Below are 72,089 nucleotides of genomic sequence, written 5' to 3'. Positions count from 1 at the left end.
AAGTAACAATGATGTGTGTATACATGCATTCTGTGTATGCGTGTCTGTTGTGTGCCCATGCATGTCAGCTGAGGGGGCATTGTATGTGTGTTCATGGGTGCATGTACACAAGTAGGGTGTGTTCCAATTTCATGTTGTTTGTGCACGTATATGTGTGTCTGTGTGGACACTTGTCCACATATGGGCCCTCAGTCATGTGTTGTTGCAAGATGTTTTAACATGTGTGCACGTTACATTGTACATGTTAGCCCACTGGATGTTCTTTGTGGCTGTACATTGTGTGTGTAGTCAGCTCTATTTCCTTATATATTGTTCCGGTCACACATATCATCACTGTCTGCAACATGTATTATTAGCATTGTGGTGCTCAAGATGTGATAGTGTTGCACAGCTATGCGTTGTTGGTCATTTGACATCTGCTGCCATCTACTCCCACACAGGAGGGCTCCAAATGTGCATCGACCATACACTATGCTGGAGGACATGGTTGACGAGGAGGTGATCCGCAAATACCGGCTTGACCGACTGAGATTGCAGGAGCTTGTCACACAATTGTCACCTCATCTGCAGCCACGCAGGACATATCCTGGAGCTTTCACACCCACAGCAAAGGTGATGGCGGCACTACATTTCTTTGCGACTGGCACTTTCCAGTACACCGTTGGTCATGCGGGAGGGATGTCACAATCCATGTTCAGCATGGTTCTGCGGGATGTCCTGAATGCCATGATGCTTTACAAGGATGATTACATCCATTTTCCACGTCAGGCACCGTTGGCAGCAGTCAAAGGGGACTTCTATGCCCTGGCCCAGTTACCACACGTGGTGGGTTCAATTGATGGGACACATATTGGTCTCATACCACCCCAGGCACGTGAAGCTGTATATAGGAATCGGAAGCACTACCATTCGATCAACATGCAAGTGGTGTGCCTGGCCGACAACATCATCTCGCATGTGTGTGCCAGATTTCCCGGTTCCGCCCATGACTCCCACATCATGCGGAGCAGCATTGTCCCCCAACTGATGGCTAATCTGCGTCCAGAACGTGCGTGGCTTGTAGGTGAGTGTGCTGAAAGGACAATTGTGTGGTCAGTGTGTTGTGAGAAGAATTGTGTTATATGTGTGGCATGGTGTTTCCACTAATCATGGTAATGAAATTTGTGTCTGTCATCCCCCCACCTAGGCAACTCTGCGTACCCAAACAGGCCTTGGCTGCTGAGCCCCATCAGGAATCCTACTACCCCTGGTGAATTGTGTTATAATGATGCCCATGGGAGGACACGTCGAGTGATAGAACATACTTTTGGACTGCTGAAGTCTAGGTTTCGCTGCCTGGATAAAACCGGAGGGGCCCTGCCATACTCACCAGGCAAAGTATGCAAAATCGTGATTGCCTGCTGCATGCTCCACAACCTGGCCTTGCGCAATAACAGCCTCCCATCCCACCCATGTCGACTGATGAGGATAGTGGCGAGGAAGAAGGTGTGGACCAGAGGCGTCAGCTCATTGATCACTATTCCCCTTGAATGTGAGTAACTACCGCTTGTACAGCCAGACAATGCGTGATGTATGTTTGGTGGTGGAGTGTGGATGTGGTGTGGTGTATTTACTATGGGTACTGTATCGATCCCCCTGTTTCTGACCCTTGTCTGGTTAATAATTAACTAGCAGCCATTCAACTGCACAGAAATCCGTTATCTGATTAGCCACACAACGGCACAGAAGCCCGTTATCTGATTAGGTCATAGCGCATGCCATCTCATTAGGCAAGCACTATTCCTCCAGCCCCCTAATAGGCATACGGTGTTCTCAAAACAAATCAAACCTACCACGACCTGGGAAATCCCCACAGCCATTGTTTTGATTTAGCCGAGAACTTCAGTAAAGAATGTGCGAACGGCCAGTTCGTATGACATCCTTATTGACGTATTTATGTCCATCCTTACGTCAATCCCGGCACCTTTCAGGTATAAATAATACCGACTTGGCCTTAAGCAAACACACGAGGTGGTGACAAGATTGGAGCAGCGAGACTTGCCGAGGAGCCCAGCTGACAGCGAAGCCCACAGACGCTGCCCCTCCTTTCTGACGCGCTGAGAGAGAGAGACGCTGCCTTTTCTCCTGCCGAGAAATCCAGCTCCGGCGCTTCCAAGCAGCCCTCGCAGGCAGCTGGAATATCAAGACCTGAGATATAGATACCAGCCCTCCAGCCTTCTAAACTCCCAGGTACTGAACTGAATCATCCTTTGTAGAGAATTCTTGAAGCAGACTCTTGGCAAATCAAACTTAACTAAACTGCTACTTATCTACTCCCGCCACGTATTAGGCTTAGGTCAGGTACATTGGGGTAGGCGTAGTTAGAAGCACCAGTTGAGTACGATTAGTCAATGTATATATGTATGTATCTATTTTATCCATTTTAAGTACCATATGGCTAAGAAACCATATCAATGCTTTTACAGTATTATTTTATAATTCTGTTATTACTGTATGCACTTTACTTAACAATAAGTATTGCAATAATAGCGATTCATTTCTCTTGTATGAGAAAAGAGACTGATCAATAAAAAACATCTTTTACTGAACACGCCCGTCTCTTCCTTTTCTCTACAATCTGGTGAAACTAAGAATGCACTGAACTGACTGAGTAAAATAAGTTGTCTTTTGTTTTCACACAACTCTAGAGATACACTCTTGATTAGGGGAGAGCAAAGTTGTCATGTTCTATGGTTGTCAGAAACTAAATCCCTTCTTGTCCATTCGAGAAAGTTTCTAGTGAACTCTGAGCTAGCTGGCACACACATAACTTTAAGTCTAATATCGACAGTAGAAGACCTAGTTAACCTCTGTCCTACGTCTATACTATTGAAGATATTATTCCAATGCGCAGAGCCTATTGGGATGATAGGAACTACACTACATGGCGCCCAACGTGTTTGGATGGGCAATAAATCTAACGTAAGACATTAGAGTAACTCAGTCGTGCTTTTTCACACAGACCCCTTTTCCCCATAATACTCCAAAGACGTCTGGAGTGGGTGAAAGATTAAATCCGCCAAACTTAGTAGGAGGAGACTCCTATGTATGGTTCTTGGTTTATTCAACGTTGAAGGATACACTGTTCCAAAATATTGTGCATCTAATCTTTGTTTCCATAGAAACCTGATCTGCAAATAAATAAAATAACCTTCTTGACATTAGAATGTCACAAGCTGAAGAAGAAGAAAGGGAGACAGTTAGAATAGCAGCTGAACTCCTAGCAGCTGACAATACTCTGCTACAGCAAGACCCGGAGGCAATACACATCCCGGTCAACATAAGAAAATCTATAACTTTAAAACTTATAGAAAATGGGCTGACACCGAGAGGTGGTACAGTCATATTCGTAATCGAGGCACACGAATATCGGCATACAGAGGTATTCTATTCATGGATAAACTTTCCAGCAGCAACGCTGTAACAAAGGACTTCCACTATTACAAAATAGAGGAACCTCCGAATGAGTACACTCCTTTCGAGGAGGTGGAAATACCACTCAAATACCAAGAGCACCTGCTCTGGTTTAATGGCGCCCTAAAACATAATAATCACATCACCAGGCTCGGTCCACTAGGTAGACCAGGAGCAACGTGGCCGGTCCTATCCGGATACACACCACATCCAGACATTGAAGAAATGTCTGCACCAGAACTTTTAGCACAGCTAAAACAACTAAGTAAAATACACAGACAATTAGTCCAATATGTAATGCGGACTTCAACAGTCCAACCAGCTATTAAAATTCCACAGCTGATCCCTCACCAGGGGAACACAAATAAAATTACACCACAGAACATACAGTCCTGTCTAGGTAAAGTACCCGCAAAACGGGAACAAATTCCATTCTGGTTAGCACAAAAAATCACTCAAATAGAGGCGGTATTTCCAGATACCACCCCGGTTGAGAAATACAGGATCCTGACTATCTGTCTTCCAATGGGAATCGCACCACATGTGGAGGACTGTGACACTTGGGGTACAGTCTTTGCTTCCATTTACACAAAAACTCATGGTGTTCCATCCATGTCAGTAATACCATATGTGCTAAAACAAATTCAAGATGAATACGGTCCAGAACCTGCTTTAACTCTTGGTATGAAATTACTAAAAGACTTCAAGCAGGTCTCGGCAATATTATTAGCCAATATAAAGGGAGAAGCAGCAAATGTGGCGATCCGCCAGAGGTTGAAAGAGACAGATATAGCAGACCAACCATTTGAAATTGCCAGAATCATAGAAAAATCCTATGAAGAACTAGGAAGAGATGGTTTGGGTGGAAAACCGGTGAAACCCCAACTTATTGAAAAACCTGAAAAAATATTTATTAAAAATAATCTGAACACTTAAAAAAAGAGCTGGGATGGAAATAAACAATCCACTCCTAAAGAAAAAAGATTCCAGTCCAGAGGAAGGTCTCCTCGGCGGAGAGAAAGATCTCCGGACCAAGGACACAAGTCTCCCCAAAGGGAGCCCTCTGAGAAAAAATACAACCTTAGAAATAGGGATAATCTGAAAAAACCTGATAGATATCAAGATATTGATACACGTCCGTCTCAATCTTTTCAGACTTCCTCGCAGAAATCGGAAAGAAGAGGACGATCAGAACACAGGGAAGAGCACGTCAAGTCCAAAGACAAGGAACCTGCTCATCAAAATAAAAAATTACAGTTTCCAAAAAAGAAGGTAGCCAGTATTAAAGTAATCAACCATGCCGAGAATACTGAGGACACACCTGAAAACCGGAGAATGGGCTCAGACAATGCTAGACAGCGCAGCAGAAGTGAGCATAGCTCGCAAGATCCTTATGAATCATCTGGAGACAGTGGACACGAATGAATACATTCAGGTGGAAACTGCAGATACCAGAGTTAGCAAACCTCATAAAATATATGAAATAACATTGCGTATAGAGGGGGATAAGACTAGGAAAATAAGGGGTCTCTTTTGGGATAATCTCTCCAAGGGCTATGACATCCTTCTAGCTGAAAGAGACTGGCCACCAGAGTTTGTCAGGGAGTGCCCTCATGGCGAAGAAATAATTATGCCTGCCTTCTCAAATCATATTCCAATTCATAAAAAATATACACTTGCAAGAAAGTGGGCAGTAGCCCAAGCTCCTGCATTATATAAAAACCATGTGGGATGGGATGAGGACTCTCCTCCTCACAAAATCCAGTTAAAATCACAACCTACTGCACAACGGCAGTACCCAATTAAGCAAGAAGCTAAAAAACGGGTGAAAGAGATCCTAGATCAACTTGAATACCAGGGGGTGATTGAAACTTGCACCTCACAAATGAATAATCCTTTGTTTCCTGTCTCCAAACCAGACAATTCATATCGTCTTGTTTTGGACTACAGACACCTTAACTCATGTTGCAAAACCTTTGCAGTACAAAACTCACATAGTGCTGCACTAATGAATAACATAGTGCGCAAAAAATACAAAACAACATTAGACATCTCTAATGGATTCTTCTGTCAAAATATAGCACCAGAGAGCAGATATTTGACCGCGTTCTCAATAAATGGCGCGCAAAAAAATTTCTGTCGTTTGCCCCAGGGGTTCAAGAACAGCCCAGGATTATTCTCAGCAAGAGTAACAGAGTTACTACAAATATATGATGATGAGGCATTATCTTATGTCGATGACATCTATCTAACAGATGATGACTTGGATACTCACTTGAAGAGAGTAAACACCATAATACTTGGGTTCACAGCAGAGGGTTACAAATTCAACTTTAAAAAGTCAAGAATTGCCCCTCTAACTGTCCTGTTTTTAGGATATGAACTATCAAGTGAAGGCAAAAGCCTGGCTGACAATTTCCTAGAGAAATGTGCTGTAATCCAAGCACCTAGAACACTAAAAAACTTACAATCAATTCTAGGTTTCCTAAATTTCGGAAGAACTTACATTATAAATTATGCAGAGAGAGTTAAACCTCTCTATGATCTTATAAAACCAGATTTTAAAAGAATCAATTGGACTCAAAAACACACAGAAATTTTGAGATCTTTACAAACAGATATGTTAGTTAAAACAAAATTACAAACACGTGACAACACACGCAACCTTGTGATTCGAGTCATCCCAGGAAGATGCGGATTCACATACCTGACCTCTAATGAGGGAGAGAAGGTACCAATAGCATACAAATCACACTTGTACACAAAAGCTGAAATGAAATTTAGCCCAACGGAAAAAATTCTAACCGCGGTACAGACTGCAGTAGCAAAAGAACGAGCCCTAGCACAAGGTAAACGAATAATCATCGTGACACCGATACCAGCCCTGGAGGCGGTAACAAAGAGAAGCATTCCGAATGCTAAAGCACTCCATCCGAGATGGATACAATGGGCTAATTCTCTTGCTGCAACAGACGTGGCATACGAATTTGATCCCAACTTAAAATTCGAATGTCCTCCGCCGACCGAGATTCTGCCTCTAGAACATTACGGCTGTATAATATATACAGACGGATCAGCACAACCCGCAGTGGGGGGTAAGCAAGCTTACAGTGCTGCGTGCACGAATGTTAAAGGTCGCTGGCACGAAGGAAAATTTAAACCAATGGTCACTAAAACACAATCTCTAGGAGATTGTACTGCTCAGCGAGCTGAACTACTGGCATTCAAGATGGCGCTTGAAAATACCGATCGAGAATTCCCCACACTCATAGTGTGCGATTCATATTACTGCGTCCAATCTTACAATGAATACTTGCAGATCTGGGTTCAGAACGGTTTTAAAGATGCAAAAGGTGGTACAATCAAGCATAAAATGCTTTAGGAACAAGTAGTTCTTTTGCAAAAGGAACTACAAAAGACTCACGTGATACATACACTGAGTCATCAACGTGATGGCGTTCACGTTGAAGGGAATTCATTGGCTGATGAGGGCGCGAAGGCAGCTGTGCAAACGGCTTCCGTAGCTGCCATCGCTCGGTCAAAAACAAAAATAGACAGCGAAATATTACAAGCTGTCAGCGCTACAGTAAAAGATGCGATAGAAACACTCCCAAAAGGCTTTCCAGTAAAGTACTCATACATAACTGATGCAAATAATGTTCCGTTTGCTCGAATCCCTGGAGTGGGGGATAGGGCAATTCCAAACATGGAACATAGGTTAGGACTCATCATAGCGGCACACGAAGGGCTTGCTTCTGTACATGCTGGCGTTTCAGCCACAGTATCATTATTAAAACAGAGATACTGGTGGCCACAAATGAGAAGACAAACAAGGAACTATGTTCTAGAATGTGAAATATGTCAATGAATGAAAGTATCAACAGTGAAACGACCAGCACAGACGCACCTTCTAATCTCAGATAAACCATTAGCCTGTGTTTACCTGGACCACTGTGGTCCCTTACAAAGGGATGGTAACTATAAATATATCTTGGTCGCATTGGATTCATGCACAAGATTCATATGGATGTGGCCCCAGCGATCGGCTGACGCCAGAACTGTTATAAAAGATTTGCGAGTCTTTATCGGCACATACGCAATTGGCATGCTACATTCGGATCAGGGTCCTGCTTTTAGCTCTCGAGCTTATAAGGAGGCCATGACCAGCATGGGCATTGCATTGCGGTATTCTTGTCCATTTCATCCTGAGGGAAACGGAATCGTAGAAAGAAATAACCGTGACATAAAGCAACTTATAACAGCAAAGGTATTAGGTTCGGGAGCTGGGTGGGTCAAACATTTAATAAGTGTCCAACGTAGTCTAAATAACCTGCCAAGAAATTCTCTGAAAGGACTCAGTCCGTACGAACTATTGTTTGGGACTAGAATGTTAATCCAGGACTTAGATAGTCAGACTTCAGTGGTTAAAGAAAAATGCTTTGAAATCAAAGATCGCTTGGCTATTTTACAGGACTTAAATGAAACAAGAAAAGACCTGAGCAACATAAAGTTGAAACAGCAGCCAGCAACCACTGAAGAAAAACCACCTGTCCCAGCAAGGCCTGTCTGGATTCCAAAAGTCGGGGATCTGGTCAGAGAAAAGATCGCGGTAAAGAAGGAATTTGGGCCTTCTTACAGAAAAGCAGTTCCTGTCTTGTCTATCAACGGGACAAGATCAGTAGTACTACCGCCCCTTGCTGGTAAAAAGGAGAACCGAGTCATATCCATCGACCTGGTTAAACCACAATCATGTGGCCGATAACAAATAGTAGGCCAAGTGGACTCCCAAGAAGTAGCAGAACACCAAAGTTTGCTACATCCACAGAGGTTCAATCTGAAAGACTGATCACATTTGGAAAATCTACAGTGAAACAACAAGGACTATGCAACAAAGCAATGGAACTTGAACCTCTTAAAACCCAAATCAAAGCTTTTCATCAAGAAACAACAACCTACGATGATGTAACTACAGAGTCTTCTAATGAAACAAAGCAAAAGCCAAAAACAATAAGTAATCCAGAAGCAATTGGAACAATTGACAGAACGGCATCCGGCTACTTCATCAACTTCGATGATTCTTCAGAAGAACACAGCGAACCAGAAGTACAGCCATCAACAAAAACTTTTAAAGACAAAGCAAAGGAACTTTTTCATCAACTAAAGAGAACCTATCTGACTTCTCCATGGATTGAAATTTGGGTGACATTAGGTGCATTTATCCTCGTACTTTGGCTCATCATGGTACTATGCTTGGGACATTTCATTGAGGGAAAATATGCTAAAATGGACACAGCAAGCCAGAAAATCAACTTGATCCTTAAACCACACACATCTTCACACGTCAAGAAAAGAGAACTTTCTTCAGTGAACTTCACAGCCAATCCTATACCAGGCGGTGTAGCATGGGACAATACTGATTATGAAATCTATGGCCCGGTTGAAATCCTGAAGTATCCACACCAATTTAAGATCTCGTTAAGTGACTTTGTAAAACCAAGCACATTTGCTGATGATTGGGACTTTGAAAGTATTAATGATATGATGTCTGACCTAGTAATGTCTGCTAAGTTTACAGAACATGATTATTTGCAGGGTTCGTCTAATTATGATCAAATGTTCTGCTATAACCACTATGGTAACCATTATCTCCATAAATCTGCACAACCTAGAAATGTTTTAAATTATAACCAATGGGAACATTGTGCTACTCCACCAAAGGGTAGTTCCAAAACATTTTTTGATAAATATTCATACTTTTCAGGGTTTAATACAAGTAATGCAGAAACATTTTATTTCAAATTGTCAAATAAGACAGGTATGAAGACCATGCTTACAAACACAAAATTGATATATTCAGATTTGTTTTTTGAGCAAATGAATACATTTGGTTTTGATTTCTGGAACAGTAACATTGAAACAAAAACTGTTTGGGGTACAAAAGATTGGCAAGTACAAGGTATAGAATTATTGTTCAGAGCCTGCATGATCCCAGAACAAATTATATTTTTGAATGACACCATTCAACAAACTACCTGTCTTGGCTTAGCCAAAATCAAAGACTTAAACAAACCGTCTATTCCAAAGCCAACAACGAACAGTAATAACTCTATAGATGTTGAGACAGACGTGAACCATATTTTAAACCAAAACAGAACACATCCTGATTGGAAACAATGGTTGATCTGGCCCACAGACACTAATAACTGTCAAGACAGATTCCTGAACAAAATACAGGGGTTCAAATTGACCAGGCCAGACCCTAGATATTCCCAGAGACAACATCCAGGGATAGTAACTACTTACAGTGTGGGCAAGCTCTGCCTTCAATGGCTACAAACATCCACACTGGCAGAAATTAAGCAACACCTAACTTTACTTCAAGAGGGTGCTGACTTGCGTGATTTCATTATGGGACCACGCAAACAGCGTCAAAAATGTTTCATAGCGGCCTCTATATATGCAGCTTACAATGAAGTTTGGAAAGTAACTCAAATTGAGACAGCAGAACAAATACGGGAAATTGACCGTATTAATTTGGAAAAATCACTTTCTGTTGTGGACAATGGGTTAATGACTCTGTCCTCCAGAATATATTCACTGGACAGTATTGTGTCTTCAGCAATCGATATAATATCGCAAGACTTACTGATGTTACAACACGGTCAGTCCCAATTGCGTTCTATTGTACAACTTGGCTGGACGTTACAAAATCTGCGTTCAGGCTATGTGCCTTGGCGTTTAATCAACACAACGTCACTATTTAATATCTTTAACCTTACTGATAAACAAATCAGTTTGGCACAGAAGGGTGCTGACTATACAATTCTGAGCATTGAAAAACTTGAGAGATTACCATTGACAATGTCAGAACGACCTGTCATTGAATGGATAATACATGGGATAATAAATATTCCGATAACAACTTTCCAGTTTCAATACTGCCAAAAATATATACAGGCAGGCCAGTATGAAAGGTTGGGTAAAGGATACATTAAGTCAACATGGAACTTGCCCTATACACACGCTTGTGTTAGTAATAAAGGACAAAGTGTGTTCCTTAGTGGCAATAATTGTGAAAGGTCACTAAGCGGTACACTTCTGTGTCAGGGTATTAGTTTGCATGGAGCATGTGAAGGGAACTCAAATAACCTTTCATGTCACCAGCTAGGCACACCTGCAACACAAATAGAACCATTCTTTAAGAGACTCTCGAACGGGAGTTACATTCTAATTGTAGATCGCAGATGTTGCAGTCTGCTGCCCGGAAAACCTTATCTCATAACCGTGACTACGAAGGTCATGTGCTGTGAACGAGTATTGTTCCCAAACGATGCCCGAGACAGGGAGGCAAGGTTGTGGCCCAGTTTGAAGATTTCTTCTATTCGAATTGATACTTTAAGCAGAATGAAGACAGTGCTCCTGCAGACGCCAACCATGTTAACGTCATCAAAAGAAACGTATGATCTCCAAGTTGCAAGGACAACGGCTGAGATTCATTCACTGTTATCAACCAATTCCCTCATACATTTCGCAGAAATACTGAGCGAAATCTTAAATATTTCTGATACAAGCGGAATCGCGAGTATATTTAAGACAGTGTTTTTGGGAGCTTTAACCCCATTCAAAGCCATCCTGGGTATTTTTCCTGATTTTGTCCATTCCATCTTTGGCGGACTTCCTCTCCTTTTGGGACTAGTGGCAGGCATCCTGTTTTTGATCCTGTTACTTCGCTATGGCAAACCACGTCACAGACAAGACACCAGCGATAATGGAAGAAACAATCCGAGCTATTGGCTACCGGGACCGCATAACTAAAGTCCTTGGACTAGCACGGCTACGAGATTTGAACATGACTTGGTTTCTTTCATTCAGACCGATGTGGCAAAGTTGTGTTATGCCTGTATTAAGGTGCTTGCTATGCGGCGAAGAATGCGTGTTGGACACCTGTCTGACACTACAATCGGATGTGCCAATGGACGCAGAGACTTTGTTGGGTCCGGTAACGGCTCATGCATTGTGCTGTCCCCAGCGGCTACCAATCCTGATGACGGCATTCGTGGAGACTTCACCACTACAATTGAAGAGTTGTGAAGTACAAGATGAAAGCAGCATCAATCAGGTACGACCTTATGTCAGCTATGCTGATCGAAACATCAATGAAGGCAATCATGCTCATGAATGCATGTTACAAAATGTATCCGAGTTAGTGGAACTTTCACAAGAAGCAGTTGACAGTTTTTTCGAAAGTCTCAACAATATGATGTTTTCACCAGAGCAGAAAGAATGACTTTGAACAAACTAGCACACGGCGTTCCCTACACCCTGAATTTGGCCTTCAACGTTGATAATAAAGCAATAAGAAATTTTCTCACCAGTTTTTACGGAGAACAAGACATTTTTTCTCCCCATCCATTTCCAAAAATATTTACGAGTTTTTTGGGACACTTATCTTCTGCTTAAAGTAAAACTATTCTTAGAGAACAAAATTTCTATCTTTAGCTACTCTAGAGACATTAGCTACCCTCTAGCATGTTCACGAGTATTATGATTTTTGTGTGAAATGGTCTCGACTTTTTCTTCTGTATTAAGAGCCATTTCATGTGTAATTTCCGCATTTCATTCATGCTGATTTCAAAATATGCGTTTAGATTTAGCATTATTATACTGCTTGAAGTGCATATAGTAACTATACTCATCTTTTCGTGTATTTCACATTTGCAATTTCAAAATGCATTTGATTGTATTTTGGGGTGGTTCGGTATACACATGCACTACTAGTATGTTTACTATGCCTAGACTTGTAAATATGGACATAGATTACGTGGAGTGGGTGTGGTGTATTTACTATGGGTACTCTATCGATCCCCCTGTTTCTGACCCTTGTCTGGTTAATAATCAACTAGCAGCCATTCAACTGCACAGAAATCCGTTATCTGATTAGCCACACAACGGCACAGAAGCCCGTTATCTGATTAGGTCATAGCGCATGCCATCTCATTAGGCAAGCACTATTCCTCCAGCCCCCTAATAGGCATACGGTGTTCTCAAAACAAATCAAACCTACCACGACCTGGGAAATCCCCACAGCCATTGTTTTGATTTAGCCGAGAACTTCAGTAAAGAATGTGCGAACGACCAGTTCGTATGACATCCTTATTGACGTATTTATGTCCATCCTTACGTCAATCCCGGCACCTTTCAGGTATAAATAACACCGACATTGCCTTAAGCAAACACACAAGGTGGTGACAAGATTGGAGCAGCGAGACTTGCCGAGGAGCCCAGCTGACAGCGAAGCCCACAGACGCTGCCCCTCCTTTCTGACGCGCTGAGAGAGAGAGACGCTGCCTTTTCTCCTGCCGAGAAATCCAGCTCCGGCGCTTCCAAGCAGCCCTCGCAGGCAGCTGGAATATCAAGACCTGAGATATAGATACCAGCCCTCCAGCCTTCTAAACTCCCAGGTACTGAACTGAATCATCCTTTGTAGAGAATTCTTGAAGCAGACTCTTGGCAAAGCAAACTTAACTTAAACTGCTACTTATCTACTCCCGCCACGTATTAGGCTTAGGTCAGGTACATTGGGGTAGGCGTAGTTAGAAGCACCAGTTGAGTACGATTAGTCAATGTATATATGTATGTATCTATTTTATCCATTTTAAGTACCATATGGCTAAGAAACCATATCAATGCTTTTACAGTATTATTTTATAATTCTGTTATTACTGTATGCACTTTACTTAACAATAAGTATTGCAATAATAGCGATTCATTTCTCTTGTATGAGAAAAGAGACTGATCAATAAATAACATCTTTTATTGAATACGCCCGTCTCTTCCTTTTCTCTACAATCTGGTGAAACTAAGAATGCACTGAACTGACTGAGTAAAATAAGTTGTCTTTTGTTTTCACACGACTCTAGAGATACACTCTTGATTAGGGGAGAGCAAAGTTGTCATGTTCTATGGTTGTCAGAAACTAAATCCCTTCTTGTCCATTCGAGAAAGTTTCTAGTGAACTCTGAGCTAGCTGGCACACACATAACTTTAAGTCTAATATCGACAGTAGAAGACCTAGTTAACCTCTGTCCTACGTCTATACTATTGAAGATATTATTCCAATGCGCAGAGCCTATTGGGATGATAGGAACTACACTACAGTGGTGTGTCTATGCTGCCTGTTCTGGTATGTTCAGTTTGGAAATGTGTGTGTTAGATGGGGTACCTGCTATGCTCCCTGATGTGTGTCCTGTGATCCACTTAATTGGTGGTGAGTGTGGTTTGTGGGATGTTGCAGTACAGTGTGTTGTGATGGGTGTGAATCTCTTTCCTGACCTGTGTTTGTTGTTCTCTCATTATCCCTAGGTCACTCCCACAGAGGCATGATTCTCTACAACATAGATTCCTGCACCTGGTAACGTTACATTCTAAGACAATCATGTGATTAAAACATGGAGGCCACACATCTTTGAGTGTTTACGTGATGTTTATTTACAGGTTGTGGGTTGGTGTTGGTGCATATTTACAAAGAATTGTTGGTGGGGGAGTGAGAGTTGAAGGTCATGGCAGATGAAAACACCGTGGGGACACCACAATGTGTGATGTCCAGCTAGTCCAACAGACGTGTGGCAAAGGTTGGCATTGTGGGACAGGATAGTTTTCAGGGTGAATGGCAGGCTTTTGTATCGCTTTGTTGGCAGGGTATGCTCAGACGTGAGTCCCTTGCTCACTTGGCCACTGGATTCAAGATAGCCTGGCTGATGAGGATTATGAATCCGAAACCGGTCCCAGGATGCTTGTTTCCGGTCCAGAGAAGACATGGCTTGGCAGTTCGGGCTGGACTGTTCCCATGAGGCACAGGGTCAGGCTGATTTGCATATAGCCATGTCTGAACTGGGGTGGCCGAGTGAGCTAAAGAATGGTGATGGATTAAACCCAGATCAGTTGACTGGGGGTGAGTGTTTGATTTGCTCAAACGCTCCGTCCATCATCCCCTTTTGTATCGCTTTGAATGGCAGGCTCAGACAAGGGTGAAGTCATTGGCACCCCCTCTTAGAGCGGGTAGATGGAGCAACACCGCTGTTCTCTCCTGCATCCAGCCTCGGACGGCCCCTCCGTCTTGGAGCCGGAGCGGGGTCAGCTGTGGGGGCAGGTTGGTCAGGGGCCACCTCCCTGTCTGTGGGCTCAGGTGTGGGTGGCGGTGGTGTTGGGGAGCGGTCCCGCTGGGCACTAGGGTGAGGGGGTGGCGTGGCGCGGGATAGCCAGTCCCTCCACAGAGCAGTTTGCTGGCCCATGAGGTCCACAATTTGCCCTATGCGGGTATCAATGGACCGCAACAGATTGCTGTTCTCTTGTGAGTCTTGGTGGGCCCGTTCAGACAGTTCCTGCGCCCGCTGATAGGAGGCATTGACTCTTGCGATGGCTTCCAGGGTTTCGGCGGCAGGATGGGGTGGGTGTCCTTCCCCACCTCGCCGGACAATTGCACTCCTGGTTGTGTGCTGTGCCCTCACCTGTGTCCTCTCACGTACACTCTCCCTGCTTGCCTGGGATGTAGATGGTCCATCATCGGCTGATGGGTCAGGCAGGGTGGCACAGGCAGGCGTGGAGGTGGTGGTGGTGGTGGAGGTGGTGGTGGTGGTGGCTGCACAGCTCACTATGACAGGTGATGGTGTGGTGACACAGGCCGAGGTGGTGGAGGCAGTGATGTCCTGTGGGCCTGATGGCCCTGGAAGTCTGCTTGGTCCCGCTTCGTCCTCTGCGTCTGAGCTGGCAATGGGCTCGTCCCCAGAGAGTCCGTGCTGTGAGGGGGGCGACTGGTGCTGGCGGTTGCTGCTTGCGCCAGTCAAGTTGCGATTACCTGAGGGACAAGATTATCATGATCAATGCTGTGGACATGACATGTTTTAGGTAACAACATTACTAATCAATTACCTCTCTCACACCCCCCACCCACCTCTCGCACTCCCCCCCACCCACAGCCACCCTCCCTGTGGACATGGGGGCCTGTTGGGAGTTGTAGTGCTGGTCTCTCACACACCCCACCCACCTCTCGCACTCCCCCCCACCCACCGCCACCCTCCCTGTGCACATGGGGGCCTGTTGGGTGTTGTAGTGCTGGTCTCTCACACACCTCTCACACTCCCCCCCCACCGCCACCCTCCCTGTGGACATGGGGACCTGTTGGGAGTTGAGGTGCTGGTCTCTCACACACCCCACCCACCTCTCGCACTCCCCCCCCACCCACCGCCACCCTCCCTGTGGACATGGGAGCCTGTTGGGAGTTGTAGTGCTGGTCTCTCAAACACCTCTCGCACTCCCCCCCACCACCACCCTCCCTGTGGACATGGGGGCCTGTTGGGAATTGTAGTGCTGGTCTCTCACACACACACCCCCCACCGCCACCCTCCCTGTGGACATGGGGGCCTGTTGGGAGTTGTAGTGCTGGTCTCTCACACACCCCACCCACCGCCACCCTCCCTGTGGACATGGGGGCCTGTTGGGAGTTGTAGTGCTGGTCTCTCACACACCCCACCCACCGCCACCCTCCCTGTGGACATGGGGGCCTGTTGGGAGTTGTAGTGCTGGTCTCTCACACACCCCACCCACCTCTCGCACTCCACCCCACCCACTGCCACCCTCCCTGTGGACATGGGGGCTTGTTGGGAGTTGTAGTGCTGGTCTCTCACACACCCCACCCACCTCTCGCACTCCCCCCCACCCACCGCCACGCTCCCTGTAGACATGGGGGCCTGTTGGGAGTTGTAGTGCTGGTCTCTCACACACCCCACCCACCGCCACCCTCCCTGTGGACATGGGGGCCTGTTGGGAGTTGTAGTGCTGGTCTCTCACACACCCCACCCACCGCCACCCTCCCTGTGGACATGGGGGCCTGTTGGGAGTTGTGGTGTTGGTTGCTCTGACAACATGCAAGCATGGAAACGTAGGAGGCAACATTTGTATTTGGTCATGGTGGGTGCATTGGAGCCCAGGACTTCACATTTGGGTGACCGTGTGGTCCACATGCATGGATTGGGGCCAGGGAGATGTGTGTTGGCAGTTGTGCATGGCAGACCATGGCAGTGTGATCGTGGTCATTTGTTTGTACTTACCAGCCTCTTCTCCCTCCTCGATTCCTTCCAGGCTCTCAGGGTGCAGTATGCCCAGCACCTTCTCCTCCCATTCAGCAAATGGTAAGGGCTCTGGGGGAGTGCCGCCGCCAGTGTGGTGTGCCCACAGGTGGTTCTTCACCCTGATGCCTCTCACCCTTGCCTTGAGGTCGTGCCACAGCCTCTGGATGTCGTGCTTGGTGCGTGGCACGGTCCCTGACGCATTAACTCTGGTCACTATCCTGTCCCACATGTGGTTTTTGGTTGCCAAGGTTGTCTGCTGGACTAGATTGCCGAAGAGCTGTGGTTCGACACGGATGATTTCATCCACCATGACCTTCAACTCAGTGTCAGTGAATTTTGGATTTTTCTTTGGTGCCTTGGTGTGTGATGTGCAAGGTGTTGGTGGGGTGGGGTGGGGTGTGCAGGTGTGTGGTGTGTAGGGATGGTGTTGTGTTGGGTTGTGTGGTGTGTGTGTTTGTGAGCAGGTTGTATGTGTGTTTGTGTGTGTCTGCTGTTCGTGCTAATGTGGCTCTTGCTTGCAGCTATGCTGTGATGCAAAGGACTGTGGTAGTGGGAGGGATTCTGGTTATACTCTGTGTGGTGGTGGTGTCCCAATGGTTGTTGGCAATCAGGTGTTCTGTGGGTGTGGTGATTTCGGTGCAATTTTTCGGAGCTTGGTGGGGGTGTCATTGGGGCGTGTAGTTGCTGGGAGTGGGTGTTTCAGGTGGTTGGGTGTTCTGTTTAATGTATTTTCTATTTACTTCCGTCTGCCATTTTGGAATCGCTTTGACGGCAGGGATGGTGTTTGTGTGGTCCTTCCGCAGTCATGGTCCGTTTTCGGAGGTATTGTTTCCGCGGCGGTGGAGGACGGCGGTGAGTTCCGTTGGAATGGTGGCATTATCCTAATCGCGCGGACGGACCCTCCACAGGTATGGCGGCGGTTGGGCCTGTTCCCGCGGTCATGTCCGTCCGCGGCGGTGGGTGTTCTGTTGGTTCCGTCCGCCGCGGACGGTGTTTGATGTGATCCGTCCACCGCGGTCGGAGTTTCTTGTCATGAATATCCTAATTGCAACCACGGATTCTCCGCGGTGCGGGGGGAGTGATTTTTCCGCAACCATGGCGGACGGTACCCGTTTCCGTCCGCCATCCTAATCGACCCCTTAGTTCTTCAGGGAAACCCAGACACATAAAAATCTTTTTCAGAAACACAACCAGTGCTTTAGAGTTAGGTTCATTTATAAACTTGACAAAAGACCATTACGAGTAATAATTTATAAGGACCAAAGCAACACGTGACTGTTGTGGAAATGCATTGAATTGCCCTATTAATTATAATCCCAAATTCTTCCAGGGCCCTGAGCAACATTCAGTGGGTAACAAAGGTGATGTACATGTTTTGAGTGTTTTATTGCATGTAGCACACACAGGACATGCTTCAATCAGTAAATTAGTTTCACTATCGATTTGTGGCCACCAATAAGACATGCGTACTCTCCATTTAGTTAATGTTTCACCTAAGTGTCCCTCATGAGCTTTTTCTAGAAATAGGTGCCTTAAATTCCTGGAAGGTATTAATTTGTCACCCCTCATGAGTTAACCATCCTCTGTGGTCAATTTGTCAGAAATCTTGAAGAAAGGTTAAATATTAGGATCCAACGATCTTTCTTGAGGCCAACCTTCCCTGACAAATTTCATCACAGCATTCAAACCCATGACATTCACTGTAATATTCTTCCACTCTACTTCAGTGAAAGAACAAGTACTTCACACTTCGACCACCACATTTAAATAACATTCACTTTGTGATTGTCAATCTCGTCCTCATTTCCTATTGTATGATTTCATGACAAATTATCTGCTCTCACATTCCTCCCATCAGATATGTAAATAAATTCAAAGTAAAAATGAGGCAATCTAGCTGCAAACCTCCAAATCTTTGAGGTAGTGCTTCTGCGGTTGGAGCAGTTTAAAATATCTGCCCCAGATATAACTTTGAACTTTAAAATGTCCCACCAACAGGCTAGAAGCTCCTTTTCTATGACCGAATAATGAATTTCAGATTCCCTGAGGACTTGTGACGCAAAACCAATTGTGTGCTCCTGTTTGCCTGACTTCTGTGTCAACACTGCATCTAGACCAAATTTTCTTGCATCCACTGTGAAACAAAACTTAAGGTTATGGTTGTATAGTTTAAGAGCACTTATATTGGTAACTCCTGTTTGATGTCATGAAACGTACAAAATTCCACCGAAATTCCATTCTGTCCTTTAACAGGTTAGATATTGGTCTGACTCTAAAATCAAATAAACTGTGAGTAAAACTCTGAGAGTTCAAGGAATAATTTTACACCTACTTTATTTCCAGGAGGGGGTGCCTCCAGCATTTCCTCTATCAATCCTAGTTTAGGATTAACACCCTCCTCGGAAATGTCATGTCACAGATACTCTATGTAGGGCTTTAAAACCTGACACTTCTTGCTTCTAAGGACAACCCCTGCTTTGTCAAATGCTGTGAGGGCCTGTCTAAGAAGTAATCATACTCACTACGTTCCCTGGCATGAATTAACACATCACCTTGGAAGATCGAAACGTTGCCAATGCATTTGAGTAAGGTGGTCATCAATCTCTGAAACACCGCAGACGCCAAGCAGAACGGCTTTCGACAATAATGATATGTCGCCCATGGAGACACTAAGACTGTTGAATGTCGTGACTCAGGTGCTAATTCAACCTGTGGGTAAGCCACAGCTAGATCAAGTTTAGTAAAACATTTTGCTCCAGATTTGGTAGACAACATTTCACTGATTTTAGGGAGTGGGTACGAGTTCACCCAAATTTCGGTATTGAGGGCAATAAGGTCCACAAATGCACTCAATCCCCCATTCTTATTTTTACCTACTACATGAATAGAAATCCACAGCAAGGATTCAACAGGTTCTATGATACCTCTAATGAATAATCCTTCTAGTTCTTTCTCCAACTCGTCACACACACTAAAAGGGACACCCCTTAACTTGCGTTTTACTGGCATAACAGTCTCCTCCAATTTAATCTTATGTTTGAACCCATAAATATTCCCTTGATCATCTGAGAATACTTTAGGAAATTCATTCAACAACCATTCAATATCATAAGTGTCTCCAATCACTGTTATTTGTTCCTTTGTGCCTAGGCATAGAACGATACTGAACAATCTCTGGTGGATCCATCCTGATATGTTCCACCATTTAATAGCTATGTAGATATTATCATAGATGCATCTTCGTTTAAACATCATGATATCCTCAAAGAATCCCTGGAGTTCAATCTTCCTGCATTCATTTCGACCTGTAAACTGAATTGCAAGATTCCAAGCGTGCAACTGCAGAATACACAGTAGTTTAATTATAGCACATTGTGTAAATCAATAGGTTATTTTCTTTCTTTTATTGTGTAGCCCTTTGTGCTTTGGTCCATCACTTTGTGCATTCCTCAGACTTGTGAAGTGAGATGAGGGTAGGCTTCTGCCATATACCTTACTGATGAGGTCTAAGTAGGCCTCAGCCAGCCAATTCAAAGAGGACAAGAACTGGCAGGTTGAGCTGCACTGTTCCTATTGGAGTCGTACAAAGGCTGATTTGTATATGACTGGTCTTTGTATGCACTGGTATAATTTAGGGGAAAAACATAGGGGTTGGTGTAACTCGCATAAATCTGTGCTTCGTAATCATGCAGAATTACCTAATAATTCGGCAAGATTATGTGGAATTACTTGAGAAGAGTAATTCTACATTTACCTCTATTTTCTTAGTGCAAACATGACCCCCCACATCCAAAATGGATGCCAGGATGCATTTTGCACTAGGAAATATTGCTAAATGCAACCAAACATGAGTAGCAGCGCGAACAGCCACTCATGCTCAATAAATGTCCTCTTGGGGTAGGATTTTCCTCCAATGTATTCCTGGCATTTAGTGTTAGTTTCTTAGCGCAAAATATACTCTCAGATCTAGAATGAATATTAACAGCAGCACATGCAGCCTCTCACTAAATGAGCTTTCGCAGTAAGATTAGCATTTTTTCCCCCAAATTACTGGTGTAATCGACTAATTCTAGGTAATTTAACATCAAAGGGTAACACAGATTTACTGAAATTACTTATTACTCCAGCATAACTGATATTTCACCAAGTCCTAGAAAACAATGATCTCGAATGCGTCATTGAACACATCCCAGGGCTGACAATCTTCTAAGAATGATCAACTTTGTGTTGTTCATTTTTAAAGACGTGGCACTAAACAAGCTCAGATGCTTGATAAATAGAGCCTGGGCAGAACAAGACCCGCTGTAACATGGCCTTATACCTAAGCTTTCTGTAGTGGTTTTGTGATATATGTTTTTCAGTTTGACTCTGAAGCAGGAAGTTGCAGACTTCGAATTTTGGTGATGCCTCTCTTTATCTCTTTATTTACTTATGCAACATCTTTTTATAGACACTGTAAACCACAGCATACTACTGCATCGACTTACCAATCAAGGAGTCGCTTCAACAGCACTCTCTTGGGTCGAATCTTTCCTGAAGGAGCGATCCTTTCAGGTCTTTGAAGGCGACACTGCCTCCATCAGCAAACCCCTCGACTGTGGCGTGCCGCAGGGCTCTTCCTTGAGCCATACGCTCTTCAATGTGTAAATGAGCCCCCTTGCTGAGATCGTCCGCCCATTTGGGCTAAAAATAATCACCTACACAGACGATACTCAGCTAGTGGTGGCCCTAAGCCAGTCTCACATCGCTCCCAATAATCTTAGGGACTGTCTGGAGGCTGTGACCTCTTGGATAACATCCTCCTGTCTCAAACTAAACGGAGACAAAACTGTGATAATGCTACTAGGTCACCGCCCCAACCCCAAAATCGACCACCTCTGGCCCACCTGCCTTGGACTCCCTCCACCGCCCAAGGACATAATCAAGTGCCTTGGAGTCTGACTAGACAAGTCCCTCAATTTCAACTACCAGGCAGCAAAACTATCAGCCACCTGCTTTGGTCTACTCAGGCTTATCTGAAAAATTACCCCTCTCCTACCTTTTAATACAAGACGGATCATGATCCAAGGCCTTATCCTACCATGTTTGGACTTCGGAAACGCCCTTTACTTAGGGGCCCCACAGTCCACCTTGAGCAAGCCGTAGGTCATCCAGAACTGCGCGGCACGCACCCTTCTTCAGATCCCACGCCGCACCTCAGTTAAAACAGAATTTAGGCAGCTCCACTGGCTTCTAATCAGGGACAGAATTGCATTTAAAGCCCTCTGCATCACACATCGAGCCTTCTGGAAATCAGGCGCCACTATCAATCACACACTGGTCACCCCCTACCAACCAAACAGACAGCTCAGATCTACCCTTTCACACCTCCTAACAGTACCCAGAATCAAGAAGGCTAGATGTGGTGGACGCTCCTTCTCATATAACACGGCCAAACTCTGGAACTCCCTACCCCTCCACCTACGTGGGGAACCAAACCTACTGTCTTTCAGAAAAAAGCTCAAAACCCAGCTGTTCAATGACAAAAACAGGCTTCCCTTGCCCTCCCACACGCGTTTGTCCATAGCGCTAGGACGTCTCAGGGTAGCTACCACGCTTTACAAAAACTCTTTTCATTCATAGGGCTTCTGTGCTGGAGGCATTAGCGTGGTCTACATAAGACATTAAAAAATACATTGTAAATTGAGGAACTGTGTTAAGAAGAATACAAATAAACATATAAGAACTGGGGTAATAGAGTAAAATAGGTTTAAGAATCCGGTAACCATTTCTGGTTCAGATGCACTCAAAAGAGATGCACCATAGAATGTCGAAATAAAGGAAGTGCCCTGGAACTATAGTACTGTAAGAAAACCCGTTCAGTGATGTATATATAGTCAAAAGCAAAGCCCTCGCAAGTGGTTGCCCAATACAGATATGCAACAAGTGTGAATCAATCAAGTCTCAAATCCAGCGTGCCAAAAATTCATTGCCATTGGCATATTTGGGTGAGCCCCTTTGAGTCATTGGATCTATAGGCAGCCTGTATTTGAAGGACAAAAGGCTAAGTGCAATACAATAAAACCACCATTTTTCAAAGTCATCTAGTGGATAAAAGTGTGCAGTTCTTGTAAAATGACCTATTCCAAGATGGCCACTGTATTTCTGCTGTTGAAATTTGAGTTTATCAGTTTGACTTCCCGTCTATTGCCATGCTGGATATGTGGTTGAATTTCACCAACTCAACAAATCTAAGTGAGATACCTCCTTACACCTTTATGCCAAAAATGCAAATATTACATACAGAGTCATTTTCAAGAAGTCAAAAACACTATAATAGCCGTCCCCACAAGTCGAAGAACAAATGCCATGTAATCGTTAAATTCGAAGCTAATCCAACACATTTCACCATAAAATTTAAGACTACAAGTATGCACAGCTGTGCTATGCTTCTCATTCAGTTTCGACACACATACCAATCCCTATTGATACTCATGTTTTTCTTTCTAGATTACTGAAACAGCCAGTTAGTGTCTCCAGAATCTTCAGGAATCAGGGTTGGATCGGAGCTGAATCAGTTAGAATCTTGGTGGAACACTGCCTGAAATATGCAGGTGCAGTAATTGGTTCTATGGTCAATTCACCGCATTCGACTATGTCCAATCAGTACCTGGACTGATCCACTTAGAACCATCACCTCTGCTACCAGATCTGTTAGTCGCAAACCTGTGTCTAATTTACTTGCCCAGTGCATACCAACTACTTGGACCTGGAGCAGTGTAATCCCTAACGGACTTTGGTGAATCCCGATGGACCCGTCTCTAATTTAATAAATCTCATACATCAGAGTAAAGCTGTAAACATTCTCAACAAAAATGACAGACAAGGGCTAAAGTTTACTTAAAGAATATAAGTACAGAAAAAAATAAACTGGACCATAAATCAATTAAGTATATAGGCCTATAAATCATAGAATACAGGAAAAACTCAGTAAAGTTCTACAGACAATCCAGCATAGATGTGCCTTCTAAGAAAGGGAAAATGTGAGAGCTCACAAACAGAAAAGACAGGTCCTTTTACAAGACTTTAGACAAAGGATTTCAGACATTCACTACACCAATACATGATTCACAGGGTTTGATCCAATGGGAAACAAGAAAGAAGAAAACATTTTAATACAGAATATATTTGAAGTTTCTTTTCAATTCTACTACATTAGATTCAGCTCCTCCCAGATTCAATTCAGGTGACATGACTTGTTACATACTATGCTATTCATTCTGGCAGTGTTTCATTGTCCTTGATAAGGTACATAGCTTTCAATGTGACTGGGAAAGCTTCAGTCTTTCATTGTGCAGCACACAATTCTTTATTACAGTGGAAATAACAGCGACCGTGATCACATGACACATTTTGATGCCAGATATAAAATGGAGGAAAGCGCAATTTGACTTAAGTTAATGTGTGCTTGATTTCTCGTGCTTTAAACACTAAAAATGAAAAATACAGATCCCACACTAGGTGTGGCTCTGCGCTTTCAAAACTGGCCTCCAAAGACTCCAGCCCACCGGGGAAATGCACAGTGGAATCAAAGGCCTGCTCGGCCATTTGCCTGGATTCACATTTTGTAATATGGAATGTATTCCTCATGATTGTTTGAGGGATAATGTTCATCAAAGATCTCTGTCTGTGCTGATAAATTATTAGAGTCCATGAGTGGCCTTGCCATGGGAGGTTTTAGTGGTTTGTCAGCTAGGTGATCTTCCCTGGGATGACACTGCTTGACAGATCTATTATCTGTGATGGTGTGGATTTGAGGAGTAGTACGCACTTTATTGGGAGCAGTGTTCTTCATTGCATGTGCTCTTGCACGGGTGCAGATTTGTTGGCTTGTTTTTTCATTAATCCATGTTTTCTGATATGATTTTTATTGGCTAGCTTGTTTCCTTTAATGGCTGTGCTTTCAGAGGTTCTCTTTGAAAGAATAATGCCTATTGAAGATGCACACAGTTCTGCAACATACTGAGAGAAAATCCAGGGTACCAGTTGTAGCACAACACTGGCACACAAGTTGAGCAACAAAAATCAGAATCCTTCACATCACTGATCTGGGTATCCTGGGAAACTCTTCCTGTGGTAGCATGCCAAGTGCTCACACACATTTGAATCTCTAGTGGTGGGCCACCGTGCCCTTCATGGCCTTGGTCCCCCTTATCTTCAGAAGCGGTTTTCTTTTTACTTCCCGGCTCGTGCTCTTCGTTCTGCGACCCAATGTCTTGCCCAGGTACCTCGCTTTAGGCTCCAGAGGATGGGTGGCAGTTCCCTTACGGTGAAGGCCAGTGCAGCCTGGAATGCCATCCCCCTCTCCTTGCGGTCTATCCCGAACCCTGTCATTTTCAAAAAGAAACTTAAGACTCACCTTCTTGTTTGCTAATCTCCCCATGTACCTCTCAGGCATAGCGCCGGGACACTCTTGAGTATCCGCGCGCGTTACAAGTGGACTTAACATAACATAACTTAACATAACAAGCTGGCCTTGCATTACCCTCGCAATTGTGATTTGTCCTGAACATCCTGCACTGCCAGTAGTCATGCTACTCCCTTTTCTGTGAGTGGCAGCTTAAACGTTATATTTTCACTACTACACTGACATTGTTGTACTTCTATTATTTAGCACTATAATCCTATGCCCTGTATGCAAAGCAGTGGTTGTCAATCAAGAGAGTAGACAGAAATACCCCCCCACTTTGAAATAAAGCTTCAATTAAACCATTATAAGCAAGATAAGTAGGTGAGCATTCCCCTCTCCAGAAGAGCTCCCTTTTTTCTTCATCCAAGCAATTATCCATTCATCCTTTTATTGTTCTGGTATTCCTCACCCTCTGATACCCACCTTTTAAGCTTTACATTCTCTCATCCAGTTTTTCACCATTCAAATACATCCATCCGTACATATATATCCCTTCCTACATTCATCCACCTATCCACGGCTCTCAACCATCCTTTCACCAATCCATCCATTTACCCAACCACACATCTTTTAACTCATTCACCCTTCCACTCATGCTGTATTAACCCACTTGAGCATTCTTTACACCCATCATCCCTTTCACTCACCCAGGCTGGCATCCTTTCACCCATCTACCCTTTCATCAATGCTTCACCCACCCATTCATCCTATTACCCACCTATGCATCCTTTCACCCACCCATGCTTCCTTTTACTTATATACCATTTCACTCAGCTTTTTTCCTTCCATCCTTTTTTCCCTTTTCCATCAACCCATCATTTATAGCGGTCATTTTGAGATTTTGTCTGCTGAGTTTCAGATAGAAGAGGCCATTAAGAACTCAACCCCGATATAGCTTCTAAAGAGGTGAGTTCAAGATGCCCTCGTGGTGAGTATACTAGTAGTACTCAATAAGCAAGCAATGTGACTTGCCACCGCCTGTGCCTTCTGCTGCTGGGACTCTTGAACTGCCGCTGCATCAGCTCCACAGATGCTGGCCCCAGCACTGGTGGTCTGTGTGGATAGAAAAAAGCAGCACACATTTCAGATGCCAGATATGCCATTCCTTCTTTATTTTTTTAACAAAATACAACCATTATACATCACTACCGTTTGGTTGCAGTACCTTTTATAAAAAATATCACGTTGGGCATTTTGTTGGTTGTCAATGTTTGAAATGTCAGGTATTCAAGTATACCAGAAACATTTTGTAATGGAGGGGCAGAGCTATGATGACTCAGAGTCATTGAAGAGCAATGAAGGGGTGTAATAATTGGTCAATGAAGAATATATGGTCTTGGCTGGCAAATGCAATGGGGCCGTCCTCTTACTAGTTTCTAGCCATGCTACACTGTCATTGAAACTGCTGCTATACAACTTTATAATTGAATGATAATACATACAGAACATTTGGGGGGTCCACCCCATGAGCATCGCCACACAACAGTTTTACTGATTGAGCATGAGGGAGAAAAAGAAAGCCTTCTCGACAAACGTGTAGAAAAGCTTACGTGGGCATGCAATCTTCACAGTAGAGTACCCGTCCTAAAATCTGTTCTCTTAGTCTTACAGTACCAGTCCACAAGATATATATGGGGAGAGGGAAAACTTACTGACAAAGCAGAAGAAAGGAAGCTACAGACTGACTTGTACAGGCAAGAGAAATTGAGCTACAGAAACGTGAAATATAGAAAATACCTTGGATAATGCAGGGATGACAAGCATTTAACAAAAATTGGTTAGAATGAAGAGGAGTTGGAGAATACTAGGAGACAATCACAGTAAAATAAAATAAAAAGGAAAAAAGTATTATAAATGTGAAGCGGTAAAAGGTAGAGAAATAATAATAATATTATCCGGAGGACTTGCTTGGGCCAGCAGATCTGTCGGCCATGGACTGGTAGTAGTTCTGGTAGTGGAACTTCCATCTGCATTGGCACTGATGGTGAAACCCCCGGCTCCCAGGCCTGCCTCTGTGTTGTTAGTCCTCTTCTTGCTGATGGATGCTGATGTAAGAAATAAAATAGATTAGTGGTACAGTTAATATTCTCCCCAAAAATATTTTGACAGGCAAATGCAGTAACATTGTACTTTTCTTAATCAGATCGCATACAGTACTAGTATCAAGTTGATCTATTCCTAATTTCTTAAGCCCTATTCCAAATTTCCTAAACCTAAACTACATTTTGGAGCTTTGTAACGAATTATCATTGCTTCTCATCTCATTCTCATTCTCAATCCCCTTTGATGGGCCAACTCAGTCTCCCTTTTTTAAGTGCATAGATGCATACTACACTGGGAGATTGCTTGGGACTGTAAGAAATACATAATGATAGGCACAGAGAATGCTTTATCACTGATATTAATACCACAGCTATCTTAGCGACAGGACAGAGGAGTCTGTATGACTTCTTAAATAATCAGCCCAAGTGAGCACCAATGAGTACCATTAGATAGTGCTGAGCACCAGGCTGGATCACATAATATTTGAAACGTAAACTTAACTCTGAGTGTCAGCAGGATGTTACTTGGAAAACAATATTAGAATAGAGAAGAACTCAACAAGGAAATAATTCCTCACCAAACCCCACAACCCCGACGCCCAGCAGGTTGAGCAGGTCACGCTCTCTGTACAGGATATCAGCCCAGCGGTGCGTCAACTGCTGTTGGGTGCACTGGACCCCCAGAGCTCTGGCGCACACACCTGTGCACCCTCCTCCACAGCAATCAACGATCCCGCAGGCCGTAGCTGCAGCCAGGCCTGCCGCATGCTGCCAACATGGAGGGGGGGTGGACAGCCACCTCCAACTACGAGACATAGGCACAGGGCTGCGCCCCTTGTCGGTGTCGGTGACTGCAATGTTTGCGGCTATCAGATGCAGTGATGCTGCCAATACTACTGCTCTCTCTCTCTGCACTGCCATGGCCCTGGGTGGGAAACAAAATAGAAGAAATAAGAAAAGGAAGTAAGAACTAAGGAAGTGAAGGGAAAACCCAAAAAAGTACAAAAAGGTAACCAAAGAAATGACAAAAATTAAAAATATACCACTCAAAGACACACTGATACCATAAAGGAAAAGGAGGAGTGGATGCGTGAGTTGGGGGAGGATTGAACATATTAAGAGTGGATTAAGCAGCACCATAAACACAACAGAAAACAAAATGGCCGTGCCCATGTGAACCACGTGGTGCCATTCACATTGAGGTTCCGTGAATTCTGAACCCGTTTCATAAAGGTCATGGTTTCGTTACGAATTTGATATTAGCGAACCGTAACTAGTTAGTGCGGCAAGTATGAGTGTTTTCATCACATTAGACCGATGGATTCACTACGTATTTAGGGATTTCGTTCTGAACCCTTGGGTTCCATTTTGTATATGGCAGCCATTTTGTGGTTGCCCTCACATAGGCCGATGACTGTGGCTGAACTAGTCTTTTTAAGGACATGTACACCTTAGCTCCAGTTCGTGCTGACTCCTGTTTGACCTGAGTGAACTGACCCTGTTGCCTGAAGCTGACCTTGTTAAACCAGTTCCTGCCCTTTAGCTGATCAAGATTAATAATCAGAGCACAGGACATCGTAAAGTTTTTTGCACACAAATATGCCTTATCCTACTCTCACCTGTTTCTGCTCCTTTCTTTATGGTCTATTTATGATTGGATTGTGGCTTTTTTTATTATGGGTTCGTTCGACCTGTCTAAAGAAGAATGTTGGGTTTGACCGATGATTGATCATGGGCTGGACAACTGAAAAGTGGGTTTTACTGTCATGCGATACCTTTGGTGTGAATACATGTGATTGGACAGTTTGTAAATATTAGGTATTTGTCTGGAATGTGATTTTTGGCATAAAAAGGGAGGACTTGCTGTGTAAAATTGAGCCGTCTCCTGAGAACTCATACCGTGATAATTTCTAGGACTTCTGTTACTGGCTGCAGCCAATAAATGTGATCTTTGACGCCACCAAGAAGTTTCCGTGTCTCTGTATTCTAAGACAGGTGGAACCCGAAGACTTTGGGCATGCCCCTGGTTCTTCAGTTGGCGCCCAACATGGGGCGACTTCAGCGGTACCGGTCCAAGCCTGAAGATCGTGAGGAGCTTCGTGAGGAAATTTTGGAGGACGGCCACCACTTCATCGACCCCGGCATGTCGAATGTAGACTGAAGGTCTTTTCTGCGAGGCTTCCCGCTTTCCTGACGGCTACGAAGGACCGCTGCCCTGACTGTCGCTCTGTCTTGGACCCATTTGTGATGCTTTGTACGGCGAGACGATAGACAGGTCTTCTGGTGGCGTGACTGATTACCTCAGTTAAGTATAAGTGGGTCGCTCCCAGTCCTTAGTTTTTGGTCCTTTGGTTCTTAGTTTGTTTGGTCCTTAGTTTTGATTTGAAAATTGCAATTTCCAAAGCCGAGGGACTTGTATATTTACGAGTGTATCGGTAGAGATAATCCCTTGAAGTTTGAAGCTCGATTAGTGAGCGAAGATGCCTAATCGTAGCAAATTTGGTACTTGGTTTGGTTGTGGTTGCAACAGGGATTCCCGATTGGAGGATTCGTGTCCGATACCTCCGGTTGGAACTCCGACTTATGAGCTCTATTCTAAACACGGTGTGGGCCACATTACATTCAATGAAGTATGGGTCCACTACACTAGAAAAGATGGTGTCTTACAATGGCCCCAACATGGTAGCTTTAATACGGAGATTTTATACAATTTAGAAACTAAATTATTTAGGAAGAAAGCCCGGCCGGCAATGTTTGACTCCTTTCGCCTTTGGCGTAAAGAAGCCAGACAACGAGAAATTAAACAAGCTAAAAGAGATAAAAGAGAAAAGGATGTATCAATAATGCAAGCTGCTAGGCAGTTTAAAGAAAACGAAGAAGATAAAGCAGGTGAGGTCTCAGATAGGCAACGTTGCATGGCCATAGATAAATGTTATCCGGCCTTGCCGTCTTCTCCTCCGAAAGCGATTGAAGATCTTGAGAAAGATCCTTTGATGTCTCATTTACTGAGATTACCACCTCCTTATGTGCAGGGTGCTACTGCGCCTCCATTACCACCGGTAGTTCCACCCTTTGTTGTTCAACCTCCTGCTGTTGTTCAGCCACCCGGTGCTCCACAGATGGTTTTACCTTCTCCTGCGCAACCCGCTCTAGGGTCACCAGCTTTGCTACCAGCTTTGCCTCAAACTCCTTTGCCTTCCGCTTCTGCATCTGAGACTCCTACTGTTCTTATTCCTACACCTTCTTTGCCTCAAAACACTTATTCTCCTGTTCTTATGACTGCTTCTTCTCCTTCTGTTCGAAAACGAATGACAGAAACTGTTTCTAGTTTATTGTCTCCATTGTTTGGGTCACTAAATATGACCCCTGTTTCGGAACGTAAGCAAAGTCGTAGTCAGCTTCCTGGTTCTGAGGAACGGGCTGTGTTGGATTTGTTGGCTCGTAAATGGATTATAAATGCCTCAAGGTATAGTTTGCCAGCGGTTATGGATGTTTTCTTTCAGTGGGAACCGCCAAAGCAAAGGTATGTTTTTAATGTGATGTGTCTGTTTCTGCGTCAGGAATGGGAAGATAATGATTTGGGTTAGATCCCGCAGGAACTACTTGATGTTCAGTCAGATTTTGCTAAAGGGATGATAGTGGAATCTGATATTACAGATGCCGTAGAGACGATACTGGCTTTTAGATCTAGCCTTCCGCCTCAGACATTGAACGAACCCGATTCCTCTGTTAGAAGAAAAGCAAGACAGTATCCCATGAGAGAAGTTCCTCCTGTATGGAAGGAAGCTGTTCAGGCTAATGTAAATCAGGGTATTGTTGCCGCACCGGCTCATTTTCAGCGAGTATGGGTACATGTGCCATGGAAGAGAGCAGACGTCTTGGCTCTTAAGCAGACCTTACCTGATCCCCGTAAGAATCCTGCTGGCTATTACAAAGAATTGTCCCAGACAGTTAACGCATGCATCATGAATTTGGCAGACATAGATATGCTGTTGGGTAATGTAGTTCCGCAGCCTTTGTGGGCAAAGATTCATCATGAGAATCATGCGCAAGAGTTAGGAGATACTTGGGCGAATATTATTGCTGCGGATGGTAGACAACAGGGATGTGCTAAACCTGAACCTTTGGTTATGGAATTGCCAGGTAGAATTATTACTTTAATGAAGACGATGATGCCAGCGTTACGAGTAAATTGGGACAAGTTAGCAGCATGTAAGCAGAAGAAGGACGAAAGTGTATCTGATTTCTTCACTAGATTTGAAGAAACATTTATAGATCATAGTGGTCAGGATATGAGTACGGAAGGTGGGCAAAGATTGTTCGTAGATAAGTTTGTCTTTAACTTACTTCCTGAACTGTGTAATAAGTTGAAAGATTCTGAGAGTTCTTGGGCTGTTTCCTCGTCGGCCCATATATTAGCGACTGCACAGTACTACGAGAATAGGGACTAGGACGAGAAAGAAAGAGTAGAGAAAAAGACCACCAAAGACTTAAAGACAAAGGTTCTTTTGCAGCAGGCGTATCCGCCTCGCTTGAATCAGCAAGAGTCACAGCACCGCCTACAGTTTCAGCAACCTCCCCCATTTCAGAGACCGCCACAGAACGCTGGGTATTTTCCTCCAAGACCACCCTTGGGTTTAAATCAGCGTGCGTATTGTAGGGAGGAAGGCCATTATAAAAATGAGTGCCCTGTATTGCGACAGCGCGCGAGTGGTATGACGGCCCGAGAGGCCGTGGTGGTTTTCAGCAAGTGTCTAGGGGTAGAGGACGCGGTGCGTTTCCTCAGAACGAACGTTCCTTTCCCCCACAGAATTCTAATTGTTTTGATCAACAGAAAATTGCATCTGGTCAGTCGACTCAGTACTATGCTGATGACTATTATGTTGAGAGTGAGAATGCTGATTATAATGATTGCTAGGACAGCCATGGACAAAGAGAGGGAGTAGTCTTGGTTCCAGTAGATCAGAGTGGGCCTTATGTTGCAGTAGCCACATCAGGTGTGGTAGAGCGTTTTCTTTTGGATACTGGTGCAGCGAAGAGTTCTATCATGCACTCTAAACTCCCTGGCGCACCTTTGTCTGGCTTAACTAATGTTTCAGTAGAATTCTCTGGCGCCCCAGTTCGTAACCCAGTTTCTAGTCCCTTGTCTCTTTCTATAGGGCCTTGTGAGTTGGAAGCACCTCTCATTTTAACGACAGGTTGTGGTGAGAATTTGTTGGGTTTGGATTTGTTGAAAAGGTTGCATGCAACATTACGTTGTTCTCCTGCGGGAGTACAGCTTACATTGGGTAAGAAAGTGATCTCTCCGATGTATTTGTCTAAAGATCGGCTTCCACTGGAATTGCGTTCTCTCCCTGATACTCTTTGGGCTACTGGTCCTAATGATGTGGGTCTTTTGGAGATTCCACCTTACCTTAAAGCGAATGTTAAAATGCCGCGTATTCCCCAATATCGGATTTCTAGCGATGGTGAAAGAGTGGTTTTAGCGATCATCTATGATTTGATTGAGAAAGATTGTGATTGAAGAAATGAGAGGTAATGTGTGTAACAGTCCTGTTTTGCCTGTCCTGAAATGCACTGACTCTTCTCAGCCACCTGTTTACAGGTTTGTGATCAATCTTAGAGAGGTTAACAAGATTGTTGTGCCACAGTTTCCAGTTGTTCCGGATAATACTGCTTTGTTGACTTTGATTCCTGCTTCAGCTGCCTGGTTTTCGGTTATAGATCTGAAGAATGATTTCTTCAGCATTCCAATTGCCGTGGAAAGTAGAGATATTTTTGGCTTCTCTTTAGGAGGCCGAAGCTTCCGGTTTAAGAGAGCTCCCCAAGGCTATTGCGAAAGTCCTTCTATTTATAGCCAGGCTTTGAAGACTCAGCTTGATACTCTTGCGTTGCCTGCTGGTACTGCTCTTATTCAGTATGTTTTTTTTGTGTTTTTTTAAAAAAACCTTTATTGATGGTAAGTAAAGTGTACACGGCAACTTGCCTACAACCTGTTCCCGCAGGCCGGCAGCGTTCACAGTTCCAGTTTGTATGGAGGTTCGTCATGCCAGCAAGAGAAATAACAAATTAAACACAGCATGCCGCCTACAACCCATGGGGCCGGCCGCGATGTAAAGGCTCTGTAAATCGGTTATAAGTGCCGTATCAAGTCGGCAAGTTGGCAGGAGTACGATCAAACATTTCCAACATGAGGTTTTGTTTATCTAGTATAACAAACCTAACAGGTCAACAGAAAGCTTACCCACCCATGATACCCAACCTGCAGGGAGAGTGTGAGAGGTGTCTGGAGGTGTATGATTACATGCTTCTACTTGCCCGTGGGGGGAGAGGGGGGGGGGAAGGGGAGATAGTAGTCTATAATCCGATCAAGGAGAACAATAGTACGGGACATGGTGTACGCAGCACCACATGCCCCATGCGCGTGTAAGGCAGAGTGGGACCGGTGACGGGGAAGGTCGCCATCTTAGCGCTCGGCAGAGGGGCAGTGGTAAACGCTGCTCTTGATCTAATCCCCTATGGTGTTATGGTCAGCCCAGTGCCCCAGGCATCCCACCCATGTGGCTAGCACCCACGTGGATCTTCAGTAGGGCAGTGCCCAAGGGGAGGAGGGGGGGAGGAGGGGGGGAGGGGGGTGGTCCCTGCTGTCGTCCAGCAACGAGGCTCTAGGGCCCGATTCAGAGAGGGGGAACAGGCCAGCCTAATCAATGTTCCCGCTGCTACCCGCCTCCGAGGCATCTTCCTCCTGCAAGGAGCGAAGATATGTGGTTAGGGGACCACAGAGGTCGTTAGGGCGCGACTTTTGTGGCAGAAGGTCAGCGTATGTGTGCAGATGTTCCTGCCAAGATGACATAGTGGAGAGCCATATCTTAAATGTGGGAGCGCGGCCCGACCCCAGCGCCAAGCGACATGTTGTTTAGCTAATAGGAAGCCTAGCGCAAAGAATTTCCGATGTGCTGTGATCGCTGGAGTCGACTGGCCCAGCAGAGCAATCCTAGGACAGGGCGCAACTTCCACTCCGACCATATCGGACATTGCCTTAAATATTTCTGCCCAATATGCCTCTACGGCCGGGTACAACCAGGCCAAGTGAAAAAAATCAGCCCCTTCATTCCCACATCTCAAGCACCTGTCGTTATCCCGGAGGCCAAAGCGGAATAGTTTGGCAGGGGTATGGTAGAGTCGGTGCAAAAATTTGAAATGCGGCAGTCTGAGACGCGCGTTACCCGTAACAGCGGTTGTGTGTGAACAGCATTCTTCCCACTGCTCCTCCGACAGTTGCATGTCTAGATCCTTGTCCCAGTCCCCACGCGCTCTAAGCAGCGGGGGAGAGGGGGGGCTTGTGCATGTTTGTACAACATAGATACCACGTGTTTCAGGGGGTCAGATTGGAGGAGAGCGTGTAGAGGCGTCACAATTTCCGGTTCATCAGGAAAATTGGGCGTGACCGCCTTGACGTTCTGGCGCAGCCGGGTGTATAGGAAAGTATCCATAACTGAAGGGATGGAGTCCCCAAAAAAGTGAGCCGACGTGCGAAACGTCCCCTGAAGATACAGATCTCCCCAGGTGAGGGCCGCATATTTCGTAAGCAGTTTACGGCCTATCTCTTCACAGGTGACGCTTAACCTGGGATCATGTGCTAAGGGCATACGTGGCGAGTATAAGAACTCAACCCCCATCTGGGCGGCTATGCGATTCCAGGCCAGCACCGTGCAATCCACCGTGGTAGGGTCTCGCTCGGTAGCCCGGGCCGGGGCGTACAGATACCCCGATGGCTGAGCCGGTCTCATATATCCGTCCTCCACCGCCGAGTGAGCCATAAAGGGAGGAGGATGTAGCCAGTACACAGCAAATTGTCCTTGAGCGCAGTCATAGTAGCGCTGAAAATTCGGGACATCGAACCCACCTTTGGTGATAAGGCAACATGAGCGTCTTGAGGCTGAGTCTAGCCTGCTTTCCACCCCAGATAAGTCTCGACAGCTGGGAATTAAGAACACGGAAGAAGCAGGGGCCTGGATTATACGTAGGCTGTGGGGTTTTAGGTTTAAACCTATATTAACTGATTAAACCCCACTGAAAAAAAAATAGCCCTCACTGGTGAAAACATATAAACACTGAAAAACACCTGCACAACCACAAACTAAATGCCATTCAAAGAAAGGAAAAAGAAAGTGAAAGAGTCATTTTGTTCTTTCTGAAGGGGTCAATAAAATATAACTTTGTTATACAAGCTAGCAGTAAGAAAGACTGGCTAACATTATTCTGCTTGAGTTTTGTTCTTTAGGGATGCCACTCAAATATTGTTTCTTCTTCCTTTTACTTTTTTCAGTTTTATGGCCTTTGGTCTAAAGATGCAGGGTTGAGTTTCACGTTTTAGGTTTAGTTTAATTATTTTATAATCTGTAGAGAATCAGGACATATCAAACTCACATTTGATATTTTGGCTGCATTTGATTCTTTCACTGATAGGTAAATGGCTAGTTTCATAAAAATCTTTCCCAATATGTGTCATCACATTTACCCACAGAGAATGGGTAAAACCCCTTAATACATCAGACCATAGTTTCTAGTGGGTCAGTATTGATAGTAGGTGCATTGCCAACACCTCAGGCTTTAAACATTAAATGAAAGGTATAGTGACATGTATATATATCACCAAGCATCTGAGATAGTGGTGAAAATGTGACACAAGACATGGAAAACATGGAACGCAGTGTTACTTATTATATTCTGCAAAAAAAGGGTTCTTTACAAGTTCAACAAAGATTGGAGTGATATTATTTGTATTTGTAGTGATTCAGCTACGTATATTAAAAATGTGTGTGATGACCTGTCAAAATTGATACCCGAGCTGAAGTGATTCCCTGTAGGAGATCCTTGCCACTTGTTAGATGGTATGCTGAAAGCATCTTTACAATCTTCAGAGTTAATGAGTGATGCTATTGACTTTTTAGTCCATTCTGGTGCACTGTTTTCTTATGCCCAGGAACTAAAACGCAAATATTTATCATTTTGTGCTTTATGTGGCATCAAAGAAAGAGTCATCCCATCTGTGCTCTTAGCTGGCGGTTCTCAGCCCAAGGGGCTATGAATGCTGAGAGGGCTTTTTCACAGAAGTTTACATGGGAAGGAAAGCGGGAGTGCACATGACCAAAGACTCACTGAAGAAGTATTGTATGGTGTACTACAATAAGATGAATTTGCAAAAATCTCTTTGAACCTCAGATACACTATACGTACACTGTCTATATACCATGTTATTTCAGTGCAGAAAGCAAACAATGATAAAAGCAAAACGTTCCATAAACACCGGGAAAAAACTTTTTCTGTTGTTTTTAGTGGCGTGAAAATGTGTAACCACTGATAACAACTGTTTTTTAAGATATTGAAAACACTGTAAAAACCGCACCAGAATTTACCAAAAATAGAAACTGAAAACAGGACAGCCTAATTATACGGTATATTAGTAAATAAATAAAGGAGCTTGGGGAGGACCACCATCTTAATCAGGGAGATACGCCCCACCATCGACAGTGGGAGGTGGATCCACTTAGTGATGGTATCAGTCAGCTTGTCCATGACTGTACCATAATTGGCCCGAATGAGAGCTTCACGGTTTCTGGTCACGATTATGCCTAGGTATTTAATTTCGTCAGCCTCCCACATCAGAGGGTAATCCAAAGGGAAGGAGACGGTCTTGTCCGTCAGGGGAAACAAAGCTGATTTCGACCAGTTGATCTGAATTCCGGATATGGCTCCGAATTTGGTTATCTCTCGCAGCAAAGGGTTAAGGTTCTCCTGCCGTTTATCTACATACAAGGTCATATTGTCAGCATACAATGCAATGAGCAACTGCCTTTCCGGGTAGATTAAAGAGCCGTGGTTGTGATGTTGCCGGAGCGTGGCCGCCAGGGGTTCAATAGCAATCGCAAAGAGAACCGGCGAGAGAGGGCAACCCTGCCGGGTACCCCTGCGGATTTCAAAGGGGGCAGATCGGGAGCCATTCAACAGTACAGAGGCCTGAGGACTACAGTACAGCAGTCGGATCCAATCCAGGAAGGAAAAGGGGACCCCCATCCGTTCCAGAAGGGCAAGAAGGTAGACCCACTCTAGAGAGTCGAACGCCTTCGTTGCGTCTAGGAATACGGCTGCCGCCTCACAGCCAGGGTTAATGTCCTGCAGGACAGCCTGAAGTGTGCGCAGGTTGTGGGACGTCGCCCTATTGGGGACAAATCCAGCCTGGTCCGGTAAGACTAGACGCTCCATCAGTAAATTAAGACGCGCCGCGAGCACTTTCGCCAGAATCTTCACGTCAGTATTGAGCAATGACAGAGGCCTATAAGAGTCGCAGTGTTCCGGAGGCTTGTCCGGTTTCAGCAGGGATGCTATAAGGGCTTCCCGCATAGTGATCAGTAACTTACCCTCCTCAAGGGCAGAATAGTAAAAAATTTTTAGTAGAGGAGCAAGCAGGTGTATATAGGCCTTGTAAAAGTCAATTGGCAGCCCATCCGAACCCGGTGATTTGCCGGACTTCATAGACATGATGGCGTCTTTTATTTCGTCGAGTTCGTGATGTAAAAATTTCTGCTGAGAAGGACCTAACCACGCGACGGCAGTGTCTGCAAGATAAGACTGCAAATCAATGGGCGTCAACCGGTGGGAAGTATAGAGAGTGGAGTAGTGATTAGTAAGGATACGCAATTGTTCCGCGAGGTCCCTCTGCGGGACATGATTTTCGTCCATTAGGGTCGCCACATAGTTGTGCCACTTCGGGGGCCTGACCGCGAAGGCAAGTGCCCTGCCGGGTCTATCTCCCTCGCCGTACAAGCGTGCCGTGTATGGTTTCCCGAGGAACTTGCATTCTTTTTCCGCCGCTTCCGCATATTCATTAAGCTTTTCCCTGAGAAGGGCCTTAGGTGCATGCCCTTGTGGATCTCGGGCAACGTCGCGTTCAAGATTACGGAGTTCAGTCTCTAGTTTACGCAGGTCTTCACAAAGTGACTTGAGGACGCCCCCCCCTTTGCAATACACCACCCTCTGACAGGTACCTTAAAGGCCTCCCAGACAGTTGTGAATGACGGAACTGACCCTGTATTCCTGTCGAAAAAGTCCTGTATGTCCTGTTCAATTTCCGCCCTATCGCCGAGTCTGTGAGGTGTGCGGGATTGAGGTGCCAACTTAGATACGGGGAGACGTCAATAGGTATGCGTAATGTAAGGAGGACTGGCGACTGATCTGAGAATGTTCTAGCAAGGTGAAGAGCGCCCCCCAGCCATTGTAGGAGGCCAGCCGACAGGAACACATAATCTAGCCTCGCCCATGTAGAATGTACCGCTGAGTGATGGGTTCCTTGTTTAAGAGAGGGGTGCAGGTGCCTCCATGCATCAGTGTAATGGTGTTCATCGACAAGAGTAGATAATGTGCGCTGGGTATGCGTGTAGTGGATGGCCTGAGGGTGGGATCTATCTCGGCTTGGTTCCAATGCCGTGTTGAAGTCGCCACCTAAGATGACATGGCTGATGCCCAGTGTTTGAATCCTACCCCACAGCGTAAGGAGTGTAGACGTGTCATCAGTATTAGGGCCATAATAACAAGCTAGGAGGACCGTGTGTGAGTGCAGTGTCCCCCATACCAGGCAATACCTCCCTCCCGGGTCAGTCTCAGTGCCCGCTGGTGTAAACCGCACTCCTTTTCGAACCAATATCGTTACACCCCTGGCATAGTTGGAATAAGAGGAGAACACCTGGCAGGAGGCCCACCGTGATGCAAACAAAGGGGAACTGTCAGGCCTTAAGTGAGTTTCCTGAAGCATGGCGATAGCTACCCCCTGCCTATCCAAATATCCCAAAATGTGTCGCTTCTTCCGCGGGTCATTCAGCCCTCGAATGTTCCATGTCACCAGCCTAAACTGGTGCGACAGTTGCGGCGACGCTACGTCACCCATTCAGCAAAGTGTAAAGATGTGTAGCATATTAGTACTTCAGATCGGATCACAGCAGTATCAGATGCAAGTAAACAACATTTCCCACCCAGTACCCTCCCAGCTTGCCAACCCTTGTCCCATCCCAGCACTTCAACACTCACGACAACATGAAAACGGGGTATCAACCCACCCACAACGGCAACCCCAACTCGCCGTGCATTAGTTCCCCACCCACCCACCCGAAGCCAAAACAAAACAAGAACAAAAGCCAAAAAAATTACTACATAAACCTCTGCCCTCAGAAGGAGAGAGGGAGTCTGGGGTACGCCCATTGGGGGTCTGAGCTAGGGGTACCAGACCTGCCAACCACCTCCCTACTCACACCCACATTCAACCAGGTTACCCCAGTCAGCACTGTGGGACGGAGGTGGTCTAGCGAGCACTCAGTATACAGTTAGACCAGTCAGGTGTAAAACAAAGCTAAGATCTCACCAGAGTAACCAGGAATCAGTTCACGCACAGCCGGTGTATAGGGGACAATGAACTAAATGAGTCCTCCGGACGATACATCATGTCAGTCCTGTTGTGACAGTGGTGAATGTGATCTGGAGCGGCGGCGAGTTGATTCCTCCCTGTGTTGATCCCTCCTACACTGTTTGAGGAAGTCCTCCACTTGCTGCGGATTTTGAAAAAAGTGGTGCTTGCCCTGGTAGGAGATTTTTTGTTTTGCCGGGTACAGCATGGCATATGGGATCTCTTGGGTTTGCAGTTTCTTTTTCACCCCTGCGAATTTGCGCCTGGCTTCTTGGACCGAGGGGGTGAAGTTGAGGAAAAAAGATAACGTTGTGTTTCCATAGTGCACTGTCTTCAGTTCCCTCGCGCGCCGCAATACCACATCTCGGTCTCTGTAGTTAAGAAACCGCGCTATGATGGGCCTCGGCGGGGCTCCGAGAGGAGGGGGAGCAGCCAAGGATCTGTGGGCCCTCTCCACAATAAAGTGTGGGGAGAATGATTCCTTTCCAAACAGTTCCGCTACGAGGTTCTCAACAAATATCTCCATCTTCCCCGTGTTGGTGGTCTCCGCAAGGCCCAAAATTCGGACGTTGTTCCGGCGCGATCTCGCTTCCAAATCTTCGCTCTTGTCCGCTATGACTTTGAGCAGTCTGTCCATTTGGTCGAGCTGGCGATGTGAAGAGGTAGCGCCATCTTCCAAACCCGAAATTCTATCTTCAGCCTCCTTTATACGAGTGTCATGATGTTCCAGCTTTGCCACCACGCTGTCCATGCGGGCATTTATGGTGTCGATTTTTGAGTCGATTGTTGACAGGCTTTGTTTCATGCCTAACAAAAGTTTTTTCCAATCTTCCTCTTGGGGGGCCGGAGCCGAAAGACTCCCACCTCCCTCCGGCATCGCCTTGGAAGTTTTTTTAGATTCAAAAGGAATTTTTGATTGTCTTGCATCAGTTCGGCCCATGTCGCGTCTCGGTGCTGCGAGACTGCTGAGAAGGTGGACGCCAGGTCTCAGGAGGGAACTGTCGTGAATAGCGCTTCGCCGGTACTTCAATTGCTCTATGTCCAGAAGCTAACGATAGTCCGCCAAAGAAGAACCGCCAGATGGCAGGGCGGGGTAGGGAGCGGGTCCCGCCAGGGGGAGAGGGCACTGCAAGAGAAGTCAATGACGGGATTGCAAGCAAGACAGAGCGCAGACTGAAAAATGCTTGAATAATGTCAGTAATTTACTGTAGGAGTGAAGAGGGATCACAGTAAGGAGTGTGGAACTGGCGCTGCCCGTTGTAGAGCACTGGTCGATGAGGCCCAGGTGTGCTGGAAAGGTGTAGGTATGAGTTGCTGCCTAAATTTCAGCCGTGGCGACCAGCCGTGGGCCACCGCGCACATCGAAATGGCCGCAAAGGCAGTTATGACGTTAGGTGTACTTGAGACTGGTCGCGGCTCAGGCAGGAGGGGTACGCCGTTGTGGCAATGTGAAGGAGATCCTGTGTTCCCGCACCGGGCCAGAAAGAGACAGGCTCCCCGCCGATGCTCGGGCTCCGCACAGCAGTCCCCCCCCCCCGCGGCTCCAAATGACACGTCAATGGCGCGAGACGCGCCGGTGGTGGCTAGGAACCACAGTCCCGCGCGGCCGCCAGGACGTGCTCCGAGTCCGGCCGCAAGCAGAGGAGCGTAGCGGGCCGCGGTGGGCGGGGGGGTGGGGGGTCCAGCGGCACGTACCTTAAGCCAGGGGGGGGAGGTGGTGGCGGACTCCTCCTCGGGGCAGGCCCACCCGGCCCGAAGCAGGACCTCGGAGCGGGTCACACGTTACACCAGGGTTGGGGCCGTTCCGACCAGGCCTTGAAGCCCCGAGCTTGCCTATCCGGTGTGCCCGTGAGGGCGGAGCTGCGACAGAGGGTGAAGCGCCGCTCACAGGAAGCAGGTCGGGTTTCTCCGGCTCTAGGGGTGTGACACGGGAGACGATGACACCGGAGCGTGCCTCGCAGCCGGGCGCGCCTGATCCCGCTAGTCACAAGGCGATACAGCTGGTCAGGATGGCATGAAGAATGGCTCTTAGGCTCGACCAGGCGAGAGCCTCACTGCAGTGTGGCCATCTTGGTCTGGCGCCACCTAGCGCCCCCCTTATTCAGTATGTTGATGATTTATTAGTGGCTGCTGATGATGAGAAAACTTGTAAAGAAGCTACTATTTCTTTGTTGCGACATCTGTCGGACTTGCATCATAAGTGTCACCTTCTAAGTTGCAGTATTGTCACCAAGAAGTGACCTACTTAGGTCATCTCTTGTCAAAGGAGGGAAGAAGGTTGACCCCAGAACGAATTCAAGCGATTGCGCAAATGACTGTAGCAAGCACACAGAGAGAAGTGCGTGCTTTCTTGGGTATCACGTCGTATTGTAGACAGTGGATTCCAAATTTCTCTCTATGAGCGAAACCTCTTTTGGCTTTGACTTGTAAAGATACACTGAATCCTCTTCCGTGGTCTGACGATTGTCAGAAAAGTTTTTCTGAGTTGCGTGATGCATTGTGTTCTGCTCCTGTGTTGGGTACTCCCGACTACAGTAAGCCTTTTACACTCTATGTCCACGAGAGAGAGGGTTATGCATTGTCAGTTTTGACTCAACAATTCGGTGATAAGCAGCGTCCATGTGTGTATTTATCGTCAACTTTAGATCCGGTAGCTAGAGCGTTGCCGAGTTGCTTGAGAGCTACAGCGGCAGCAGCTGTTTCTATCCGACAGTCTGCTGGACTGGTGATGGATAATACGTTGATTGTGATGGTTCCACATGCAGTGGATACTTTATTAAATCGGACAAAAACTCAACACCTTACTAGTGCAAGGTTGTCGGGTTATGAGTTGACACTTTTGGCTAGTCATGTGCATATTAAGCGATGCAATGTATTGAATCCAGCAACATTGTTGCCGACGTCTGTGGATACAGATGGTCAGGAACAGCACGATTGTTTTCTGAGGACGGGAGAGGAGACGAAGGGTAGGATCGATTTAAAAGATTCTCCTCTTCCGGATCCTGATGGTACGTTATGGGTTGATGGTTCATGCTACAAGCTTCCGAATGGTGACACGACTGCAGGATATGCCGTGACGACATTAAGTACAGTTGTTGAAACTGCACGAGTGAGCTATAATTCAGCACACGCAGCGGAATTGATTGCATTAACGAGAGCGTGTGTTTTGTCTGAAGGAAAGAGAGTGAATGTGTATACCGATAGTCAATATGCGTTTGGTGTTGCCCATAGTTTCGGACGTTTGTGGAAAGAAAGGGGATTCCTCACATCCCATGGGACTAAGATTCAGCATGGACAGTTGGTGAATGAGCTTCTCGAGTCACTTACTTTGCCGAAGCAAGTTGCGATTGTGAAGTGTAGTGCTCATCGGAAGGTTACGGATTATGTTGGCCGTGGTAATGCGTTTGCGGATGAAGTTGCGAAAGACACAGCAAAAAATCTGATGAGTCGAATGTATGTGGCAGGCCCTGCGAGATGGATTGGTGATGTTGGAATGTGCGAAGATACGATTGAGAGTGTGAAATCGATACAGGCTGAAGCTACTGAAAGTGAGAAGAATGTTTGGAGAGAAACTACGGGTAGATTGGATTCGACTGGTTGTTGGGTTAAATTGTCAGAACACCAAAGATGGATGTTGCCAGATGCGTACGTGCTTGCAGTGGTTACTATGGCACATGGTTTGTCTCACATCAGTGTGAAAGGGATTTGTAAGTTGTTGGCTCCAGTATGGCAGAATGCTGGAATTCCCAAGTGTGCGGAGAATGTGGTCAAGAATTGCATGGTGTGTTTAATGTATAATCCTGGAAAGGGAACCCCAACTCCAGCTGGTCACTTTGCTCCTCCGACGTATCCGTTCGAGGTTTTGCAATTGGATTTCATCCACATGGAAAGGTGCAATAATTTAAAGTATGTCCTTGTAGTTGTTTGCGCCTTTTCTAGATGGGTAGAAGCATACCCCCTAAAAGATAATACTGCCTCGTCCACTGCTAAAGTCCTGGTCAAAGAATATTTCCCTAGGTTTGGGTTGCCAAGGATGGTATGGAGTGATAACGGAAGTGAATTCGTGGTGAAGGTGATGAAGAGAGTGTGTGAAGGGTTGGGAATTCACCAGAAATTCCACGCTGCGAATCATCCCCAATCAGCTGGTTTAGTTGAGTGCTATAATGGCACGTTAAAGTTAAAGCTGGCTAAGATTCAAGCGAGCACTGGTCTTCAATGGCCTGATGCTTTACCGTTGGCACTTTTGTCGACTAGAACTACAGTACATTCCCGGATAGGCCTTAGTCCGTATGAGATTGTCTTTGGCCGTCCGGCAAACGTTTGGGGAGTGCCGAGGCCAACGAAGTTTAGTGACATCGAATACCCTATGCTAGTGGACTACTTGTATGACTTGACGACTAAATTGCGTGTCTTACATCAACAGGTTTATGATAAATTGCCGCCAGCTTCTGCGGACCCTGGTCACATCCTCAATCCCAGTGACTGGGTCCTGGTGAAACATTTTCAGCGGACTAAGAATGATCAGCCCCGCTGGAATGGACCATACCAAGTCCTGCTATCTACGAGGACTTCAGTAAAGGTTTTCGGGAAGAAAAACTGGATCCACGGCGTACATTGTAAGAGGGCGCCGTTGCCTCTGCCGTACGACCAGTGGGTCCGTGAAGGTATTGCAGATACAGAGACTGAAGGGGTGCCAAAGTTTGCACCGTTTAGTGACGCTGAGTTGGTGTGGAGAGGCTCCGAGAAAGAGGATGACGATGTCCTTCAAGAAGCTGTGCCTGTGTCTCAAAGATTAGACACTGCTGAACCTGAACTGTTGTTTCAGCCTCAAACGAGGCCTGGAAAAGAGCGTTATAATCTACGTCCTAGAAACAATGGACTAATAAAATAAATGAATTCCTTTTTTTTGGTTTTTTGGAACTGAACTCTCTCAGAAATTGAACTCTCTCAGCCAAGAAACTTTTTTGGTATATTTTTGTGAACCACCATCCGGGATCAGCTGTAGGGTCACCGTGTAAAGACTAGAGAGTGCAAGCCAAAGACGCAAGGTCGACGGTTCTGGTTGGTCTACGGGAGTTCCCTGGGCTGACAGAAGCATTCCTTAGCAGAAGAAAACCTACCGCCGTGAACAGCATCGGTTAGAGGATGGAGTTTTTTGAGATTGAGAGAGCCATTGAGAAAATGAACTTTAAGAAGAAACTGTGTAAAATTATGCATATCAAATGTTTTCTGATCACATGTCTTTTGATGTTTTTTAGCATGACGTTAGCTTTGGTGGATTGGTTTGTATTTTCTCTTCAACTGATTTCTGCACCCATTTTCCAACCTACGACTTTACCTGCTACTACTTCTTTGCATTCTTTTCATACTTTACCTGAACACGAACAGATTAGAAGGTCAGAATTCGTAAATAACTCATTCATACAGTTATTGCATCAACATCAGTTGGTGGTGAACATCACTAATTGCTGGGTGTGAGGTCTTATGCCGCATATTACGGATAGAGGTGTTCCCTATTTGATTTTACCGTTTAGTCAGAACGGGTCTTTGTGGGCTTTTCAGACTATGTTCCTTTATGCCCTTGAGGTTTATCCTCCGCGTTTTGGAAGAGAGAACACTAGTAACCAAGCTTTGGTGAAAGGAGTTTTAAACATGAGTAGAGAGATCGATACTTATAGAACTATTCCCAGAGATGAGTTAATTGCATATGTTGGTTGGAATGCAACCGGATATAGTATTAGTCTGGGTGAGAAGCAGAGACGAAAAAGGTCACCTCCAATTTGGATTGTACCCCATCGTGGTCATTTTTGTCTGCAAGGGAAAGGCAAGATTCCGAGAGCTCAGTTAGGGAAGAGTGTTTGTACTCAGACGTATGTCTTTGCGCCCCAAACTTCCCCACCGTTTTTAGCAGCTAAGGGCACGTATTTTGTTTGCTATGATAGAGCATATACATGGTTGCCCCTTGATTTTTCGGGAACATGTTATGTTGCATATTTGTTGCCTCCTACGTATACTGTTGCTGTAGATTACCACAGAACGAGAGTTGTTAGGGGTGTCTTCAGTGAGGAAGATACTACGGGACAAGAAGTGGGAGACTTTTTCAAGAGTTTCCTACCGTTTTGGGGACCTATGGCAAACAGTGGAAACCTACAGCAGTTGACAAGAGTGGTTGAATCCACCATAAATGAAACTGCTGGTGCCCTTAGTAAGATGACCGCTGAGCTTCAAGCGGATCGCCTTATGATGTTACAGAATCGAATGGTTTTGGACGTCATACTTGCGGACGGAGGTGGGGTATGTAAAGTGATCCAATCGAGTTGCTGCATTTTCATACCAGACAATGCTCCTACAGTATACCAGGCCATTTCTAAGTTACATGAGATCTCTGAGTCTATAAATGTGAATAAAGGAGATTGGTCGTTGATTGGATGGTTCTGGGAACTGTTATCGACCTGGGGATGGAAGATTCTGATGATCATTGGGATGGCTTTAGCGATTCTTTTCCTGTTCTGTCTTTGTGTGCAGTGCGCTCCTGCTATATGTGGCCTCTGTGCTACTACTCGTGCAAGGAGACCTGTCCCAAGAGAGGTACTAAGTAATAGGATTATGCTCCAGCAACATCTTGATGATCTGATGAATATAGACCTGGACTCAGATTGACGTGAGTTTAGGTTATTGCCTATGTAAGGGCAAAAGGAGGGTCTGAGATTCCGTTTCATAAAGGTCCAGTTCGTGCTGACTCCTGTTTGACCTGAGTGAACTGACCCTGTTGCCTGAAGCTGACCTTGTTAAACCAGTTCCTGCCCTTTAGCGGATCAAGATTAAGGATCAGAGCACAGGACATCGTAAAGTTTTATTGCACACAAATATGCCTTATCCTACTCTCACCTGTTTCTGCTCCTTTCTTTATGGTCTATTTATGATTGGGTTATGGCTTTTTTTATTATGGGTTCGTTCGACCTGTCTAAAGAAGAATGTTGGGTTTGACCGATGATTGATCATGGGCTGGGCAACTGAAAAGTGGGTTTTACTGTCATGCGATACCTTTGGTGTGAATACATGTGATTGGACAGTTTGTAAATATTAGGTATTTGTCTGGAATGTGATTTTTGGCATAAAAAGGGGCGACTTGCTGTGTGAAATTGAGCAGTCTCCTGAGAACTCATACCGTGATGATTTCTAGGACTTCTGTTACTGGCTGCAGCCAATAAATTTGATCTTTGACGCCACCAAGAAGTTTCTGTGTCTCTGTATTCTAAGACAGATGGAACCCGAAGACTTTGGGCGTGCCCCTGGCGCTGCTGGGTATTAAATAGCCCGGTTCTTCAACATGCAGTTTCCAGCGCGAGAATGTGCATCACGCTACTGAATGTCAAACATGTGGCATGAACTGGCACATCGAACAGTTCCACCCATCTGCAAAATTTCCTGGAATCTTGCAGAGTTTTTGGCCTGCTCCACGAAATATTTCATGTAGCAGAATTCCGCCCCGGCCTACAAAACAGCACTCATGACACCCACTTACGACATTCGATCCATCCTGGACCAAGGAGAAACAGCACCCCTCATACTGCTTGGCCACTCTGCAGCTATTGACACTGTCTTCTATAACACCCTCATCAGAAGATTCCAAGCGTTAATGGATTGGTCTTTGGCAACTAGCCCTCTCCATTGGACTCCACCTGGTGGCCATCAGAGCTAGGACCAACAGCCACATACCACAGACTACACAAGAAATCTAGGGATCATCTTAGACAACAAGCTCAACATGACAGCTCAAGTCAACGCAGTGTGCACCTTCTGCTTCCTTCAAATGGTGGTCTCAGAACACCAAAAGGACTGGCACGCAAGCCCTCATCACCAGTAGGCTGAACTGTGGCAACACTCTCTACGCTGACTCTCCAAACAACTCCTACACAGACAACAGACCATCCAGAACACCGCTGGAAGACTCATAATTAACATCACATGCTTTACCTACATCACACTGCATGTCAAGAATCTTTACTGGCTCCCCATTCACAAGTGCAGCCAATTGAAACTTCTCACACACACATACAAAGCCCTGCAGAACACATGACCAGAATACCTGAACAGCCGCCTACACTTTCACCAACATACCAGACACATATGCTCTAGCTCACTCTCACTCGCACACAATTCCTGCATCCGCAAAGGCAAAACTGCAGCTCGCTCATTCTCCTACATCACATCCAAGACATTAAAGGACCTACCTCAACACATCAGAGCCTCCTCCTCACTTCTTGAGTTCCGCAAGAAGCTGAAGGCATGTCTCTTCGTATAAGCACCTTGGGACCCACACACCTACACACCTGCCCAAGCACCTGCATAACCTCTTATGTGATTAGTGTGCTATACAAATGAATATAACAGAACAAAACATCCTGTGCAAAAACCTTACTTGTATATGCTTCAATAGCCTGTTCTGTTCCTCCATCCCCCCAAAAAATATTGGCCATGACATAACCTGACAGTTCATACGATGTGTTCACTCATGACTTTGTCAGGGGGGTTAATTAATGTTTTAAAGTTCATGTTTAGAAACTTCAAATAAATGTAAATGCAATGTGGTGAACTGATATACTAATTTGAAACACGTTCATGTGATAAAGAAACAGTTTGTACATTTTAAAGTCTTTATCTTATTCTTATATTTTGTTTGTTGTGTAATTTGTATCTCAAATGCTTTGAAAGTTCTGCATTCTCTTGATGAGTCAGACCACTGGATAAGGCTTGGCTCAACTGCAGAACCATTTGGAAACATGAACAGAGTGGACAATTGCCCAGGTCCCAACATTCCATGGGGCCGGCGACGACCCACCATCCACAAGCACTTCCGATGGCCATCGCACCGGCAGGATTTGTCATATAGGATTCAGTACCCACTCCTACCCTTCGGTGGTCCCAAGCCCCATAGGCACATCACACCGCCGGTTCCCAGGGTGGTACATTAGTTGGGGGTTCTTCCTGGTCAAACAGCATAACTGCCCAGGCTCTTAGAACAACCTCCAGTTTTTCATCTTTGCATATATGTTTCATCTACATTTCCTCATCAGTTGTCCATTTGTTGCCATTTCTGAGCCATTCTATATACTGTGGGGGTTCCACTCTCAGCCATTTGATAGCTGTCTGGCGTTTTACATACAGTAGGTAGAGCAGGGCAGATTTTCTGCTTAGTGTTTTATTTGATGGGGAGGGGATCAGTCCCAATAACACCTGTTGCACCTCAAGCTGTATTGTCCAACCAGTAGCTCTGTTCAGGTTGTCAAGCACTGTCTGCCAGTAAGAGGACAGAGTGTGTCTGCAGCTAGATTTCCAAAACAGGGTCAACCGTCCTGGTAGTGAATATAGTATGTAATTTTGGGGGGTAGAGTTAGGCTTGGTGTATATAGTACTGTGTTAATTTAAATCTAGCATTGGAGCTGAAAGTCTGTACCCATTCAGGATCAGTACCCCGTGTTTCTTTGTCACTGGCTCTTCTAGTATTCTGTCCCATTTGATCTGGACATGAAAAGGGCTTCCCTAGGAGGTCATCACATAGTGCCCTATATATATAAGAGATCAATCTACTGCCACAGCCATCTCTAATAGTGTCACCAGGGTGTTGGAACTCGATGAGACATCCAGGAATGTCAGCCAGACATTTTGTGCCATAGCGGAGATCTTAGCATAGTGTAAATATTGTCCCACACCCAGGGCAAAGGATGTCATAGCATTGTCACTTGTGACAAAGAGCACACCAGGAACAGGTGGCCTAAAGTGCTGCAGACCCATCCTACCATCTCTGCACCGAAATGGACTCTGTCATCCTTAGGATCGACTGTATGGCCCATATCAGCATGTCTATGGCATACAGTTCACATTGAATCACTCTCTTGACCGCCCCTTCCACACCTGGAACACTTGCCATATATATATATATGGTATAGCTGTGGAACCCAGGACCCAATAATCAGCAAAAGGGTTATTACTTATGGCCTTTCAGCATGAGAGCCCTGCAGAAGGGTCCTCTCTCATATGTCTTCAGAGTCGAGTCAATGGACTACATGTTGTAAATGGGCAGCTATGTAATAAAGTTCCATGTTGGGAACATCTGGACCGCCACGACTCCAGGATTTTTTCCATGTGGATAACCCTATTCATTACCGTTTGTTAGCCCACAGTAGATCAACTATGAGGCTTACAATAAATTTAATATAATGTCTTAATCTTGTCTAAAGAGCCTTGGAGTGAATAGAGACATCTAGGGTGAATATTCATCTACACTATGGTGATTCTGCCCCTTGAAGACAGAGGAAGATCCCTCCAAAACCTTATGGATGTGTGCAGTCCATCCAATACCCTCCCAATATTAGGCTCCAAAAATGACTGTTCAGTGTTCATCAATTGTGTGCCCCAAATGGGGGTCCCTTCTGAATCCTAGGGAAATCCCACATTGAGGAGCATCGCAGTCGATACTAAGGCCAAGCTCTCTAGTGGAAACTATTTGGATTTTGTCGGGTTAACACAGAGCCCAAAAATGTACCCGAAATCTTGCATCACTTTTAGAAGTATTGGTACAGAATACATCGGCTGACTCTGGTACATCAGAGCATCGTCCGCGTAGAGGGAGACCACATGAGTGGTTTCCCCTACTGTAATCCCCAGATGGCCTGCGTAATATCTCTGCCATCAGCTCCATCACAAGCATGAACAGGAGCAGTGACAGAGGGCAACCCTGCTTGGTCCCTCTGTGCAAACAGACACGTTCTCAAACCTCATTTCTGGATCACACTCTAGCACACAGACCAGGGTAAAGTAGCCAAACCCACTGTATGTACTTTGGAGCCATCTTGGCTTTATCCAACATGTGCCAGAGATAATTCCAGTCACGTGAGTTGAACGCTTGTTCATTATCTAACAGTGTCAAAGCATAGACATCATTCAGCAGATGTGGGGCACGATAGACATGGGAGAGCTTTCTAAGATTATATAGAGTATTCCTTTTCGGGATGAATCCTGATTAATCTGTGTGTATTAAGGTTGGGAGACAGGGGACGACACGTGCCACAGGTATGCCGCTGAGGTGCTTAACGTCTACATTTAAATGTCTCCTGTGCAGCTTTAATGAGATCGAGACACCTTATTAACGGTACGCTGCGTACACACCAGGCCTCCTGTATGATCATGTATCATTAGGATCGGAGTCTGAGGGCTCTCCTGCCAGACCAACCGGGCCAGCATTGCTCCAGTTTTTTCACCTTCGGCATGCAGCCGCTGGTGATACACAGTGAATGTTTTTTTCTCGAGCCTATGCCAGTTATCCAATAAAACCCTGTGGAACTCACACCAGTACGCCATCTGTCCTTCAAACAGGCATTAAGTCAGGGGCTAGCTTATGCCGCCCCAAGCCCAAGAACTTATTGCAAAAATAAAACAAACAATTCAAGGTAAAATATCAAATATAAAATATTAAACATGAGATATTGTTATCATCTAAACCCTCCCCACCCCTGTAAACAGGTCTGGCTACAGCCCCCATCACTGACAGGTCCAGAGTTCATGCAGCATCAATGCCATCCTCAACTGAGCCTGGAAGGTGCAAAAGTCTCTTCACTGGGTACCCCCTGCAGGGAATAGCAACGCTCACAGTCAAGCAGGCAAATTGTAGAAATCACTCCAAGCCAGTGCTATCCCAAGCTGCGCCTGAGTCACTTTAGTGTCTCTGGAATGAGTCTCTCGAGTCCGGCACCACATATGTGGCCTGGAGCATACCATCCAGGCAGACGGCTATTTTCTCCAGATTTCGACAATCATCCAGGCTTCTCCCTTGTCCTTTCCGTCTCCAAAGGTGAGCAGATTGTCACTTTGTGCTCGGTAGAGTCAAGCTCTGCCATCCCGTGCCTTGGCTAGTGGTCTGCGCCAATGTATCCAACCAGTCACTGGCCTCTCCTGAACTAAAAAAGAGCAACACTTTCCTTCATGTTGTACACACAATTTTGGCTGAAAAATCAGACTGTATTTCATGTTCAAGTCTCTCAAGTGTTTTTAACGGTTATGAAAGTATTTTGTTTTCCTTGTACTCTTTGGGTGTAGTTGGGGAATATTGAGAAGGGTCTCCCCTCGAACAACAGATGGCCCTGTATGCGGACACATTAATGGATGGCATCCCGAAAGTTAAACAGACAAGCAATTATAGATCTGTGGACTGCCCTCTGCCCTCTTCGGGAAGCCCACAAATCCTAGGTTGTTTCTCCAGGAGCACCCTTCAGAATCTTCCATGTGTTCATGCAATTGAGCTGTCAGATTCTGGAAATTAGAAACTGTGCTGCACAGGGTATGTACTTCTTGTTGCAGTGTGTCCACATGTTGTTCCGTGATGGTGACATGGTCTGCCACCTTTTGCGGATCCGTTCGAATTAAGTTGATGTCAATTGCGACGGAGTCAGTTTTTTTGTCCATCTTGTCATGTGAGCTTTGTATTACCAACAGCAGATCTGGAAGAGAAGGGCTAAGCCCACCACCTCTCCAGTCCCTGCAATCGTGCCTCTCATGGCCTCATCCCTAACTGGGCCTTCTGGTTCTAGTGTGTGAATGTAAATTACAATTTTGTTCGCCTATGTGGACTTGGATCCCTTGTCTTTCACCATGGTGGTGGGAGCCTTCGACATGGGTTTGAAGTTCTGGAGACCAGTTATACCTAGGGCCAACTCTTGGGAATCCTCTCACACAACGCGGAGGCCAGGCACTAACTGGGATTTAGTGGAAGACCTCCACAGCCCAGAACCAGACCCAGGGGGGACAAACCATATGCGCCAGCTGTATGGATACTCTCTCAGTGGGTCATGGTCGGCAAATGGGAACCAGGGAAAATGTCTTCTAGCAGCAGGTTGCCTCAGGCACTCCGCAGATATGGGCCCCAATCTGCAGATTGCACAGATGTGGAAGCTCTCCCCCACCTCCACATGGTCACCTGAAGGAGTGGGTGGAACTTCCCCCCTCACTGGATGCCACCACGAAGGTCCACACTCTCATCGGGGAGCACCCTGCAGAGATGCTGTATATCAGGCATGCAATACTTACAGCTCTGATAGGCCACTACAGCTATTGAACATCATGGGGGTCCCCATTCGCTCCCAAAACCACAACAGAGGCTCCCGGGATTAGTCCAGCACTACAAATATGGCACTAGGCAGGAGCTTGGGGTAGGTCGGCAGGGCCAGTCATAGCACCCCTGTCTAATCTTCCATTAACTGCGATTCACTGTAAACATTTTCCCCATTCAGTGGTTTCCATCCAGGGGACACTGGAGTTTTATTTGCGAGGTCCACACCGGTTCCCACCTTGATCTGCAGGTGCGTTGAGCACCGCCACCCCTGTCGTCTGTTACACAGTCCCCAGGGGGTCTCCAGGTACCTGCATGGTCCAGTGCCCCCAGTTAGTCCATGACACTCAGAGGGGGCATCCCGTGTGAGAGCCTGTCCATCAAGCGCCTACCCTGGTGGCAGCGTAGAAGGCTTCCAGTAGTCAGGATTTAGAGAGGGCTCTCACCGTCCTCCTCTGGTCACAGGCAAGGCTTCCCAAAGTTGCGTCCCTGGCCGTCCCTGGCCGCTCTCCCAGGGGCTCATTTATGAGCCCTTGCTTCACTTTTGCACCACTGGTGCGTCACTTTTTGTGACGCACCAGCAGTTTAAAAAATGCGCCTTGTTGCGCCACATTTACAAAGTGACGCATCTAGGTAGATGCGTCATTTTGTAAACCCCGGCGCTGCATTATACCTGCGCCAGGTGTAATGTATGCAGGGAGGGTATTCCCACGCAAGAAAGTGACGCAGTGAAATCTACCAGATTTCACTGCACCACTTTTAGGACTCAAATGCGTCAAATTCTTACGCCTGCCTCACAGCAGGCATAAGACTGACGCAAGCCCTTTCACATGGGGCTTGCCCCATGTGAAAGGCCACATTGCTGGAGTTGCGTCACTTTTGTGACACACTCCAGCAATGCCTCACTTTTGCGCCATACAGATACGTCAGAAATACTGACGTATCTGTACCTTCTTGCGACATGATGCGTTATACAGTAAATATGACGCTTCAGGTATGTTGCAAGGAGTGCACACTGAGAAGTGACGCATCGCTGCTTTCATGCAGCGATGCGTCATTTCTCATAAATGAGACCCCTAATATGGCTGCTTCGTGGGGCAAGGGAGGCAATCCTCATCAAACTCCTACATGTGAGTGTCAGTCTTCAAATCTGTCCCCAGTCACAGGGTCCCTGGTGGGGAAAACACCGAAGGAGACATTAGTGGCCTCAGTATCAGTCAGGTGAGTGCTGGTAGGTCTCTGGTCGCACTTCTCCCTGGCTGTATGGCAGAAGCTGCTCACAGTGCAGCACAGCCACGTATCTGAGAATCGATGGTGTTACCTCATCTTCGTTGGGGTCACAATGGTACTCCCGCCTGGGGCTGCTGGCACAATCAGGGCCGGCCTTAGGCATGTGCAAGCTGTGCACCTGCACAGGGCCGCCAAACGCCAGGGGCCGCCACGCCAATATATATCATCAGATACATACTTGCGTGGCGGCCCCTGGCAGGGATTTGGCGGCCTCGGGCCCCCTACCTACGCTCCCTGCCCAGGGCCGCCATGAGCCTAGAGCCGCCCCCGGCACAATGCAGTCTCTTAGTGTGATCCTTGTCTGTTAAGATGGAGCGTTGTTGCTCCTGGTGGACATCTTAACGTTGCCATTGGCGGGTTTTCCACCCAGAGTTGTGTCTCATTCTGTCGCCTGCACATTCAGGGGCCGCGACAGCCCAGAGGCCCAGATGCAGGAAGGCCCAGTGTGCCCTGTCCGAATAATTATTTTCCTCAGTGCACCCGAGGTTCCAGGGTTTCACTCCATGGGCCCCAAGGATGTAGTCTGCAAAAGGAGCACACAGTGTGATGGCTCAGGATACTGGAGGATTTAAACAGGATTTTGATCAGGCAAACAGGAGATCCGTAAGGATCGTCAAATCAGTCATCTTGCTTGACCATGTCCCAGCAATGATCCTTTGTATCAGTTGCTGCAGATCTCCCTTTTGATCTTGAGTTCATCCTGCTCTTTAAGTCTCTGTCTGGTGGTCGGGCTTCCGGTTCCGAGATAAATATAGAGTCCCTGATGCACATTCTGAAGCAGCAGTCGGGCCTTCTTGGTACTGAGACTACAGACAAGTTGTGGGTATCACACATCCTGGCATGTGGTGTCAGACTGTCACCCACACTGTCTGCTCTGTCTCAATAATCTTTTTTAAGATGACTTCTAGTGGAGTGTCAGGTGAGCCAGATGTGTTTGTTCAACTTCCCTAAAGTAGCAGAAGGTGAAAAACTTTAATGTTGCCCAATCTGTTGGCCATGCACATTGAAATGTTTAGAACCATAATCACATTTTTGCTGCTGCTTTCTCTCCAACAACGATTGGGAATATTTGGGTAGGAGTGATGCCCTTGACACCATGCTCAAGGGCATCAATTTACTATTGAACAAAGACATAATGTGCCATATGAATGTAGCATACCTAGAGGCAAACTCATGCACAGCACAGTGAATACGTAGCACAATATAAAAAAATTTAAATTAATGCGTTGATAAACCAGTTGGGTGTAGCCTCTACTCCTTTTGTCCTGAATTTTGACCCTTTGACCTGAATTGTTTACACTCCCGTCCTGAGTTTGCCCCCAAGCTTGTCGTCAGCACACCGACATCTGCCAAATATTCAAATATGTGCGTATCTATAAAGAGCCAAGTTCAGTGTTTTTATGGCCCAGAGAAACGGTGGCGTGACATCCTCTCATCCATTTCTGGGCAGGCCCTTTTCCCTCTATCCCGTCCAGCTGAATAGATCACTGCCAATTGAAAATAAAACGTGTCAGCTTTACGGCATTGAAATGGAAATAACGGACAATCTCTACTACTCCGAGAATAAAACATTCTGATTGCATAATCAATCTGCTTTTAAGGACTGCAACAGCTCAAGACTGGAATTCATCCTCTGGTGAAAAAGAACCCGCAAGCAAACAATTTGAAGAGCATGACATGCGACATTCCAATTTATTAGCCAACTTTCAAGCTAGGTTGGCGCCCAGCAGCATAAAAAAGATGACACGCCGCGAGAAAGCTGTTACAGGGAAGTCGCTAATAAAGAGGGTGCCCTGCCACTATAAATAATCACTTGGCAAGGGCAGGATGTGAGCCGTCTGCAGCGTGTTTTTCGGCTTTGTATGAGTGTGGCCCACACAGGTATTTTGTGATGACATGGAAATATATTTTGGAAATCTATGAGGAAGGCGCGGCAACACAGTTCAAATGTACAGTGACTATCGGGGGAGGATGTAGCCTAACGACTAGGCAGTCAATCTCAAATCTGGGGAACGGGGGGGGGGGGGGATTTGGTTCCCCAGATTCCACCCCTGGGGGGGCATATTATCAAGGACCGGTGTTAAAATTATTGCCGTTTTATCGGCAGGAAACTGCCGATAAAACGGCGATAATTGGCTTGATAATACGCCCTTGTTAATTCTCATAGAAGCCCATGTTAACATCAGAACATGGGCTTCTATGGAAAATAACAAGGGCGTATTATCAAGCCCATTATCGCCGTTTTATCGGCAGTTTCCTGCCGATAAAACAGCGATAATTTTAACACCGGTCCTTGATAATATGCCCCCGGGTTCGAGACTCGGCAATGACGCTCAACCTCCCGTGATTCTGGGCAAATCAGTGAGGGGCATTTTATCAACAAACAGCGTTAACATTATCGCCACTTTAGCCGCAGAAAACTGTCGCTAAAGCGGCGATAATGGGCTTGATAATACGCCCTTGTGAATTCCCATAGAAGCCCATGTTCTGGTGGTTAACATGGGCTTCTATGGCAATTCTCTATGGCGTATTATCCAGCCATTATCGCCTCTTTAGCGACAGTTTTCTGACGATAATGTTAACGCCCTGCTTGATAATATGCCCCCTAATCTCACCATGCACAACAAAAATGAATGTGTCCTTGTGTACTGAAACTGGTGTTCATGTAAAGCGCTCTGATACCTATGGGAGTGTGTGTAAATGTGTGTTATATGGCGCAGCGCTACTTACAATGCAATGAGCACAGAGCGAGAACTTTAAACATACCTGTTGTGCATAATAGCAAGGGTGAATTGAGGGTGGGAGAGAGGAAAGGGGCTTGTATTACATTGCAATTGAATTAATATAGCGCTTCATACTCCTGGCCAGGCACGGGATACACCCTGCATTTATGCAATGCGCGCTGGTTGGATTTAGGGGTGTTATCATGCATATCCCAGTTGAGGGGAGATGTGGATGGATTGGGGCTCACTACACAAAGAGCTGGAGCCCTGGTGGGTTCAAGGTCACGGCAAATAGTCGAGGAGCAGGGACTGTCTTTTGGCAGAAGAGGGGGAAGCAAGGAATCTTTTCACTGGTGTCTGGACTTTAGAGGTTTACACTGTGATGTGGTTTTGCTTGAAGAATTTGTCTTTATTGCTTTCATGGAGTGGAGGAAGAAAGGAGATTGGAGGATCTTGTGTGGGATGGAGTTCCAGATATTTAGGGGCGAGCATGAGAAAGACTAGTGTCAGTCCATCTTCATCTTACTTTAAAAAATATATATAATATAATTCTAAGAGGACTGTAGAAACTGAAGCAGTTTGTGGGATGGAAGAGTTTCTCCAGAAACCTTGAGATGTCCCCAGTTGATTTGGTTTCATAGATATTACTTAAAAGTAAACGGATGCCAAGATGTCCACCAATCAGTGACATGCTTCATCATCAGCCCGTTCCTCACCCTAGGTGGTAGAGTTGGACTGGGGTAGGCTGAAATAACCTATGTAATCGCTTTAGATGGGGCTATCAGCATGGGCTCCATGCCATTCATAATAAACATCTGAATGTAATTACTTGGGTGATTTGTGTAAATAAAACATTCAGCTTATTAGATAACACTGTTATGGGAGATAAACTGTTAACATTTCCAAGGGTAGATCAAAGTTGTGCTTTATTGATGTCTCCCTAAGGTATCCCTAAATATAAGAGTCAGTTGCGACTATTCATGTCTTATTGTTAGAAGGTTTCACGGCTAGGGTAGGCCGAACTTGGTCATTTGGCACTTCATCTGGACTGTCAAATGCCTATTGATCTAAACCTGCCAGAGACCTTTTAAGGCACGGGCAAAGTGGGCTCTGGCCCATGGCCCCCACCTTTGAAAGGGCACCCTCAGTAGGCTTTTGTGACAGTCCTAAACTGTATAGTGTTTATGCATTTCTGGTTTGTTTACTTACTTTTTTTTTAGCAAGCCCCAGCTGTACAGCCATTCCAGTCTTTACAAAGTCAAAGAACAATCCCTGGAGAAGTCAATATATAGGGATACTTTAATTCGAGCAGACAGTATGAGTGTCTAAATTCAATATAAATATTAAACAATCTGGTCACGGACTAGTTTGTGATATTCACAGTTTTTTTATTTAAAAAAAAGGAGAATGCATCATAGTTAAAATTTCAGTAGAAATTCAATTATACTGAAAACATACAATAAAATGACATATAATCAAAATGACAAATTTCAAAAATTAAAAAACAATTAAAAAACAATTCAATCTGTGCAAATTCAACTGAACAACACAGTAAAAGGAGATACACAATTTCTAAATCATCAACATGCTATCATTATAGAGCAAAGGATAGAAAAAGGAAAGAAAAAGACCCCTCTATTGAAAAAGATACAAGTATAATCACAAATAAGAGATGATTCAACAGCCTGTCCAATCATTTACTAGAAACCCTGGTATTGCAGTGTGCAAAATATCCACAGTTCTAGAGGCTTGAATTCATGGTGAAGTGTAAAAAGCGTCGACGCGTTTCGGTGTATATGCCTATGAATGTGGCTACACCTTCATCAGGACGGTATCGATAGGGGTCATCTGATTCAATTGGTGGAAGTCGGTGCTATGTGAGACAAAAATTTGTCAGTCAATATCAGTTATCACCTATCTTTATTCAATAGTGATATTTCTGCAACCCGCCCTATAGTAGATGGTGGCATTTCATTACAGTTCTGTACAAAATTGTGTATCATTTTACCCTCTAGGCATGCTCTATTAATTCGAAACCTCTCATGCTCATGGCACACTTTGGTTCAATAAATATGCACATATATATCCAATTAAACGATAAAAGCATATCTCGTTGTACATGATTGAATTACTTCCTTCTGTGACATTACCATATAGTCAATGACCAGTTCTGTTACACTTGGTTCTACACAATTTCTCGGGACTACTGACCTTTATATCAGGTACAGGACACCCGTAGTGGTGTTGGTAAATTTTCACACAACTCCAGGGTTACTTTTGGACAATTCCAATCTAATAAAAAAATTTTTTTAACATATATTAGTCACTTTTTTTCCTGTCGTGAAGTGACAAAAAGTTTATCAGGGTGAGGGATAGGGCATTACCATTATATTCAGTGGGACAGGTTTTTAAGTTCTTTTTTCTGTCTGTATTTCATTAGGATCTGGATTCTTTCGTTATGGGTTATTTTCTCCCTTTGTTTCTTGCTGTGCCCCCTGTTAAGATACATCGGGATTTATTTTTAGAGTTTTAGGAGTGCTGCATATTAAGATATCAAAATCTAGGCTCCACCTCTTATTTAGCGTCCATACATACCTTTAAATTAAGGAGGGGTCGCTTTCCCCGTGGTTTGCCTCTTAATTCAGCTTTCTCACATGTCGCTCAGTGACGATCAGTGGGCATTCACATGTATCTGTGTGGGAAATTAATCACACTATTCATGCTAGTCGACGGGCATTATAGATCTCCTGCAGATTTTTACACTGACCTCCTCTATTTATCTTCGCTACTCAATAACTGTTTCTTTTGCAGCGCTGTTTGTGTCTGATTCTAGCTTATATATGTTTTTCTTTTTCCATTTTAACTTTAGCTATGCAGTTCTACGTCATGCCCCCATGATCGACTTGCTTCATAAGCGTTTTTTGTAAATATAACAATCACCTCTCCCTAGCTTACTCTTCATCTAAATGTCTGTTCCCAAAGGACTATCCCTCGGCGGTATTGTTAACCTGAGAGAGTAGACGCCAGTCGTGTTTGTCTAAATGACCCCTTAAGTATTCCTAGCCTGACTTGGTAATGCCAGTCTCTTTTACGAAAAAAAGCCCTTTGAAACTGCGTGGCGCGGGGACTAGACTCACTTTAACTAATTTTTGCTGACACCATTCCTGTAACGTGATACCCAGCGATCCGAATACTATAAATCTATGGGTCCACGAATGTATCAGACGTCCTCCCCCCGTTATATCTGCTTACCTTGTCAGTTTTAATGCGGCGCATCCCACGGGTACCTCCACTCCTGTTTTCTCGTTCAGTTGGGTTTGGCGTTTTTTCTTTTTTATACACCCCACCCCTGAGCTGATGCAGCTCAGCTGCGGGAAATCTTTACTTTTAGTCCTTCCCTGCGCATGCGTGGAAGGTAGTATACACCGCGCAACGGTGGTGGCCATTTCGGAACAGGTTAATTTACCTTGCATGCACGCTGTTGGACAAAAATAATGTTCAAATAATGATCGCCTACAGTTGTCTTTAGATTTTATCTTTTACTTATGTATATTTCTATTTGCTCTCCCGGTTCTGTAAGAATAGGTGGTCCTATATACGTTATTTTTATTCGTTTTTAACCGAAAGGGTTTACATGCCAGGCAGCGCGGAGGCCATTTATAAGGGTTTTTTTTTGTAACTATTTTTCATTAGGTATCAATTTTGATAGCTCAGGAACTCCAAAAAATTTTTGTGTTGGAGAATTGTCTTAGATTAATGAATCCCATTCTTCTCTGGTATTCAAACCATTCTTTATGGTATTGAATTTTATTATATACCACTGTTCCTGTTGCTTACGTCTTTTGGTACTATTCCCTATCCTGGTTTGTTCTTTTATTTTTTCCAGTATCAACCATCTAATTTCATTCTCACTATGGTTTTTTTCTTTCCAGTGATCTACTAATGGGGCATTTTCCCTTTGCGTTCGAATGGCAGACTTATGCTCCCCTATTCTGACCCTGAGTTCTCTCCCTGTCTCACCTATGTAGCCTAAGCCACACGGGCATAGGATTAAGTAAACCAGGTTCTTACTCCTGCAATTATTCAACGTGCAGATCTCATGTCTGGTGTTATTAAGGCAAACTTCTTTTGTTACCAGACATAAATCACAGATGCTACAGGTTCCACATTTGTGTTTGCCTGTCGCTTTGGTACCCATTAGGGTTTTTTGTCCTTCCACAACATCCTCTCTGTAGGTATGTACCAGAGTTGACCTTAGGTTTTTGTTTTTTCTATAGGCGTAGAGGGGCCGTGGTAATTTGGTTTCACTGCCTTCATTGAGTATTTTCCAATTATGGTTTATAACGTTTTTTATTTGGTTGGCAATGGACGAGAATTGACTGACCATGACAATCTTATCCATAGTTTGGTTTTTTTCTTTTTTGTCTAGAAGGCTATCTCTGTCGTAGAAGCGTGCTCGCTTTAATGAATGGCTGATCAGTTTTTTGGGGTACCCCCTCTCGATGAACTTCTGTTTCGTAGTTTCAGCATGTCTATAGAAATCATCCAGGGAGGTACAATTTCTTCTCAGTCGGAGAAATTCTCCGAATGGGATGCAAAGGGACCAGTATGGGCGCAACCTGCGCTCCGAGCCTGGCGTGCATCTATGTGAGTATGTTTGAAGACAAACATATATACAACGAAATCAGTCCTTTCTATGAAAACATCAGAAATTGGACGAGGTTCATAGATGATATTTTCTTTATCTGGTCGGGATCTGCAGAATTACTAGAAGATTTTCTAGTGTGGATCAACTTGGGGGATGCTAATCTGAAATTCACAGCTAAATATAGCAACAGAAGGGTGGATTTTTTAGATATTACTATTAAGGCAGACAGTAATCAATTGGCGGTGGAACTGTATAAAAAAGAAACCGACCGTAACACTGTTTTACTTTATAACAGTTACCACCCGAAAAGCCAAAAAGATAGCATCCCATTCGGAGAATTTCTCCGACTGAGAAGAAATTGTACCTCCCTGGATGATTTCTATAGACATGCTGAAACTACGAAACAGAAGTTCATCGAGAGGGGGTACCCCAAAAAACTGATCAGCCATTCATTAAAGCGAGCACGCTTCTACGACAGAGATAGCCTTCTAGACAAAAAAGAAAAAAACCAAACTATGGATAAGATTGTCATGGTCAGTCAATTCTCGTCCATTGCCAACCAAATAAAAAACGTTATAAACCATAATTGGAAAATACTCAATGAAGGCAGTGAAACCAAATTACCACGGCCCCTCTACGCCTATAGAAAAAACAAAAACCTAAGGTCAACTCTGGTACATACCTACAGAGAGGATGTTGTGGAAGGACAAAAAACCCTAATGGGTACCAAAGCGACAGGCAATCACAAATGTGGAACCTGTAGCATCTGTGATTTATGTCTGGTAACAAAAGAAGTTTGCCTTAATAACACCAGACATGAGATCTGCACGTTGAATAATTGCAGGAGTAAGAACCTGGTTCACTTAATCCTATGCCCGTGTGGCTTAGGCTACATAGGTGAGACAGGGAGAGAACTCAGGGTCAGAATAGGGGAGCATAAGTCTGCCATTCGAACGCAAAGGGAAAATGCCCCATTAGTAGATCACTGGGAAGAAAAAAACCATAGTGAGAATGAAATTAGATGGGTGATACTGGAAAAAATAAAAGAACAAACCAGGATAGGGAATAGTACCAAAAGACGTAAGCAACAGGAACAGTGGTATATAATAAAATTCAATACCATAAAGAATGGTTTGAATACCAGAGAAGAATGGGATTCATTTATCTAAGACAATTCTCCAACACAAAAATTTTTTGGAGTTCCTGAGCTATCAAAATTGATACCTAATGAAAAATAGTTACAAAAAAAAACCCCTTATAAATGCCCGCCGCGCTGCCTGGCATGTAAACCCTTTCGGTTAAAAACGAATAAAAATAACGTATATAGGACCACCTATTCTTACAGAACCGGGAGAGCAAATAGAAATATACATAAGTAAAAGATAAAATCTAAAGACAACTGTAGGCGATCATTATTTGAACATTATTTTTGTCCAACAGCGTGCATGCAAGGTAAATTAACCTGTTCCGAAATGGCCACCACCGTTGCGCGGTGTATACTACCTTCCACGCATGCGCAGGGAAGGACTAAAAGTAAAGATTTCCCGCAGCTGAGCTGCATCAGCTCAGGGGTGGGGTGTATAAAAAAGAAAAAACGCCAAACCCAACTGAACGAGAAAACAGGAGTGGAGGTACCCGTGGGATGCGCCGCATTAAAACTGACAAGGTAAGCAGATATAACGGGGGGAGGACGTCTGATACATTCGTGGACCCATAGATTTATAGTATTCGGATCGCTGGGTATCACGTTACAGGAATGGTGTCAGCAAAAATTAGTTAAAGTGAGTCTAGTCCCCGCGCCACGCAGTTTCAAAGGGCTTTTTTTCGTAAAAGAGACTGGCATTACCAAGTCAGGCTAGGAATACTTAAGGGGTCATTTAGACAAACACGACTGGCGTCTACTCTCTCAGGTTAACAATACCGCCGAGGGATAGTCCTTTGGGAACAGACATTTAGATGAAGAGTAAGCTAGGGAGAGGTGATTGTTATATTTACAAAAAACGCTTATGAAGCAAGTCGATCATGGGGGCATGACGTAGAACTGCATAGCTAAAGTTAAAATGGAAAAAGAAAAACATATATAAGCTAGAATCAGACACAAACAGCGCTGCAAAAGAAACAGTTATTGAGTAGCGAAGATAAATAGAGGAGGTCAGTGTAAAAATCTGCAGGAGATCTATAATGCCCGTCGACTAGCATGAATAGTGTGATTAATTTCCCACACAGATACATGTGAATGCCCACTGATCGTCACTGAGCGACATGTGAGAAAGCTGAATTAAGAGGCAAACCACGGGGAAAGCGACCCCTCCTTAATTTAAAGGTATGTATGGACGCTAAATAAGAGGTGGAGCCTAGATTTTGATATCTTAATATGCAGCACTCCTAAAACTCTAAAAATAAATCCCGATGTATCTTAACAGGGGGCACAGCAAGAAACAAAGGGAGAAAATAACCCATAACGAAAGAATCCAGATCCTAATGAAATACAGACAGAAAAAAGAACTTAAAAACCTGTCCCACTGAATATAATGGTAATGTCCTATCCCTCACCCTGATAAACTTTTTGTCACTTCACGACAGGAAAAAAAGTGACTAATATATGTTAAAAAAAATTTTTTATTAGATTGGAATTGTCCAAAAGTAACCCTGGAGTTGTGTGAAAATTTACCAACACCACTACGGGTGTCCTGTACCTGATATAAAGGTCAGTAGTCCCGAGAAATTGTGTAGAACCAAGTGTAACAGAACTGGTCATTGACTATATTGTAATGTCACAGAAGGAAGTAATTCAATCATGTACAACGAGATATGCTTTTATCGTTTAATTGGATATATATGTGCATATTTATTGAACCAAAGGGTGCCATGAGCATGAGAGGTTTCGAATTAATAGAGCATGCCTAGAGGGTAAAATGATACACAATTTTGTACAGAACTGTAATGAAATGCCACCATCTACTATAGGGCGGGTTGCAGAAATATCACTATTGAATAAAGATAGGTGATAACTGATATTGACTGACAAATTTTTGTCTCACATAGCACCGACTTCCACCAATTGAATCAGATGACCCCTATCGATACCGTCCTGATGAAGGTGTAGCCACATTCATAGGCATATACACCGAAACGCGTCGACGCTTTTTACACTTCACCATGAATTCAAGCCTCTAGAACTGTGGATATTTTGCACACTGCAATACCAGGGTTTCTAGTAAATGATTGGACAGGCTGTTGAATCATCTCTTATTTGTGATTATACTTGTATCTTTTTCAATAGAGGGGTCTTTTTCTTTCCTTTTTCTATCCTTTGCTCTATAATGATAGCATGTTGATGATTTAGAAATTGTGTATCTCCTTTTACTGTGTTGTTCAGTTGAATTTGCACAGATTGAATTGTTTTTTAATTGTTTTTTAATTTTTGAAATTTGTCATTTTGATTATATGTCATTTTATTGTATGTTTTCAGTATAATTGAATTTCTACTGAAATTTTAACTATGATGCATTCTCCTTTTTTTAAATAAAAAAACTGTGAATATCACAAACTAGTCCGTGACCAGATTGTTTAATATTTATATTGAATTTAGACACTCATACTGTCTGCTCGAATTAAAGTATCCCTATATATTGACTTCTCCAGGGATTGTTCTTTGACTTTATATTGTCACTTAGTACCCTGTTCCCTGGAACGCGTGGGGTCTTCTCTCAATTTATTAGATTCCAGTCTTTACCCCAGAGATAGTGAGGGCCATGAGCCAAGGTGGCCGTTGCGCCGAGCCCACGCGGGGATAATTCCCCTGCTGTGCGTTCCATTGGAACGGGCATGGTCATGACGAGCTCAGCACGTCATGAGCACACGGCCACCGTGGTTCATGACGAGCTGAGCTTGTCACGAGCACCGGGGTGCTGCGCGCCCCCCCCACCCCCAGCACAGCGGGGATAATGAGCCCCACAGGGAAGGGGTTAAAGAAAAACACCTATTAGATTCTGGTTAGATTCAGCAGGCATTTAACATCGTAAATTGCATAGGTCCAGCCCAGCTGTAGAAGCCTTTGGCTTTCTGCAGTATGTGCCACATACTGTGCATTAATGATTGGCATTGTGTGCTACCTCTGTAAGTGCATTATTCTTGTGAAGCTACTGCTAGACCGATGTGATCACACCATAGTGCCACTACACTCCGATTACTAGTCCCACACAGCAGAGGCAGTGCAGTAAACAAAACCACCCATCAGCACCACATGCCTGATGATGCTGACAGAAACTTCACCACACATTGTGAGTAGAAGGCTTTATCGGACCACGTGACCAAAGGGAGACTGTTTGCAGTGCACCGATGTAGGGCTCCAGAGTAGCCCACGAGGCTAGTCCACATGTCAATGTGCAGGCAGAGTAGCATATTATGCTCCCTTCTTGATTGTACCATCCTTTTGGAACCACTGCTAGGCCGGTGTAATCAAAGCATAGTGCCAACAGACTGGGAATCCCTGTTCCTCACACAGCAGGGCCTGGAGTGCATTAGACAAAAATGCACCGTCTGTATGCAAAGGCACAAAAGATGAGACGCCACTCCACTGCACCACATACAGTTGGCTTGTTCACGTAACGTCTTGTGATTTTCAGGTGCTCACCGGACAGAGAGAAACTATTTGTTGCGGGGTTGTGCGCAGATGTTGGCTGGCCATGGAAGAGAGTTGTCAATGATCCCACCACAGCTGCTGAATGGGTGAGTAAGCTAAACATATATACTAAATTCAGAGATGTTCTGAACAGAGAGCACCAAATTATGCCTGGCCCAGGACACCCAAAATCCTTACGATGTCCCTGAAACTGCTAAGAGTGTTAATAGTGATGTGTGTCGATGTGTGTGTGGGTTGAGATATGTGTGTGTGTGATTTAAGCAGAACCCTAGCTGGTGATAAGATTTGCATGGTAGGTGAGACCACTCGTCTTCCTCTTAACAAGTCTAGAGAGACGTAAAAGGAGCAAATGACTGCTCTTTCCAAATGAGCTTAGTAGAACAAGGGTTCAGGTTAAAACACTGGATCATGTTAGAGCAGTGACTTTTCTCCTCATAGGAATATGCATTTTGCAGTGCTTTTCACCTATAAATGTTGAGAGGAAATTATATGGATGAAAATGCTTCCCCATACATGTTCCAAACACCTGAAGTGTGCTCTCCTGCAGAACATTTGTTTAAAGGTTTTCGGTAGCCATAGTAGCTAGAAAATTGTTGCTAGCATCAAACTCGAAGCTCTCTACTTTATTATTAAATGCTGTACTATCACATGCTCTGGTCAAAAAGTTTTTTTCCTCTATTATTTTTATATAATTGAGGAAACACCCGCTCCTGATGATGTCCACAAGCATCACGAGGGGTGGAAATGTTAACCTGCACGTGATGGCTTGAAGAGTTTGAACAAACAGGACTGTATACAGAAACAGCTGCGTCTCGAATGCTTAGCTGTTGTTTGAAAAGAAACATACATGTTTTTAACACTGGTATTAGTATGTTTTGTGATGCATAGTCTTGCTCCCTCCAAAGGATGAAATTACAGTGAGCCAGTTAACAAAGGTACTTTTTGTGGTAAACATACCAAGTTCCACATTAGTAAATCCCACTCGTGGGGTGGGAGGAGGTCATTCCAAGGCGTGGCTTGCCTAGGACGTTTAGGAATGCCCACACACCTGTATTTTGTGGATATTCCTAAACTTCTCTCCATCGCTCTTACACCATGGAAATGGTTGAAAGTTTACTCCAGCACAGAGTATATTCTTTTCCGGTATGGGAAATAAAACAGATCACACTCAAATTTGGTGGGGAAGCCCTGACAGGAATGTCTCCATGAAAAGGAGAAAGGGTGTACATTTTCACACAGGGTTGCATTCATTCTGTGTGGCCTCTCAGCTATGGGCGAGTTCAATAAGGAAGGATATGAGACGTTTAACAGAGTCACCTGACACAACAGTAGTATGCCTGGAAACCTGTTTCTGGTATATCTTTTAGTATGCCTCCAGGAATGTTAGTAAATAGGAAAAACATGATCTCTATGTAGCATCTTCATGGGAAAGCATACATCTAATGTGACTTGTTTTTTTGTTGCTCTTTTCAATAGGAAATTGAACCACACGATGTCCCTTTGTAGAAATCCTACAAGAAACCTACTGGCTCAACTTTTCATTGTGACTCAAGGATGTAAATTACTCTGAACAGGCTTTTTTGGCAAGCATTTGCTGATGAATCAAACGGCAGGTTCATGCAACACTGTTCTGTAATTTTTCACACAGCTTTTCATTAAGCGAAGACAAGTAAACGTAGGTCTCTTCTTCATGCCCCAAGTATTCATGGGCAAATGTCCTAATTACCTCTAAAAATTGGTTTGCCATTGCATACTAGATAAAACTGAGACTTAGGGAAAAAAATCATCTCTTTGGCAAAATTCGTGAAATTTCCAAATTTTGTGTTGTACACATTCCCTACATTTCTCAAATATACAGATCTCACAATTTTGTGTATTTTTTGCCTGCTTGAGACTGGTTTACACAGTAAATGCCTCGCCAAGAGACATTTTCTGCCCAAGTAGTTTCCAGCCCATACCCTGCAAGACTCTTTTTTTCTTTTACCGAAGGTGGGCAGTCACCAGACAAAAGTTATGCATGATACTGGCAAAGCACTTTTTACTCAGAAAATGTAATTTCGCTAAATTCTCATGAACTTTTGTGAAATCTTCTTTTAATTAATTATAAATTTTTACACACACCTACTGTGAACTTGTGTTCAGCCTCCTCTCTGTTGGTCCAAAAATGCTCCTTCGAGAGACTAAACATAGCAGACTATCCTTAGAAATCCAAGGCCTGAAATTCAGCATCACTCTCATTCTCCAAGATGAATTCAGCTTCCTTCATCGCTGGAACTAACTAACCGTTATTTGCACGAACATTCAACTTGAATGCAAAATTGAAGCCTTTCCCCCACATCTGATTGGAGGTTAATCCTTTAATGTAATACTGAGAATAGTTCCTGTATCTGTTTTACTTCATTTAACTCTGAAGTACATTAGATGACATGTCAGCAATATACAAAACTCTTGGGCATATTCTCAAGGACTTATCGCCGAGTTAGTGGCACATTAGGGCAGCAAAAGTGGTGAAAGAATTATCGCCCCATTCTCAAACTGGTGCACACTGCTGATATCGCCAGTTTTCCAGTGATAGCTTCCGCAAAAAACATCGCCACAGATGAGAGCGACAACGAACGCTAATGATATGCAGAGTAGGCGTTCCCGTGCAAAAACACACAAAAACACCACTTCGCGATATTATCAATGACCAGCCAGATCTGTGATGCGATTCAAAAACAGGTAATAAGGTGCGTTAGCAGCAGGGATTTAACACCTGCCTCTTACTGGTGTAAAGCAGGACGACTACCTGCAGTATTAAAGGTAGCCCAGCCCAGAACCACATCTGAAGACCAACACATGTCATGGAGACACTGATCATGCAGCTCGGAGACCCAAAAGGTCCACAACATCCATAGGCCACCATCCCCCATGCCCCCCCGCCCACCCCCCTCAGACTACCACCGAGGCAGCTATGAACAGGACAGCAGACGTTCCTAACATGCATCAGCCTCAGAGTCTCAAAGCCAGTAGAAGTCATTGCCCACTACAGGCGCAAACGGACAACCATCGTCCGCATCCCGACCCACATTGCCCACAGGCCGACGGTACCATCACAGCGGACAACCAACATCCCGCCGCAGACAAAGCTGCTGGCTGTGCTGCACCTGTTGGCCCCTGGTACCTCCCAACCAACAACTGCCGGAGTCGAAGCAGTCTCACGGCCAGCCCTATAAAACCTCTCACACATGTCTTGGGATGTATGTCTCAAACAAAAAAGAGAGTGTCGTGCGCAAAAGAAGTATGTGTATGAACACTGAGGCAAAGACTGTAAAGAGAAATCCCTTCTAAGGACACACTGGAGATCTCTTAGGGATTGATAGGAAGCCCTCACTCACCAACCTGGTTGGTGACATGCTTCATCATCGGGCCCACCAGGAGAAGCCGAATGCCTCCCTGGTGTGCTACAATGCCAGATTACTGCGGAGCTGGTTGTTGTGGGATGTATGTCCACAATAGCAATGGAGGGCCCCTGTATGCGCACCACACAACCGTTCCAATTCGTAGAGTTCCTGCGCAACCAACCCCAAAGCCACCCATTCCCAGACACCTCTGTGCCCCAGATCCAAGATTGTAGTATCTGAAATGGGGGTGCGCACGGTCATGAAGTCCAGTACTCAACAGTAGTTCAAATACAGTCCTTTATTACAAATACACAAATAAACAATATGAAAAGCACAGCCAATGCACAACGGGAAACTTCATCAGGGCAACGTGTGTATCCAAGTAACGGCATATGCTGTGGGAACTCCCCAATACATTTCCATACTCCAGAAGTCAGTATTCAGAAACCTGTTGGACAATTGGTGACAATGGTCAAGCGTCCGTATAGTCACAAACCCAATATGGTACAGTGTATAGCACTTGGAAAAATTGGAATGCTTACAGGCAGGATTAATCCTGCTCAAAAGGCCGTAACAGAAATACGTGTGGTCCTAATCTTTGTTGGAAAGAAAATGAAGGTTACAGTCTCACGAACTTCTATTACGGTCTCATGATACAGGATTTCTCATACCAGTCAGCATCACGGTTTGTATCAGCTTGATACCCAAGCACCTACACTCCCCCACCCAGCCACGAGGGCGCCGCTGTGATCGGTGGTGCCTATACGACCCTGTGCGCCTGCTGCACCCCAGTCCTGGTCCCCAGACCAGTCCGCTGCCCAGCGATGACTGCCAGTCCCAGCGCACCCAGGCCCCAATGCTCACCTGCCATCATGGCGTGTATCCAAGAGGGCCTACCACGTGCCTGTGCAACCTCCTCAGGATTTCTGGATTCCGCACCACAGGCCCCCAGCACACCTTGCTGTACGTGCCGTGGAGTCATGTCTGTGCATCCTGCTGCCTTCGGTGTACACTGCCGTCCAGCTGGGCTCACAATTCAAATCGAATCTTGATTGGCAGAACGGCATATCGAGGCATACACATCAATGCAGGCTGCACACCCGCTCAGCTCTGCTACCACTAACTCAGTACACCACAAGTTACCGTCTCGTGGCCGTATGCCTATGCCGGCCAAAGTGCCTAGGCTGCTACCAACTCTGTGCACCGCAAGTCATCGCCACGTGGCGGGAGGCCCGTGTCAGCCAAAGTGCCTCAGCTGCCACCAACTCTGTGCAACGCAAGTCATGGGCCCTTTATCATTGAGTCTCGTGGTGCGGACGCCATCATGTTACCTCCGGCAGTGGGGAATGTGTTGTGGTACGGCCCTAGGCCCTCATGCATAAATAATGACCACACGGACACACTCAGATAGATAGTGGAAATGGCCTCGAGCCCGTGCACACGGCCCGTTTTGTTGGCAGGGTCACATGTCCTATGACGCCTGTGCTGGATGGGTGTGGTGTGGGTGTAAACCAGCCCTCAGGGAGTGGCTGTGGCATGCATACAACTAGACCTGTGATCAGCAGATCACCACAGGGAAGACCTGGGACATGTAGCGTTGTCCTCCCCCCGTAAGCGTAAGCGGAGTGGGTTGGCCTGGCGTATGTCAGGCCAGCATAGGGGTGTGAACAATAACCCCGGGGCTCTGGCTGTGGTTCCATTCTGGGCTGGACAAGGAAGTAACTAATGAATGTGTCTCTGTTGGAGTGTCGGCCCACCTGGACCGCAATCGGTAATGTAATGATCTTACCGATATGGTTCCACAGGAGCGTCAGGAAACGAGGAACTTGTAGCTAGGTCCTCAACCTTCCCCTACCAGCAATGCCCCTATCAAATTCTAGGGCGCACAGGTAAGCCAGAGAAAGAAGGGAAACAAAACAAGGAAAGGAAGGGGAGACTGTCTTCGTGCTACAGCCCTCTCACTGCTGACAGGTAGGTAATATGGCTTCTAAAAAGGAAGGGAATACTGTGGTCAAACACAAAGAACAGTGTTAGAGTGCTCAAATGACTTATTATCGCAGAGGATTACCTAATACTCAGGTAAGAGGATTTCTAACAGAACTGGAACCCTCAGTGTAGATAGTATAAGCATAAAGAACATATCAGTCTTTCTAAGGGAAAAAGAAATATGGTAACCATTAACATTTAAATACTTGATACAGTGTCTTCCATATCTCTTTGTCAAACACACAGCTCACCAAGACTGTTGATTCACAGAGTATGAGGAGTCTTTGAACAGTTCTTCGCACTTCCTATAAGGTAAAGTACAAGATTTGAACAATCAGTAATCTACATATATATATATATAAGTAATTAAAGTAGCGCAACACGCTGTTTACCAAGCACCAAAGGTGTTGCAGACGATGATTCAGGTCAGTAGTGAAGCTGAAAGTAGACTGACCAGGCACCAAAACTCCTCCAAATAATGGAAAAAATAAACGGAAGGTAAAAATGGGGAGTCCTCAACGCATAGCGGAACAACCTACAAATGAGCATTACCGCCAATGAAACCGTCCCCGACCGACCCGGCAGACCCGCGGAGCAAAACCCGGCAGGTCTGCGAAGCCGAACAGTGAACGCTCCCGCCCGCGTACTCACACTCACCAGAGGTGTCCGGCTACACGGAGAAATAGGGGGCAGATACGGTGACCGCTAAAGCAATGCGGGCAAGCGGGTAAACCGTGTAAGGAAGTAAATGTGGAAATCCAGGGCAAGCAAACAAAGGTGC

Source organism: Lissotriton helveticus, chromosome 4_1 (assembly GCF_964261635.1).
Source record: "Lissotriton helveticus chromosome 4_1, aLisHel1.1, whole genome shotgun sequence".
NCBI lineage: Eukaryota > Metazoa > Chordata > Amphibia > Caudata > Salamandridae > Lissotriton > Lissotriton helveticus.
Note: the sequence above shows the minus strand (reverse complement) of the source record.